The following is a 72,089-nucleotide window of genomic DNA, read 5'->3' on the forward strand; positions in this document are numbered from 1 at the left end:
ACATGCATTTGTGAACATCTTCAACTACAATACACCATATTCTCAGAGAATCTTGAAATTATCGTACTATAGGTTGGCGATTATGAAATCGGTATTAATGCCACTTTCATAACAAAGATAACCTGTATTTACAAGACTAATATCTTCCACAAATAATTAGATATGTATAGCTACACATATATTCTTAGACACCAAAGATGGCTCAAGACTGTAAGGAAGTAGATTATTGTAATAAACTCTTACAATAGCAATGATCAAAATAAGTTTGGCACGATTCTGCATATCAAATTTCCATGCAAGGTTGTCATCAACAAAAAAAAAAAACAAAATGCAACATTATGAACAAACTATTATTTTCTTGGTTTTGTTTTTTGTTGGTTTTTTTGTTGTTGTTGCTTGATGGTTTGTTTTTTTCCGGTTTCCTTGTTATTATTTAAAGAAATACAAAACCACAACAGATAGACATTATAGACAGATAGGAACAGCCTCAAGCTCGCAGGCCCTTGTTCTCATGGGTGACTTCAACCACCCTAACATCTCTTGGAAGGACGGTATGGCCCAGCACAAGCAATCCAGGAGGTTCCTCGATTGTGTAGAAGACAACTTCCTTCTGCAAGTAATAGAGGAGCCGACAAGGAGAGGTGCCATGCTTGACCTCGTGCTCACCAACAGGCAAGGGCTCGTTGGAAATGTGACGCTCCAGGGCAGCCTTGGATGCAGCGATCATGAGATGGTTGAATTTGAGATCCTCAGGACAGTGAGAAGAGCGTGCAGCAAGCTCACTGGCCTGGACTTCAAGGGAGCAGACTTTGGCCTCTTCAGGAACCTGCTGAGTAAGGTTCCATGGGATACAGCCCTAGAGGGCAGAGGGGCCCAAGACTGTTGGTTGATATTCAAGTATCACCTGCTGCAAGCTCAGGAGTGTTGCATCCCAACCAGAAGGAAGTGCAGCAGGAGGGCCAGGAGACCTCCTTGGATGGATAAGGAGCTGCTGAGGAAAATTCAAATGAAAAAAGAGGCTTAAAAAAGTGGAAGCAAGGACAGGTGGCATGGGAAGAATGCAGGGATGTTGTCCGGGAAGCTAGGGACCAGGTTAGGAAAGCTAAGGCACAGTTAGAATTAAACCTGGCTAGGGGTATTAAAGATAACAGGAAGGGATTCTACAGGTACATAGCAAATAAAAAAGACTAGGGAGAATGTAGGCCCCCTCAGCAAGCTCTCGGGAGAACTGGCTACGCAGGATTTGGAGAAGACTGAGGTTCTGAATGATTTCTTTGCCTCCGTCTTCACTGGCAAAGGCTCTGACCACACCACCCAAGTCTTGGAAGGCAGATGCAGGCACTGTGAGAATGAAGACCTTGCGCCCACTGTAGGAGAGGATCTGGTTTGAGACCATCTTAAAAATCAGAACGTACACAAGTCCATGGGTCCTGATGAAATCCATCCATGGGTCCTGAAGGAGCTGGCGAATGAAGTTGCAAAGCCGCTGGCCATCATATTTGAGAAATCATGGCACACCGGTGAAGTTCCCGATGACTGGAAAAAGGGAAATATAACCCCCATTTTCAAGAAGGGGAAAATGGATGACCTGGGGAATTACAGACCAGTCAGTCTCACCTCTGTGCCTGGCAAAATCTTGGAGCAGATTCTCCTGGAAGGCATGCTACGGCACATGAAAAACAACAAGGTGCTTGGTGACAGCCAGCATGGCTTCACTAAGGGGAAATCCTGCCTGACCAATTTGGTGGCCTTCTATGATAGGGCTACAGAACTGATGGACAGGGGTAGAGCAGTTGATGTCATCTACCTGGACTTCTGCAAAGCTCTCGACACTGTCCCACATGACATCCTTGTCTCTAAACTGGGGAGACATCAATTTGATAGGTGGACCACTCGGTGCATAAAGAATTGGCTGGATGGCCACACGCAAAGAGTTGTGGCCAATGGCTCAATGTCCAGCTGGAGACCAGTAACGAGTGGTGTCCCTCAGGGTTTGGTGCTGGGACCGGTCTTGTTCAACATCTTTGTTGCTGACATGGACAGTGGGATTGAGTGCTAAATCTCAACTAACGGGTTAAAACTTAAGCAGGGGAAGTTTAGGTTGGATATAAGGAAGAAGTTCTTTACTGTTAGGGTGGTGAGGCACTGGAATGGGTTGCCCAGGGAGGTTGTGAATGTTCCATCCCTGGCAGTGTTCAAGGACAAGTTGGACAAAGCCTTGGGTGACATGGTTGTGTGTGAAGTGTCCCTGCCCATGGCAGGGGGGGGTTGGAACTAGTTGATTTTAAGGTCCTTTCCAACCCTAACTATTCTATGATTCTATGACAACTATATCAACATTAAGATACTTATGAAATTGGACTACATAACAGTTGTTCCTAACAAAGCAGATGGACACCAATCCATCACTGTAGCTGTACGACTATTGCTACATTATTTTAAAAATTATAAAAAGTTTATAAGATTATTGTTGTTTGAATAATTCTCAAAGTATCTGCTAAGAACAAGATTTTCTTTACATGCCAACTCAACAGTCTAAAAGCAAAAATTTAAAGTTTTCATGTGACAGACTTCTTTAAAGTATTAAAAGCAATTTAAAAAAAAATCTTTTTTTAGTGAAGTATAACTCTATTGCTTCCAAGGCGAGCTGGGTACTTCCTTTGCCTCAATTAGCATAGGTACAATAAATCAATAAATCAGAGAAATCACTTCCATTTTTTTCTTGCATGCAAGTAAAGGTTCCATATCCAACTCAACGTAGTACTTACTTGGCCAGTGAGCTCCCTATATTTCTCTTTTTTGCAGTATTCCTGCTCCAGTGCATAGCATTGCTCTATTAAGCTTGTGTTTGTTTTGGTTGTACTATGTAACAAAGATAATTAAGCACATTCTACATGATCTCCAACTACGACATTCCAAAAGGATATGAAAATTATGTATAATCAACCAGAGTCCTTTTTACAGTTGCTTTCAACTTCCATTTAAATCAAAATATTAAAACCCCACAGTCTCCCAGATTACACACAGTAGGTGCAAAGTGGGCACTTCACTACCATTTACCTAGATCTAAGGTATTAGGAAATTTCCCAATTATTCATTAGACGTAACAAGAGGGGAAGGAACATCTACATCACTGAGAACACTCAAACACAGACAACTGCATTCAAACTTCTTATGAATTAGTAGCGGTATCTCGGCCATCAGCTGTTAGAGCACTCTCAACTAAGTTAGCCTCTCCAGAATGCTTAAGAAGCACTTAGATCCATTAGATTAAGTATGAAAGCTAGTGTTATAGGGTGCTACTTCCCACACATTCCATTCTTTAAAATCTTATATTGAAGATAATTTTTCTTGAAGCAAAAGACTCAGTTTGGTAAGAAGAAATAGCACTATTACCAAGCAAGAGGCAAAAGCAAAAGAACAGTTATCTGAAATTCCCCAAACTGCCTTTTAATAGTTCCTTTTAAGTTGTCTCAGACTTCATTCCTTATCTCTGTATGCTGAACCTCAATCTGAATTTCTGCTTATTGGTCTTAGTTTCTCCAAGAAACCTGTGATGGTTCTTTAATGAATCCGTAAGATGAATATCCTCTGATAAGCCAAGCTTTTGCACTGTTTTCTCACACAATGTGATTCTTTTCACCTCTCCCTTCACTTTTTAGTGCAAAACCAATCCTAAACTTCACACAGGCAGTAACAGTAACCTGGCTTGTCCCACTCTTGTGATCATGGAAATCCATTCCATTGGCTTATTCTCCAGTTGCAATTTAGAACTTACTGTCAATGTATCATATTAGTTTGATTTAGGGTGTGGTGGCAATAAGCTCTCAAAAGATAGCTTTTCTATCAAATAGCTTGCTAAACCTATTTTTAAGACTATGAGAGACCGAGGAGATTCAGTTATATTGTATCTACAGCAATATCCATCTTACCACAGATATCTCATAAGAATATCTGTTCTATCTTCCTCATACATTCTGTAAGCACTGCTTTCTTACAAGTTTCTGAAACAGATCCATATTCTTTTCACATACCCTTACTCATTCAGTCCTGGATGGTTTTTGTAACTTTCCTTGTTCTGAACTGGTGTTTTACTCAATGGTCATTGCATGTTAGCCAGAACCCTGCACCTGGGCTTTCACCTTCTTTCAGTTTCTACTGAGTTGTTTCTATGTCTCAGAATTCCAGCATGTATTCTTTCTTTCATATTTACTGGGAAGCTTCTAAAAGAAATATTTCATCTACTTTGTATCCCACACTGTGCACCACTTCAAAATGTTCTTTCCATCATCTATTCTTTGCTCACTGTCCTAAACTGTTTCCTCAGGCTTGTCTTTCCCTGCTGACATATCCAGCTCAAATGTCTCATTCAGTTCTCTTATTTGTGATACAACCCATGTGCCATAGAACCATAGAATCATAGAACCGTTAGGGTTGGAAAGGACCTTAAGATCATCTAGTTCCAACCCCCCTGCCATGGGCAGGAACACCTTACGCTAAATCATATCACCCAAGGCCTCGTCCAACCTGGCCTTGAACACTGCCAGGGATGGAGCATTCACAACCTCCTGAGCAACCTATTCCAGTGCCTCACCACCCTAACAGGAAAGAATTTCGTTCTTATATCCAACCTAAACTTCCCCTGTTTAAGTTTTAACCCGTTACCCCTTGTCCTGTCACTACAGTCTCTAATGAAGAGTCCCTCCCCAGCATCCCTATAGGCCCCTTCAGATACTGGAAGGCTGCTATGAGGTCTCCACGCAGCCTTCTCTTCTCCAGGCTGAACAGCCCCAACTTCCTCAGCCTGTCTTCATACAGGAGGTGCTCCAGTCCCCTGATCATCCTCGTGGCCCTTCTCTGGACTTGTTCCAAGAGTTCCATGTCCTTTTTATGTTAAGGACACCAGAACTGCACACAATACTCCAGGTGAGGTCTCACAAGAACAGAGTAGAGGGGCAGGATCACCTCCTTCGACCTGCTGGTCATGCTCATTTTGATGCATCCAAGGATACAGTTGGCTTTCCGGGCTGCAAGCGCACACTGATGGCTCATGTTCATTTTCTCATCAACCAACACCCCCAAGTCCTTCTCTGCAGGGCTGTTCTGAATCTCTTCTCTGCCCAACCTGTAGCTGTGCCTGGGATTGCTCCGACGCAGGTGTAGGACCTTGCACTTGTCATGGTTAAACCTCATGAGGTTGGCATCAGCCCACCTCACAAGCGTGTCAAGGTCCCTCTGGATGGCATTCCTTCCCTCCAGCGTATCAACCGAACCACACAGCTTGGTGTCATCGGCAAACTTGCTGAGGGTGCACTCAATCCCACTGTCCATGTCAGCGACAAAGATGTTGAACAAGACCGGTCCCAACACTGATCCCTGAGGGACACCACTCGTTACTGGTCTCCAGCTGGACATTGAGCCATTGACCACAACTCTTTGCGTGTGGCCAACCGGCCAGTTCTTTATCCACCGAGTGGTCCACCTATCAAATTGATGTCGCTCCAATTTAGAGACAAGGATGTCATGTGGGACAGTGTCGAGAGCTTTGCAGAAGTCCAGGTAGATGACATCAACTGCTCTACCCCTTTCCATCAGTTCTGTAGCCCCATCATAGAAGGCCACCAAATTAGTCAGGCAGGATTTCCCCTTAGTGAAGCCATGCTGGCTGTCACCAAGCACCTTGTTGTTTTTCATGTGCCGTAGCATGCCTTCCAGGAGAATCTGCTCCAAGATTTTGTCAGGCACAGAGGTGAGACTGACTGGTCTGTAATTCCCCGGGTCATCCATTTTCCCCTTCTTGAAAATGGGGGTTATATTTCCCTTTTTCCAGTCATCGGGAACTTCACCGGTGTGCCATGATTTCTCAAATATGATGGCCAGCGGCTTTGCAACTTCATTCGCCAGCTCCTTCAGGACCCATGGATGGATTTCATCAGGACCCATGGACTTGTGTACGTTCTGATTTTTAAGATGGTCTCAAACCAGATCCTCTCCTACAGTGGGCGCAAGGTCTTCATTCTCACAGTGCCTGCATCTGCCTTCCAAGACTTGGGTGGTGTGGTCAGAGCCTTTGCCAGTGAAGACGGAGGCAAAGAAATCATTCAGAACCTCAGTCTTCTCCAAATCCTGCGTAGCCAGTTCTCCCGAGAGCTTGCTGAGGGGGCCTACATTCTCCCTAGTCTTTTTTATTTGCTATGTACCTGTAGAATCCCTTCCTGTTATCTTTAATACCCCTAGCCAGGTTTAATTCTAACTGTGCCTTAGCTTTCCTAACCTGGTCCCTAGCTTCCCGGACAACATCCCTGCATTCTTCCCATGCCACCTGTCCTTGCTTCCACTTTTTTAAGCCTCTTTTTTCATTTGAATTTTCCTCAGCAGCTCCTTATCCACCCAAGGAGGTCTCCTGGCCCTCCTGCTGCACTTCCTTCTGGTTGGGATGCAACACTCCTGAGCTTGCAGCAGGTGATACTTGAATATCAACCAACAGTCTTGGGCCCCTCTGCCCTCTAGGGCTGTATCCCATGGAACCTTACTCAGCAGGTTCCTGAAGAGGCCAAAGTCTGCTCCCTTGAAGTCCAGGCCAGTGAGCTTGCTGCACGCTCTTCTCACTGTCCTGAGGATCTCAAATTCAACCATCTCATGATCGCTGCATCCAAGGCTGCCCTGGAGCGTCACATTTCCAACGAGCCCTTGCCTGTTGGTGAGCACGAGGTCAAGCATGGCACCTCTCCTTGTCGGCTCCTCTATTACTTGCAGAAGGAAGTTGTCTTCTACACAATCGAGGAACCTCCTGGATTGCTTGTGCTGGGCCATACCGTCCTTCCAAGAGATGTTAGGGTGGTTGAAGTCACCCATGAGAACAAGGGCCTGCGAGCTTGAGGCTGTTCCTATCTGTCTATAGAGTGCTTCATCCACAGGTTCTGCTTGATCAGATCCCCACAGTAATGTCTCCCATAGCTATATTCCCTTTAACCCTGACCCACAAACTCTCTGTTATCTGCTCACCTGTCCCCAGACAGAGTTCCATACTCTCCAGCCTATCCCTAACATAAAGAGCAACTCCCCCTCCCTGCCTGGCAGGCCTGTCTTTCCTAAAGAGCCTGTAACCTTCCATTCCAACACTCCAGTCATAGGAGCCATCCCACCATGTTTCTGTGATGCCTATTATATCATACCCCTGTAGATGTGCCCACATCTCTAATTCCTCTTGTTTGTTCCCCATGCTACGGCTGTTTGTATAGAGGCATCTGAGCCGAGCTCCAACTGAAGCCGGCTCATTGGCTGGAGTGGCTGGGATATCTCTACATTGCTCCAAGCATTTATTATAGGTGCTGGCAACTGACTGGGTGTGTTGGGATGGAATGATGCCCCCTCCCCCAACACATCTGGTGTAAAGCCTCCTTGACCAGCCTGGCAAGCCTCCTACCAAAACTGCTCTTATCATCAGCTCCACCAGCCCCCACTAGACCTGGCCTACAAGCTTGGGTCCCATGTTCAAGACACCCAAACCCCTGACTATGACACCACCCTTTTAACCATTTATTAACCTGGCCAATCCTCCTAGCTTTTTTTAGGTCCTCCCCTGTACCCTGGAGAATTGATGGAAAGAGTATCTGAGCTCCAGCGCCCCTAACCACCTCTCCCAGGCCTCTGTAGTCCTTCTTTATGTTCCCCAGGCTACTGCTGTCTATATCCCTAGCACCCACATGGATCACTAGAAGCAGGTAATACTCAGTGGGACTTACTAGAGCAGGCAGCCTCTCTGCAACATCCCTGATCCGTGCCCCTGGTAGGCAACACACCTCCCTTGAGACGGGGTCAGGCCAACAGATGGGTGCTTCTGTCCCTTTCAGTGTAGAGTCCCCTACTACTACGACCCGCCGCTTTTTCCTAGCAGCACCAGTAGAGATCTTCTTTAGCAGTGCATCAGCCGGCTGTTTCTGGCTCGAGTGCGCTTCCTCATCAGCCCTCTGCAGCACAGCAAAGCGGCTCTGCATGGGGACAGGGGATTTAGGGGGAAGCCCCTTGCTTTTGGTTGTCCTTTCCCTTTTTTTTTTTTTTTGTTTTGTTTTTTTGTTTGTTTTTTTTTTTTTGTCACTATTTCCCAGCTTCCCAGGTTAACGGCCTCCTTCTTTCCTTCATGAGGTAGAGGTGAAGCTCGAGGCCCCTGCACAGTTTGGGCCGGGAGCAAGCATTCCTGCTTCCTCTCAGCTTCCCTGACATCTCGCAGCCTATTGACAGCGTCCCGCAGCTCAGCCCCTGCTGCAGGAGCACCTCCACCAGGGAGCACCGAGTGCAGCCCTGCCCATTGTGCACCCTCCCCTCACCAGACCAGTGCAGGCACTCTCCTCTCTACACCCCGAGCTCTGCACTGCAGCCTCCCCTCTCACCGACTCTGTCTGGGTGCCTACGCTGCCACCGCCGGGGCAGCCAGAGCAGAGCCCCCAGACGGGGCCCTGATCATACGGCGAGTGCCCACCACCCCGCCCGCCGGCCCGCAAAAACTGCCTCGCCGCGCTCCTGCTCGCTCGCGCTCCCTGGGGCAGGTTTTTACCCACTCAGGGCTGGTGCCGCTGCTTCAGGCTCCGTCCCCTGTGAGTCTCTGCCCGCGTCAGCGGAGCTGCCGGCTCCTGGGCAGGTCCTGCCGAGGACTTGAGGCTCCCCCGCTGGCTGTCGCCGCTCTGAGCTGAGGCTCCTGGACGCTGATCTCCCCCCGCTCCCGTGTTGAAGGCGTCCTCTTCTCGATCTGCTCACCTCAGCAATGAGGTCATGTTTCTCTTTACACATCCCTCTGCATGCTCTTACGCTGATTGCTTCTCCAGTTGTTTTTTCTCTCTTTACTTTCTTTCCGTGCTTTTGGTCATCCAGTTGTACTGAGCTCTTTGACTGATGACTCCTTTTTTATTCTCCTTCAGTCTCCTACTGCAAAGTTGCATTTCATCTATGATTCAGCTCACTTTAAGGAGGACTACCAAGAGTCCCAAAAGTGGGGACTACCAAAAGAGGTAGTCAGTTATGCAAAAGTTTTTGACTTCAGGCTTCCACCAATAGCTAGTTAATGAGAAAATACAAGAGCCTGCACTTGGAGATTTCAGAAACAATGAGGACCTTAGAGTCCACTGGGCCAAATCTCTTGATCATTTCTCAATCTGGCCATTAAAAGTTACCTTAAAACTATGAATTAACCATAAACTAGGGATGAGGTTGTTTTCCTTTTGGAATAATTTCTTATGTGTATTCAAGAAATCGGGTCTGCCTCTTAAATCAACATCACCCTTTCCGCCTGTAAATATGAACCAGTGATCCGCATGACAACTCACTTGATTTTCTTCCAATATTGAAAGCCATTCTGAGCTTTTTCACCAGCAATAGCAAATTCAACTTTTTTGGGGGTGACAGTTTTTTTTTTTTAAATAGTTTCTTCATTATTAAAAGGCAGTTGCTAAAGAATATGTTTAACAAACTTCCCTCTTTCATTTTCTTCATCAAATTAGTCACTTGTTCCACTCTAGGAATTCTAACGTAGTCCTGCTTCTCACACTTTCAAGTCTCTCCGCATTCATAAAACATTTCTTCTTTAAATATATTGACATTTTCTTACCTATCATCTCAGAAAAGTTTAGGAAATCCAAGTTGAGAGCCATATATTGAAGTCTAGGAACTAGATTACAAGTTGCTATTCAATAAAAATATAAGACATCTAAATTACATGATTCTTATTTAAATTTAAAAACCTTCATACATTTAGAATAAAAAAAGTCTCCTAAGTGTATAAATGAGACAAAAAACCAAAACTAAAATTCTCAGTGAAGATACTGCAATGGGTACAAGAGGGGCTGGTACCTAGAGATAAAAAAGAATATAGTGTGAAAATGCAATCCATAAATGTGCTGCTTTTTGTAATACACATACCAAGCACCACAATGGATATGGACACAAAAGCTGTCAAAAAGGTTAAAAGTTACAAAAAGAAGATCTTAAAACTTTCAATAAAAAAAGCCAATAGCTGAACTCTCAGCCAAAGTTTCAAAGAGAATCAAAAGATGCTAAACATTGTTAAATTCGGATAAAAGTGACAAAAGTCAAGGTAAAGGTTCAAAACTGTGATTGCAGGAGTCCTTTCATCTCTGCTACAAGAGTATGTTTCTGCCAAAAACTCAGTGTCAGCCCGACAGGAGGGCATTCCAGGAGATTGTCACCTCTCAATTCCTCACCTGAAATAGTCATGAAAATGCAGCAGGATGACTGAGAAATGAGTGAAGAGCAGCAGCACCTTTCACAGTGACACCAAGTATCTACCTAAAAATGTTTTAATTTTTCTGCGCAGAATGTAAACCAGATCCTTTTGTACCAACTCCAATATCTTAAGTAGTTTTGTTTGAACATCCAGAGTATCAAGGTCAGGACAACAGCAAAGTATAAGATCAAGCAACACATTTGAGGAGATGACTCTGGAGCAGCTGGTTAGCTTCCATGATGAATGAGAATTACAGCAGTTTTCAAGAGACCAACAGAAGGCTGGCAGGGTCCTAATCAGCTATAACATCAGTAGTAAAGATCTAAGGAGACTACAGCATTTCCAAAACTACAAACTTCTCTGGGCTTTAGTTTCAATAATTATAGCTGTGACAGCTGGACAGTGTGGATACATGACTGGAATTGGTTGGAGTTTTTGACATATGGTGCTATTGGAATCTTGTCTGTCAGGAAAGGAGCATAAAATTAGCCCCCAGCAACTGGGAGCCGCAGTGCATGTCATCCTGTCTCAAAGTAAAGGAGCAAATATAGCATTTTTGCAGGTTAGCATTCAGCAAACGATAAAATGTCATTCAAGTACTGTTACAGCAGTACATCAGTGAAAAGCACTGCAGGGTCAGAGGGGCAATTTAAGTTAACTAGAGGAAGCACGTTGGCATGCTTGGTTTTCCTTCTGCATGTGAACATGTTCTAACTAAATTTCTAGCTCCTGCTATCCTACTGGAATAACCATTTGGTGCTGACACTGCGGGAAGCAGCTTCACATGAGTTGAAAGAGACTCCAGGTGTCTTGAACAATCATGTCAAATACGTACTTCCTTCTAAGTGTGCCTCTGATGCTGTCTTTTTTCATCCAGCCCATTTAGAATTCATATACACCCAGAAAAAGGGAAGTGCTGTCCTCCACCTAAATAGATACTCTTCTATCAAAAAGCAGTGTGAGGTGGCCAGTGATTAATTTTTCCTTAAAGTCTACTGATTATAAATAAATGTGAAAATTTTGAAGGAAAAGATATTCAGTAAAATGAAGTAACACAGAACTGTTTTTCAACTAGACAGTCTCTCTGTACATGGCCTATTTCTGCTACGAAGAATGGTTGAACTATAGGTTGTCGAGACAGAATTCATCGTTTTATCTGTTTTCCTCAAACTGTGAATTGTGCAAGCTGAGAAATTTTAGGTAATATACAACACTGGTTTTAGTAATTCATGTTTGGTTTCTACTTACATGCCATGATATGAGATTTTGGTAAATCAATTAATGATGACTCAGTGGAAGTAGATGCCATTTTTTTTAAACACAAATATCTCATAAAAATATTTTTTTCAGATATTTTCTCACGAAAGTGTGAAAAAAATCTTTTCAAGTAACGTTTCTATAAGCAAGCTCTATCTGAAGCTGTGTTATTTTGCTAGTGTGAACTGTTGTGGACTTCCTTCCTCTACCATCCCCTGGTATTCTGGGATGTTCCCCTCCTCGTTTTTATTTATGCCTCAGGGGCCTTTTCTGGTGTTCATTATGTTTAAGAGGGAGAGAGAGGATAAACCTTGTAATAAGGTAACATGAAGGCCATTTCACAAAAAGCAGAGACAGGGGAGGAGGAAAGACAATGAGACCCAATACTATAATAAGCAGAATAACACAGAAATACAAGGGTATACTCTTTTTACACTAGAGTGTTGAACAACAATGAACTCTGGTTTCCAGTATATTTAGAACTCTGTCTTAACCAGGGTTCTCAAATGTGTTAAAAATATACCATATGGGGCTTAGTGTTTTTGATTAGAAATGCATTAATGTGGGACAACCGGCTTTTCCAGAAGAAAGGCATTTCTAACAGGAGAAGGCTGCTATTATTTATAAGAGCTGAGATCATCCCATTTTACTGATTCATTTAGACTGATGCCAACTACAGCAGAAAACAAGCATTTCTTCACAAAGAAATTATGAAATTACTGGAGACTTTGATCTAACATCACCCAAGTTTTCATCTACAGGGACTCACAGCACAAACATCAGTCACATACTTTATAGCATATCTTATAACAGAGGAAAGGAGAGAGAAGCCTATTTGATCAAAATATTTGGAACCATGACCTAAAGCCAGCTTTGACAGAACTAACTTCGGGGTTTTTTTTAGTAATTTAGATTCTTGCATTAAGTATTTTCTAATAGAAAGTGAATAACTCATAAAGTAGCAAGATTCTAAACACTCATATCCCTTGGCTTCTTTCCCACCATTGTAAAATGTCTGTCCAAGGAGCTGTTTTTCAAAATTACACACACATAACTACATGCCCAAATAGATTGTACATTTATTTGCTTGTATTTGCAAATATTTGATCTTGCTTTGTACTACCAGATTTGGCATACAGTATTTGCAGTTAAAAAATCTTCCCTTAGGCCTGTAAGACTATCCCAGTTGAAGAAAAAGAATCAAAGAACAATTGCCCTCAAGTCATATCATGTGACGATTAAATATGAAATACATATAACACCAATAAAAGAAAAGCACAGAAAGTGGATTAACAGGATACTCCACTCCATACAGTTTAACTGAAAGACGATTAATCAGGACAGTAGCTGAAAGTTGCTGTTACAAGTCATGGAAGGGTTATAATAATGGCCAAGACAAAAAGGCTATATTCTCAGCGCAGCCTGCTCTATAAGACACCATGTTACCATAGTCTGATGAAGAAATGTGAAATATAAAGTGTCAAATAGAAGAAAAGGCAATCAGTTCACTGAGCCTACACTGAAGAATTAAAGAAGGCAATAGCCTTGAGGAATGAAGGCACCTCTGATCTTTCGCACAGCATGGGCTGCTGGTGCTCCCCTTGTCAAACAGTAAATAATCAAAATCAATGGGAGGCATAAGAAGTCGAAAAAAACTCAAAGGAAAAATAATTTTCCAGATATACCAACAATAAGACTCATTACCCTGTTATATAATTTTGATTTTAGCAAAATGCAGAAGGCACAGACAGGGACTAACTTTTGTATTCTGTATTTCACTGATATCTGTGAGGTTTTGTGGTATTCTGGGTTCAGTATATTCTTCTGACTGATCATTTGAGTAGAACTCAGCTGCAGCCGTAGAGGGAAACAAGTCCAACAACCCCCCAGAGAGTCAGGCTTAGGCAAAGGTATGCAGAGCACCAGAATCGATACTAATACTAAGGGACTAAACACAGCTAGGCAACTTGAAGGCCAAACTCTGTCACAGATCAAAATGATGGATAAATTTCTGGTGTATAAAACCAATGCAGCAGTATATTTCCTGTTCTCCCTACTCTAATGGGAATAAGGAAGCCCTTTTCAGTCCTTTAGAGTCCCTCCCCCAGACCACCTTCTGCCATCAACATTCACAAGAAATGTTTGGAAGAAAGAAACAGTAGTCATGAATACCACAGCAACACCTGAGAGATCACAACTGTGATGAAGTCCCAGTCTTCTGAATAAGACACAGACACATTGGACATAGCAGACAGCAGTAAAAAGACAGGTAATGATCTCTGTTCATGTTAAGGGGACTATTTCTCCACCTTGCTTTTCTCTGTCTGGATTTGGGTAGGAAAAAATTCAAGCAAATTGTTTGTTTGAAAGTCGTATGATCTTCATATTCATCTGTTAATTATCAGCCTTATTCTGCACTGGTATAGTGCCTCTGTATGCCAATTTGATGGTCTGGGTTAGAGCACCATACACTGACATGAAATTCAGGAGTACCTCTGGGATTTACGATCCCTGAAGTCAGCAAAAGCTTATAGCACCACAGAGATGATAATGGCTGTCAGTCTCTCAAGGGAAAGGCTCTGCTCATGTTGCTTTTGAAATAAATGATGGAATAGCATTAGAATCATCCTCATTGATATAGGCTGACAGTTACCTTTATTGTCTAGAGTTAGAACTGCATCAGATACAGTACACAGTACTGTAAAATAGCACAGTTTGATTCTGCATAGTGAGCCACTTGTTATGTCAGGCAGTCTTACAGAGAGAATAAGAGTAATGGAACAAAGGGAGAAACTGGCAAAACAAAGGAGTAAAAAATGGTCTCTTCCAGAATGGTTGGGTGGATCCTCTACAGCTGGGTGACGCTCTCGTGCTATCAGATCTTACTGGAAGACAAGTCACTTGACTGGGCCCACATCTGTAGTCAGTATATCATTTACTAATAATCATAGCATTGCTGCAGTTGTCTTTAACTGAATATAGCAGCCTGTTCAAGCAAATAAATTAGGAGGCAGTGTTCCTTAGTAAATCTGTAAAATAACTAAGCCTAATCCAGAGCACCTAAATTAGGAAGTCACTTCTCCACTGTCTACTTAGAGTGCATAGCTCCTGAAATAGGCATCTAGAAAAGGTTCTGAATATTCCTTGATATTCTCAAAGGGAAAGACCTTAGCATACTAAATGTGGTATTGGTGCTAGGATCATGCTGCCAGCTGGGAAAAATATAGCTGTGTCTCCATGTTTAATAACATCTACATTTTTGACATATCAGCTGAGCCCCTGGGTGACTTCAGAGAAGCTAATTATAATTACCTCTTCCTCTTACTAATAGTGCCACAGAAAGAGTAATGACCACACTTGTTCAGTGTATCTGGCCTACGGCCTGTTTGAGAAACAAGACGTTCAGTGTCACAGGCAGCACACTTCCTTCAGCCTTGTGTGCTCCTCTGAACTTCTGACATGCAAGTATTGGCGTTTCTTACCTGGTGCAATGTGAAGCAGTTTTTGAGGGCCACAAGTTCTACTACTGCTTCCAGGGGCAGGCAAATACAATAATCTGTCTTCCCAGGACATGGGACCAGAGTCTAAATTATATCTAACCTCTCAGTGTAATTTACAGCATTTTCTTCAAAAGGGACCAGGCATTTTCAGCAGGTGCCAGATAAAAAAAAAAACAATGGTGTTTCAAACCACTAGAAAGCCTGTAGACTGTATTTTCAAAAGACCAGCATAAATATATAGTTTATAACTGTCTTTTCACATACTGTATATGGACTTTCATGACTTCTCCCACAGTGTTTCAGAGGTTGTTACAAATGCCAACACAGAAGGGAAGTGGGTGTTTGGCATCTAACTAATGTCAGCATTTACTAACCTGAAGATCTCTTCTTACATCTATCTAATAAACTGGTTTGTCAGTAGATAATATGAAATTCCATCTGACACATTTGAAAACTAAGTGCCAGACTCAGCGTATGTTTTCATTTCAGTACACAAGGCTTTGTACTTGGAGCTTCTATTAGCTTCAGTAACAGCATCGATGCTGTTACCTTTAAATATCAGAAGTAGCAAGCCCCTTGGTGAAAGCAGCTAAGACTTGTACAGGTCCCTGTGTAGAATAACTTTTAAAATAATCTTTTCAGAATTGTCTGCCTGATTTTTCTTGCAAACACAAAGGGCTCAGAAACTACCAAAGGTCTGATGGACATATCAGAGGTGGGTGGAATTTGATTTTGTTCATCCTTTCAAAAGTGCCTCTGAGGTTTGTAAACATTCACTGTGGTACTAAGGTTTTGAGAAAGTAGTTGTACGGAAAATTTGAATGATTAATGACCCAAGACATTTTAACATGTTATTTCGCTATTTTCAACATAAATAGTGTGTAAAGGGTGTTTAAAACTTTAATGAATCGAACTGTATGAGTAAATAATGTTAATCATTTTAATTGCCCAGTAGTCTGAAATTAGATTTAACAGTCTGATAATGTATCTTTAAAGTAATACAACCCTGCTCTATAAAAAAAAATCCCTTCTGAGCCAATTCTAATAATTTCTATTTATCTTTTATGACAGTAACTGTTATACCAGTCTGCCGACAGACAGCCTTACGCTCACATTTAGTTTAAATGTGGTGCAGTATAGTTTTTCATTATCATTAACGTGCTCCTGGTGGGCAGAGTGCAATGCAGTGGCACTGGTCACACTTCATTGCTTTATCTGATATGACAAAGAGAGATGATGTGCTTCAGTCCAGGCCAGAAGATGAAAGCAAAAGGTGGCCATGGAAAACTCCCCCTGCTGCCTAGGAACAGCATAAGGGCTGCATCGAGTGACTTGCTAACAGCACGAAGGAGCAGACAAATAGATTTTCCTCTATATTTATAACCAGCATCATTCTTCCTTTCAGGCCTTTCAGTGCAGGTAGCTGTTTTATATGAAATGAACAATCTTTATAGACGTACCAGAGCCATAACAAGGCTGATTTTCAGCGAGGCTGAGGTATATAACTCTTACAGAATTGTCAGGCTTCTTGCTCAACAAATCAAGCCTAACTTATGATGTTTGCAGTGTAATTTTTATTCCTGTTTGACTAGCCAACTACCCAGTGGTAATAGGATGTTAGAAAAGGGCAGTAGCAATGTTTGTACATGCCATGATTGATAGGCAAACTCTGCATTTTTCATTTATATCTCCTGATTCCAAATCAGTTAAGTTTAGGAAAAATGAAACAAAATGGCAAGAAAAATGCTTGCAGATTGCAGCCCAGCACTCTCGTAGATCTGAGTTCAGCCCACATCTGCTAGGATTGTCTGGAAACATTAAGATATCTAAATGAAAATCAATACTATATGTGCCAGCATTTACTACCAAGAACAAGTATCAAGAGACCTGGCTTTCAAGCTTGTACTTGAGCCATAGTCTGAACCCCAGGGGTTTCCTAATTGGCCCAGACTAATCATAGAAGAGTTAAATTTTTAACCAGGAAAGACATCTTGTTTTTCTTACCAGTCATCATTTTGAAACTGAAAGCCTCACCTGTGCAGTAGCAGATGTATGGTGATAGCCACCGGTCATGCAAGAACTGCTTCTCACCTGTCAAAGGTAAAGGAAAGACTAATTTACTGCCTTCCATAAAACCAGTCAGGCACATTTAAGCTTTTGGTGGGTATATAGTGCTATCAAACCTTTCACATGAACTGCATATTTTCTCAACTTAAAAGCTCTGCATTTAACCCTCCTTTGCTAGAAGACAGAAGGTTTATACTTTAAAGACCCTCTGCACAATGTGGTCTCGTAACCTAATTTTTTTGTGTCTGCTACACAAATATATTTCCAAATCAAACACTGCTGGTGGAACTTTGTTTTCTTTTTCTTCTGCAGTGAATGCAGATGTGCAAAGAAACTAACACACAGTAGTTCAGTTCACAAGGTATAAAGACATTCACACGTTTTATTTTCCCTATACTAAAATAAAATTCCTTATTCTAGAAAAAAAGTGTGCATGATATCTCTTGGAATACTGTTAAAAATTATACTGCATGAGGGGATTGGGTTCCTAATATTTGTATTTGGGATGCCAAATGTGAGCAGATTTTATACTATTTTCAACAAATTAAACACAAATATGTAAAATGTTTATAAGACTCAGTCTTCTATTTTGGGCTTATTTTGAGTAACTTAGTAATTCTGCATAGATTTTTTTAAACAGAACAAAATAAAATGATGAATTAAGCTTGGAAATGCAAAATCTAATTTTTTTTTTCAGCTTTCTTCAATAGCATATGTAAACATCCCCAGAGATTCACATCTACCAGAAATTTAATGACATTATTAAGATTCTTTCTGTCCTATATGTTAGATGTATTTTTAATGTGTACCTCTTAAAACAAAACAAAAAGTTGTCAGATACTGTATTCTCTTCTCACCTCTGTTAATGCATTGTTTGCTAGACAGTGCTATCATGGAAACATCAGGGCATGTTGTGATCAATGAAAGCCTGCTTCTCACATGGCATGATGTTTCCCTTGGATTCTCATCTCCGACTCTTGCCTGCTGTGAAATTTTGTCAGTTCTTTTACCTTCAAGGATCTCCCTTGTCCTCCATGTTGTAAACTACTGAGTTATCTTCTTGAATTAATCTTCCCGTCTTTGCCGCTTCACCTCCCACTTCGTATGGAACAAGAAGGCTATCTTCGTCTTCCCCTTCAGTCACTATGTCTGATAATTTATTGCTCTCACACTGTAGAACAGAACAAGCTAATGAACAAAATAAGTAGATAGAGAATTTCAGCAAAATCCACACAAATCCACTGAGAGGCAGAAAGACAAGTAGAAGTCTCTCCAAAATGATTCGATTATCTGAGTTTTTGTTTCTAGCCTGGATATTACATATGCCAGTCAGCAGGAAAGTACCAAAAGCATCCTAATCATCAGTACACAAAATTAAGTTCAAAGATACTTTCTTTCTTTGCTGAACCTCATTTTTTTTCTCCCTTTAACAATAATTTAAATATAAATCAAAACTACTTACTACTTTGTATGTACGGAACTCTATTGGTACAAACTTGATTTCTCTTTACTCAAAACAAGACTTCATTATCCCCACTTTGTTCTGCAGCTGCCCCACTTCATTACCATTGGAGGATTTTTTATTTTTAAATTAATGCTTTTCTGAACTAAAAATAATTAAAGTGCAGCAACATTTTCCCTTCTGCTACTCATGTCAGAATGGCAGTGGCTTCTGGCAAAGAGGAGCTATGGGAGGAACTGAGGTGCTAAATGTGTTAGACCTCTTTAGCAATCTCAATTCTAGCAACCATAGCAATCTAAATTCTAGCAACCACTGTCTTAATTTTGTCAAAATGGTTTTGTTCTTGTTATCCTTTGAAATCTGCTGCACTCATGTGCTACCTGTACCCTTATTCCAGATGTGAAGAAAGATATTTCAGCACCAGGAATCCATAGCAAAAACCATCCTATCTCCCCTAACCTCAGTTAAAATCCTGGCCCCAACAAAACCAACAGTGAAAAACAAACTGACTTCAGTGGAATCAGGATTTTATTACACATATTTCATGATGGTGCTCTGATTTGAGCCCTCATATAAAAGGTAGGTGTAAAGAACCATCCTTGCACACATCCATGCTGAACTGGGCAGAATAGCTAGCTCAACTACGCATGTCATCCAGAGATAGAGAGATAGAAAAACAAATTTAGCTATTCACAGTGAAAAAAAAAGCAAGACCAAATATCTCTGGATACTTGCAGCATTACAATAAGGCAAAATAGTCAATTATTAATTATGTTCAAGTGTCTTTTACCCCCAGTTTTGCAGCTTTCTTGGGATAACTAGTAAAGCCATGCAGTATGATTTAGAATCATAGAATCGCAGAATAGTTAGGGTTGGAAAGGACCTTAAGATCATCTAGTTCCACCCCCCCTGCCATGAGCAGGTAAACCATGTCACCTATTTGTACCCATTGCATAAAGAGTGCACATGGGTGAACTTTTTATGCACCTATTTGGTGCATAAAGAGTAGACCACAACTGCTCAAAAGCAATGAGGACCACTCCCTTTTCAGCAGCCTCTGTAACTCTATGGAGAGTAATAAGCTCCAGGAGATGGAGGTCTCCATTATACAAGAGAAGCCCTGTACCAACCCTGCTGAAATAAAAGTCTTCTATGCATAGTGAAAAAGGGTATACAAGTTCTCTGCAGAGCTGAGAGCAAGCTCCAAGTCACCTCAAACTCTCATTGAAAACATGATTGATTCTGCTCTGTTTTGCTTCTTCCAGCAAAACATCGCAGGATATTTTCTCTGCTGCTTGCCTCCAAGTTTACTGTATTTGTTTGCCAAGTCCTGCAGTTGTCAGATGAACATGAACTCCCCCTGATGGTACACACCTATTTTCCTTGTGATGTAAATGCTCCTTTTCACTATAAATACAAATCACAAAAGCACATATAATTCTACTTATTTTCATATCATACTGAATGAAACAACTTAAAGCTTATGCCAAATTAACAATCTTTTCTTGGCAACTTCACACTGGGATTCTATGCCAACTTCTGTTTAACAAGCAATGTTATTAACATAGAAAATAAGTTTTTTTGCTTCTGCTTTGATTTGCCTACTTGAATTATCTGGTGCAATGAATTTTCCCATGTATATACATACCTAGAAATGTAACAAGGGCACAATAGTTGTATATTTCCGTAAGAATTGCTACCGCACTCAAGTTCTAGACAGTTTAGAGGGGAGTTTTGTGTGGGTTGTATTTTGTTGTTGTTTGGTTTGTTTATTTTTTTTTAATATATTAAAACTAATATTCAAAATAGGGCTTCAAGGCACAAGTTTCATACCATCCTGTAGACTGCACTATCACACACTCCAAGAACTGGATTTTCTGTGAAGATCTTGCCTTTTAGTGCTACTCAGGAAGCAGAAATGAAATAGAAATTAGATTTAACTAGCCAACAGATTATTCCCCTGGCACAGGGAATGCACTGCTGCTAATGTGCCAGCTTTCCTCCTGCCACCCACCATCTCAGCATATGGGGTTTGTCAGGAGTAAAAAAGCAGCAGAACAGTGCATCACTATTTCTTCTCCCCTGTACAGCTCAGTTAAGTTACCAACACTACTGGCAGCTCTTGGAATTGTCTGTCAGCAATGCAAAGACTGTAAGGTCAGGGATGAGCACAGGAAGGGAATGACGCTCCCTCTTCCCTCTGGGTTGAGCTTCAGCCCTGGAGTCTAACTGTCCTCAGTAGTTTTAAAGGCTGTTTTGTGCAGTATGCACCCAAAACTAACATGTAAATGTTTATGCTGCTCATGGTGGAGCGTACAACCAAATCACAAGTGATCTGACACCTTCTGCTTATCATTTTTCTCCAGTGCTGTTGCAACTCAGTTCAATTCTTTCTAACACCCTCTTCTTACTATTTCTGATAAAGCAGAATCCTTAAACATTCTGTATATATTTGGGGGTCTTGAGTTGTACAGATGGGCTGTTTCTTTGGAATTAAGTAAGATCAGTCCCTTGTTTCTCTCCCTGTATATATAAGACGTCTTCTGAAGTTGCTCTTTATACTTGTTTTCTACAGTCCAGCAAGATTAAACATAGAGCACATATTGTGGAGGCTCCACAGTTGAGCTCAGTGACAGAAAGCTGCTTTGTATCACTGTTTGGACTCTTTCAACAGCCCAGATTTCAACTGGTATTTAGAGAAGGGAGCGTTCAGATCACCTCTCAGAAGTAACACTTCTACTGCTTGTTTGCTTGCATTCAATGCATTTTGGGCATAGAAAAGATTATTTATGGGTTTCTAATGTATTCAGCAATGAAAGGCGTATTATATCTGAAAGATTACCAAAATGCAGTCCCCAAAATAAAAACAAGCATAAAACAGAGGCTACATTCTGCTATTCTTTGCTGAAACCTATATTATTTTCAGTTCATATTGTCGTGAAAAGTAAGGTATCCTACTTGGCCATGCAAAAAGCAGACTCCCAAAAAGCTCTCAATAAAAGCCTTTCCCTTGCTCCATTCCTGAAGGCAAGGAAGACATTGTCTTTCACAGCTTCTGGGCAGCTGAAATGCATTATTAAAGAACAGATACTAAAGTTACCTGGATGATTCTGCAAAAAGGACATGATATAACATAAAAAGGATAGCATAGTTTAATATCATCTTTATGTTTCAGAATTAACAATTCATTAATTAAATTTAAATGAGGTAAGTCTCTTTCCCTTTTACCTTGATGATCCAGGAGTAATCTGACTTTGAAACATTACCATACCAAAAATACAGGCAAAAATACTAGACAATTTTAAATGAATCTAAGATTTTACGGGAGTCGATGGCATATAAAAATAATAGTTCCCTAACTGCAGCTTTGAAAACTGACTTCTGGGGGAAAGAAAGCTCTTTGTACTTGTTCTTTCCTTTAAGGCTTTAGATAAGGAATGCAAATAGCACTTTTTGTAATAATCTAGAAAATTAATGTTGGCTATCAGAATAATTTTGTATGGGATAGTAAATTGAAAATAACTGAATGTCAAGAAGTGACTGCAAAGTGACAAATTTGCAATGATAGTACCAATTCCCTAAATATTCATTTAACACTTTCATAAGAACCAACAACTTTAATAAAGTGAATTTTTATCTGGATATTAGTTGGCATGGTGTGGTTTTATTCCATTTCATAGAATTTGCTTGAGCCTAAATATTGCTTCAAGATATTTTTTTGTGTGTGTTTACTTCTCAAAACTTCTTAAAAAAACTTTTTTCTTTGTCTTATACCTTAAAAATTGTACCTTTGTCATTGGTTATGCACACGCTTTGCACCAATAACTTAATCTTTTCTAACAATCCTCAGGCAGCTGAACTTTGCAAGTATCCAGCATTTCTGAAAATCAAATGCTTTCTTCTCTAGGCAATGCTTATATGATGTTACATCAATCTAATTTGCACAGCCTAATCATACTGATTTAGCTACTTATATATCAAACTAAAGTGCAGCCACACCATTTTACAGTGCCAGTAGAAGGTACTTCTGCTGCTAATCATTGAACAGCACAGTACTTGATTTGAAAAAACACTTGGTACACAGCCCATGGTGCAGCATTCCCTTCCTGAGCCCTGTCCTCCCCATCCCTGCTACCTGTTCAAGCATATTGCTCACAGATTGCCTGCCCTGGTGTGGGTAACTAACATCTTTCATAATTTTCAAGATAAGTAGTGGCATCACTTGCAGAAATTTTTCTTTAAGGACAGCAGATAGAACAAGCAATGTGAACACCTGGTTTTAGGTATTTCTATCGTGTCTTCTTTATGTTGACACATTAGCAACTCCAAGAACATCTTCCCTTCCTCATTTGATCATTCCAGTTTTTGAATATTGAACCACAAAGAGTTGCAAAGAAGGAAAGATCTTTGAATGGTTCATGCAAATCCAAGAAACCTGCACAAAGTTCTGCCTCTTATATTTAAAAATTTAAAAACTAACAAAAAAACAAACCTTCTCACCCCTAAGCATCACAGGAAGATATACAGGGAGAAAGGCAGAAGTGAAGTAAGGATGCTAACCAGCAGTTCAAAGAGTAGCAAAAAGAAGCTAAAAGGAATGAGTGAATCAGAATAATGTAGTTACTCCACTTCCAAGGAAGGTTACCTCACAGTCACCCAAGATGCCTTTTAAGAGAAATCCTAATGTTATATCTCTTTGCAGGGAAGGTAGAATATTCTGGACTCAAGTGCCTGCAGACAGCTAAATTCAGTATTACAGAAGGAAAAAAAAAAAAAAAGAGAATAGCTTTGACCCCTTCAAAATACTTTCTGCTCTTCTCATATTACAACTGGCATCAAACACAAAATTACAGAGGCTTTTCATCACTTTCTTTTTTTCATTAAAAGTGTCCTTGGTTGCACTGATTTTAAAATATCATAATGCTGAAACAAACCAAAAATTTCTTAGTAATAGCAGCCTGAATGACAGAGTATTAGCACCTTTATCAAACGGGAAATGAACACAACACTGAATTGCACATAGTTTTCACAGCAGATTTGACTAAAGAATCATTGTTCATTAAGCTGGTTTTATAGGAGAAATGCCTTGAAATGTAATTAAAAAGCTGACAGTACATACATTTGTAGTACCCATCACTGCAACTCACTTTGACTTCTGGATTTATTTTTTGTTGTTGTTGTTGTTGATGTTTGGGTTTTATACACTCTGGCTAAAAACTTTAATGTCATTAGCTGCTGGATGTTTTTGTATCACATCCACTATGTTCACTATCTCCTTTTATCTTTGTACATCATCACAGGCATTTTATAGTAGTAGGATAACAGAACATGGGTCCAGACAATGCTCTTAAATAGCACACTTTCCAAAATAATAGATGTATGTATAATATGAACTTATACTACAAAAGATACTGTACAGCATACGGGTATTTCCTTTCATTGAAACAGTCCTCTGTGAAATACTTTAAGAGGGCTTTAAAGTAACCTTCTACATTTCATCTTGAAAAAGGGAAGGGAAAATTTCCACATTGTGGATTCAGTCAGGCGGAGGACATGACTTGTGCAATCCTAATAAATCAGAGCATTCCCATGCGGCAGAAGCAACAGGGGAATAGCGTAAGAGCAGTGCTGCATGTTGACCTAAGCAAGAGCTTATCGAGAAATGATGTCCTTTTAAACAGACTCCTGTATAGATGTTCTGCATTTCCTCTGACAAATTGTAAGTGCCCTGACTGTAACATTCCTAATAAAATAGGGCTGATTTAGCAATGCACAAACTGCCCATTATCCTACTGCATAAAAAGGCCATTTAAAGCAAAGCCTTAGGACACTGGCCCATTGGAAACAGTACATCTGAAAAATTACCCCCATCTTGTGCCACCAAAGCTGTTAACTACCCTAGGGAATATACCTCATTTACAACACAGACAAATGTTAACTTTAATGAGTTTAAAAACTGCCATTTTTCTTGCATGACTTTGATAACACTTGAAATCTTAAGCAAATACTTGGCTATTTTTTCACCTGGAACACCATCTAACTGATATTACCACCACATTTGTTTTCAGCTGCCCTTGTCTTTCCCTCATTCAAGTCATAACACTGTGTGAAAGTGCAATTAAAAAGTACATCTGCTTCAAAACAATCTATTTTAACAAAGTGTTCCTACCTGAAAACTTTGCATGCCAAGATTACTTATCTTACCAAGAGGTGGAGCACCTTTTTAAAAAGTATCTCTAATGAGATCTACAAATCTATGTGCAAGACAGCTTACTTTATTGTGTTTATAAAGATAAAAAATATTTTAAACAGGTTGTGGCTCTTGGGACTGATAAAAACACAATGGGGTTACGGTCATTCAGAAATGTTAATAAAAGTTTTCATAAAATATGATGATGCTCAAGGACTAATGTTTGGGCATGAAAAATAACTATGAAAATATATTTCCTGCAACAGTAAACACTCAGTTTTTCTATACCTCCTTGACTCTCCAAATCCTTCATTTGTTCTGTTGGTGGACAATGTTTCTAGCTATTTGATTGTCCATCTGGGATGGTATTACTATAAGCAGATGCAGCGTATTTGCCCAAACTTCACCCATTCTTTTACAAGTTTTATAGAAAGAGAACATTCACCTGCTTTGGCCATTAAACCCTTGTTTTAAGCACTTAATCTAACTGCCAGTGAATGACATCAAAAAAAAAGCCTTATCCTAACCATACAAAGGAAAACCTGTTCAAATCCTGCAAGAGTGATGGCCTTCTTTTCTCACAGCATAGTTTTCAAGACAAGAAATTCTGGGAAATATAGCAAAAATAGGTGACATTGTTGAAGGCAATCCTGCACCAGTTAAGTGTCACATTATGCTTATACTCCCTATCACCTTCCCTTCCTTTAGCCTGGTGTTCTGTTGCTCCATATAATTAGCCACAAACTGAAAGAAAATGCTTTTTTTTCAAGTAGAATTTCTTACACAAGTCAGATTACCTTAATGAAATCAACATCAAATATTGGATTTTCATGTTCAGACATAGTACTGGGGAGAAAGCCAATACCCGTTTGATCTTTTATTTTCCCCACCTGTGACCAGTTTTTAAAACCAATAATTTACAAATACTTTCTGTTTACACAGAAAATAGGCCTTCAAGCATATAACTCCATTAATTGCAGGCTATCAACACCTATGTGTCTATTCAACAGAGACGTGTATTTTAGAGCGTAGGCACAATTTTGCCTCAAAAATTTTTTTTTTTTGCACTTATGTTTTATGTATTTATATAATTAATGTTTAAGAGTAATTTGATAGGTCAGGTAACACATTTTATCACATTAAAAACAATAAAATAATGCAGAGATTTAAGAAGAATTTAGAGCACTAGCAACCAATTATCTTGTCAACCTTGTACACAAAAGATGAGATTCTCAAAGCTGATTCTGAAACTACTCTGTTCACCAACACATCAGTTTAAAATAAAATGGTAAATGCTGAATTAGTTTAAGATTCACAAAATTGATATTTCAAAACAAACTTAAGTCATGCAAAGTAATTATAATTTTTGGTTATGCAATTTATGTAATTTTCGGGGGGGGGGGGGAAGAAAACCTTAAATAAATTTAAAAACCAGGTATTGGACAAAAATACAAGAGGCTTGAGTTTAAAAAAACTGCAGTTCTTAACCTGGCTAATAATAAGGTGCACTTTTTAATTTATCAATATTTCTACAATTTAAATACCATTCTTTTGGCAAGATCACATACAAAATCTTTATTCTATGAAAAATAACACATCACTAATTTGAAGTGAACAGATCTAAGATTAGCTAGGCAAAAAACATTTATTCATTTCCTTCTAAAGAATCAGCAAAAATTTACCAGAAAAATTAATACAGATATGTAATAAGCTTCATCAACCACAGACTCAAAAGTCAAGAAACACAGTTTATGGTGTAGCTTTCTTTTTTTCACACATCTTTTCAGAAAAAAAAAAAGAAGGACAAAAAAGTAAGCACTATAAAATATTAACACTTTGCATTAATCTCAAACATATTAGTAGTCAGCCGATAGCAATTGCATGTCATATTCCAATTACAAAGCCATTTAGTTGGTCTGCACATTTCTCTATAAATCCAGGTTTGATTCCCAAACTGAGATGTTCTATTTCTGTCCCTACACAGAAACCAGGTAACTACTGAAGGATACATTTTACAGGAAAAGTCTGTAGGAATTACACTGATGGGGATGACTGGTTTTCCTGATTTATATTCTTTGTTTTTTCAGAAGGCAGAAAGCCCAAGGTGAGGATCCTTAGTTACTGTGTATCAGCTTTGCATCAAGCTACTTTGGTTTTTGCTAAAGAAATTGTGATGGTCAAGGACACCAAAAGAAATGGGGAAGAACAGCAGCAGCAACAGATTAGGAGAGCAAAAGCGGAGCAAACTATAGACTCCTATCATGGATAAGGTTTCATTACTACAGAGATCTCAGCACATCTAGATGTAAGATTTAGCAGACAAAAATAGGCACAAGCAGTATCATAGAGCTATGTCAAATCCATTTCAGGTTCCTTCTCTTTTCCCACTGGGAAAACAATCCTCAGCTACAAGGTTTTGTTGCCCTTCTCAAGCCATCACACTATGCAATCTCTGATACCCCAATTGTTTTAGAATATAAGGTAGAGCTCTGTACTGACAAAATTCTATGCCACCAAACTGTTATCAAACTCTAATACAAAACCAGCATCTGTATTTTGCACTGGGATCTATGTAAGGCCATATTCTGACAGTCAGGACACAGACCTGGAATGCATGAGCTATGCAAGACCATGTGCTTCCATGCTATCACCTTATCCACAGACAGAGAAGCAGCCCTGACCAGCCTTTGCATACAGCCCTTGAAAGGGACATGGTGGACAATACTACCTTTGCTGGTCTCATTCAGTCAGCCAACATGGAGCAGAGAAAGATGTGAACCTTATTCCTGCCTCCCCCACCTCTTGGAGACCATCCATACTAATACCAGTACTGGTTTCAAACAGCCTTTGCCCTTGGGGATTGTAAAAACAAAGATGAAAAACAATGCTATTCAGAGGAAACATTGTGAAGGCTACTCACAGTTGTTTCTTACAGGTACTGCAGTAGTTGTCTGAACCTTTTTGTTTCACTGTAAGTTCACAGAAGGAAAGACTTTGCACATTTCTTATTCTTTAAAAAATTACAAAGAAGTACCTAAAGCAGTATAGCAAATTCAAAGCCACAACTTCATCTGGGTGTTGTATGTCCATCTGCATTAGTTTGTGGCCAGATACAATTTAAAGCAACATCAGCTCAAAATTACACTAGTTGCCAACAATTCCCAGATAATGTTAGTGGAGGCCACTCCCAGACATGCATTATCTAACCACTGCGCAAGAATCAGAGTGATATAACAGAATCGTGTAAAGGCTGAATCCAGCAGCTTTAGGAGAGCTCAGTGCAAAGCTTCTGTAAGAAACCAAGGATTGGAGCCCCTGTATCACCCCTATATCACCCCACCACAGAGATGTCCTATTTATATGAACTGCTCAATGATAATCTAACTTTTTCTCATTTCCAAATATTTCTCAGTCCTATGTGTGTATTCCTTCTAGTCTTTTGTTTAAGATATCATGTATACATGCAGTGTCACCTAGCTTCCTTCGTCTCTGGCAAAGCCGGCCAGGATGTAAATAATACAGAGACATACATTCGCAATACGTGCTTACGCAGCTGAACAGACATGGCAGTAAGCGCAAGATAGGCTTTTGTTTCTAGAACCCATGCCAGAGGTTTGAAACTGCCCCCAGAACACAACAATGTTGTTTTTCAAATGTAATTACATATTATTTCAGTGTTTGAAAGGATTTTTATGCTCTGTAACAAAAGACTGAGACATAGAAAGAACTGGAGATTACCGTTAGCCTAAAGATTTATAAAAAGCAGAAATAAAAACTTCATGAAATAAAGTTTCTATTATAAGCTTTAAGTCATTAATAAATTAACAGGATTTACTGGTTGAAATAGATCCCTATAAGCATCTGGTATCTTCTTTTATCCAATACTCAACTAGTAAAAGCAGAATAAAAACGTTATATACTAGTTTTGCTTGGATGAGAGAACAGCTGTTTGATGTTCTGGTTTATGAAAGCGGCCAAGAAAGAGTGTATTTGTTGTGGAATTAATTGGTCCAAATTAAGCACATACTGTTTTTCCAACTTATGGCAGGAATCTATGTGATTTAATAAATATGATAAATAGCTTGTGAGAATAACAAAGGATGATTCTGGGCCACCCCTGTAGTGCACAGACTGTCAGCAGAGTTTGGGTAACTATCATTTCAGCAGTAGAATCTGGTAGAGAGAAAATCTGAAACATTATCTTGGCTTAAAAGCAAATCAGCTAGCAAACATTCTGTAAAAAACCTTTCCTCTAAAACAGCAAACTGAACCAAAGGAAGCATCTTTACCTCTTGAAAGAAAAAAAACCCACAACAATTGGTTGTCCAATAACACCACATTTTAATTTGTAATATTTAAATTGGTAATGAGGAAGGTGTTTTGTCTGAATTTCCATTTCTTTCAGGGCCTAATTATGAAAGACAGAAAAAAAAATGTGCTATGCACTCTCTTTCACATCTCATTACATTTATTCAGCTTTATTACTAATTCTTTGTTAATATAATTTTCACCCTGGGAACTACATTTTTTGTCTAGTTACCCTGATACATGAAACCCTTAAAGCAGGAAGTCCTTGATCACCACATCATATTTCTCATGGTATTTTAAAATGACACTCACCATATTGTAAGAAGTAGGTTCTATCAGCAGGCTGCTCTCTGGAGGTGTTCTTTCTCTCTCTCTCTCAGGTGCTTTAAAGAAGTTTTATCTAGCTTGGTGGCCTAGAGAGACGGGGATCAGAAAGAGAATTGAAATGCTCACATAGGTGTACAATCCATCCCTTCCCACCTTAGGTTTTGCTGTGGTACACTGTACATTACCAGCATGGCATGGCAAATTAAATGATGTGACAGCAAACTCTAACCCCCAGTCTCTTAATCCTGCCACTTGTTAGAGATGGAAACCAAAGCAGCATTTACAGTGCCTCATCTACAGTTAGTTTATGCAAGTTCAGTAAGCAGGTCCCTTAAGGAGCTAAAGAGGAAAACTGCAGCAAATGTGCATGCACTCACAATGAAATCCCAGCCCAGAGGACAAGCGCTGTAATCCCACCAATGATGTTCCAAACCCATGATGGCTACCAGCCGACAATACCCACAGACCTCAATCCATTTTTATTGTATTCAGGCTGCAGTGTTATATTTCCTGCCTCCCCTTAGCACCACACATACAGTGTACTTGAAAACAAAAATCTATAATATTGATCCCACAATGTCACCACAATTATTCTTTTGAAACAGCCATTGAAAACAAATTACATCTGCACTGCCTTTTCATCCGATTGCTCTGGGTGAGCAATGCTCACTGTAGCCGCTAGCATTTTCAGTGTTAGCACTGTGTCACTAAAGACAGCACAGGAAAAGGGGGGGAAAAAAAAAAAAATCAGGGAAAAAAAGAAAACATCAGTAATACATTCATAAAGGCAGCTGGAGGAGGAGGAAGCCATCAAATTAACCAGATCACAAAAAGCCCCTCTAACCTGGTGCAACACTTAAGTCTCTTAGTTTTCTGTATGCAAATCAGGATAATACTAGAACAGTACAGCAGCCAGTTTTCCCTCCAATGGCTCCGAAGGTTGGCTTTTTCCTGCCCAGTAAGCCAGGTATAGTTGTTACACTAATTACATTGACAAAGATTCAGAGGGTCTTATTTTCAGGTAGTCTGTTTAATACCTTGTGATGACAAAAAAGCATTATTTGAAGCAACATGATTTTAACCTCATGTAACATAATTCTATTGACAAACTGGAAGACTTTCTTGACAAGGGAGAAGTGATTAACACAGAAGTGATGACTGCAGAACAAACCCACCCATTCAGATTAAAACAGTGACATGACGAAGCTCAAAGGAATCTGTCCAGAAGAAGCAGAGGCCTTTTGACACAAATAGGAATATGCAGGCAAGGCGGGGGGGGGAGCAAGCCCACCTTCTTTCATTCCAATACTTCTACATTTTTATCCCACTAATGGTTTTACTCACAAATATGAATCACCATATCAGTGAAAATGTAGCGACTCCCACAGCACACAGAAAACGGCATAATTTCATAGAGAAAACCCTGTCAGCAAATGCTAACTTTCATTGCTCACTAATGGTCTGGTTTGGAAACATATATACCTCATCAACTATTTATTTTTTTGCCATAATGGTGGTTGGCCAAGGAAAAGTGCTTTTGTTAAGTTGTGACCACACAAGTCACAGTGGTGGGTTCCTGCAGTGGGGAAACGATAACTTTGGAGTATTAAGAAAACCAATAGCCTTGTTGACATGAACATGGGAGTCTAACCCCTGAAGCCTCCTGATATGAAGCATTGATTTTTCTGTCTGGGTACAGTTCTAAAGCCATTCATTCTCTATGGTCAGGACTCACAGGGCCAGAGGAGGAAGAAAAAAAGGAAAAAAAAAAATCTCTTCTTTCCACTTTTACCTCCAGGCAAAGTTGAGGAATAAAATTCTACATTTTGAGGGATGATTTGTTCAAGCCATGTTTAGTAGAAGCTTATTGCATAAAAAAAATTTGTTTCCTTGACCCTTGTAACCTGTGACCACTTATTCTTTTGTGCACCTTCTTCACAAGATAACAGCAGGGGGAAGTGCCTAGAGAAAGCACCCCTGCTTACTTGTTATTCTCCAAATAATATCACCAAGCTTATTTATTATTCCTCAAATAATACTGTCATGTTCACTTGTCATTCCTCAAATACCACTGCCAGCTGACTTGTTATTTCTCAAATGCTTCCATGCCTACTCGTTATTCCGCCTCATGTAATTACTACATCCCTTACTTGTTATTCCTCCTCATATACTACCGCTGGGCTGCACTTGGTTATTGCTCATGTACTACTGCTATGCCTCTTTGCTATTTCTTCTTTACCACTTCTTCGACACGTTGTACCTTTTTGAAAGGGGAAACAATATTATCATCTGGTATATTTTTGCAACCCATACGCTGACTCCCTGTTTCCTCTGCACCCCTGTTGTGTTCATTTAGTAGCTCTTGTAAATACGCACTGAAAGACACCAAACCCTCTTGTGTAAGAAATAACAGCTCCACAGTTTGGAGCGAGAGCAATACGTTCCATTGTCTTTAAAAAAAAAAAAATTAAAAAAAAAAGGAGAGAAATAAAATTAAATTTAAAAAAAAGAAAATTGAAGAGATGATAGAATAATCACCAGTTTCTCCCTCCCCACCAGGACACAGTAGGCAACCACACAATGGGATGGTTCCTGCTCTGGTGACAGAATGCTGAGCCAGTTTTTGCTGTTTGTCTCTTCTTTTCAAAGAAACAAAGAGACAGCATTAGACAGAAGATGCCAGTGTTATCGAAGGCTAATGTTTGGACACAGAACCTGCTCTCTCCTTCAGCTGGCAACTATTTAATTGATTTTTTTAATGTAAGTAAATATTCAAATGCAATAACACACAATCATCTCTAAGGGAGGCATAAAATATCAGTGTCCACAAAGAGGCTGTCATCTTTACCTAGGTGTATATGTACATACATACACACCAAAACATGAAAATAAACACCTCTGAATACTGATCTTTATAAATCTCTGATAAAGTACACATTCTTACATGAGCATGATGATTTTTACCAATATATGTCTGTATACATGTACACAGATTAATCCTAGACAATCTCTTGTGTTACTATTGCAGAAGTATGCTTATATTATGTTACAGTATTAATATGTTTGTATATTTATTATTAAAATACTTACTGTTCTGCCTTTTGAAGTAGATGGACAAATGATTTAGGAGTAGAAATAGACTAGAAACAAAATTAATGCAAATAATGTGTTGCTTTTTTTTTTTTTTAGCTTGATTAGCCAAGCCAATGGAAAATTCTAGAAAACGTATACAATTATTTTAACTGTCATAGACTGGCAATTGTAATTGACATGATTTGTATGAGATGCAGTGTAATAACTGAATATATTAAAAAAAAATCTCATGGCTTGATTACCAGGAGAACATTACTAGTGCCACAATATTATTAACAACACAATTATCATGGCATCCCTAGGACACGCTCTTAGCACTTCAATGCATTAGCGAACCTTTGCTAACGAAGAAAAAATTAAAGTACAGCAAATTTCAAAGCACCAGTTGTACCCAACATCATTAAAAATTTATAAAACTTCCCCTGAACATGACAAGTGTTTGGTTTAAATGAAGATCAGCCACAAGAAGGAGCAGAAATCTTGTTATTCTTTGTCTCTTTCTCTCCCTCTTTTTCTCTTTCTCTCTTTCTCTCAGACCTCCCCCAACCACCACCACCTCAATCCAGCTGAAATATGTAACCATTACAGAGTGACAGTTTGACACACAATGACCTGTCAGAACATTCATCTCTCAATGTTTTATTTTAGTGAGGAGCCAAACTGCAGAAAAAATAAGCAAGTTGTTTCAAGGCTTGGAATGAGATCAAACATTTCTGGCATCCCCACTTACCAGACCTTTGATTTACAATGGATCTGTCAGAGGCTGATTAGACAGTGTGTGTTTAAAAACCTATAGATGTTCCACAATTGCACAAGCTCTCCCCTTCCCTTTACAAAGAGCATTTCTGCTCTTTGTTTGAATGGGGAGAATAAGCCAGGTTACATTGCAGGACCCTACACCTTGCAAGTGGAAAACACCACATGCAAAACTGCAGGCAGCTGCAATTAAACCTTTGAGGTAGGAGTGTTCCGATTCTCTACTAAAAGAAAGCTGTAGCTCTTCGTTCTCTGCAATATTCGTTATGCCAATTTCTATTACCTTTTCCTTCCAGGCCTAAAGTTATAATGGTCTGCAGAGAAAATATAGGTAGGAAATGCTGCAATCTCTGCATATTTTCAATAATGTTCAAAGGCAACATGCAGCTAAAAATTAAACAGAGAAGTGCAGGTGGCTAAAATATTCCCACACTGCAACATTTTTTTTGCTCATAATTGCAACTAGGGAAAAAAAGGTTAGAAATATATTGTTTCTATTTGTACTTGGAACAGTTGCAGAAAGAGCAGCAGGATTTGTGCCTGGCATTAGAATGTGTAATTCCTTAATACTATATTGTGGCATATGGTTCATTGTAGCAAATTATGAATACATGTGTTTGGAGAGCTTTGGTAGTAAATTTGGGCTTTGTACATCTACAACAATGCCCAAATCTGACAAACGTAATTTATGTAATATTAAGTTAATACAGTATTATGAAATTAGCTCACTGTAGTAAAGCTGTAATTTTTAAATGAAAGACAATACTGTGAAATGAAAACAAAATAAACATTAGCATTTTGTGAAAGGTAGAACAAATCTTCCAAAAGTCTGCTTTGTAATTTATTACAATGCAGTGTTTATGACTTCCAATATATTTAAGACATGGCATCCTTTAACAGTATAGTACAACTACAATGCTGTTCAGAACGATCCCAATCTTTCAACCTCTCTCAGGCAATGCTCACAATTAATTTAAGAGAGACTTTTGAATGAATACTACCTCTGACTAAGGCAGCAGCAAGTTGGAATTCTGGGATCTGGTCCCCAGGATGCTCCTAGTGGGTTGGACAATGTATTTGCTCCATGTGGTAAATTCTGATCAAGGCGACAAGGCTGTAGGAACATAGGCTAATTCTGTGTGTGTGAGCCTATTCTAGATACACAATTACATTTTTCATACCCATATATGTTACCATGAAGAGGGAAATGATAAAAGCATTATACTGTGAGCCCTTTAGCTTCTAGGAAATTGCATGTGTTGCAACATGCAATTTCATGCTTTAAGGGAAAGAGGAAAGCAAATTAGCCAGAGCAGGAGTCAAAAATTAAAAAGAAATAAAAAGATGCTTTGAGGTCATCCCACAAGAACCTGAAGTCATGCACAGTTTCCAATTTCAACTTTTTGAGGAAAAAAAAAGGGAGCATAAAGAAAAATGTATATTAGTATTTTAAGGGTGCACAGAATTTGTGTTATACCTGCTTCATAAAAATATAACCATTGACGGATGCTATGTAGGTAATTCTAGTACACCTCCAGTTGGTCAGAACAACAGAAATTGTCATCTGAAAGCAAGAAGTCCTTTGTCTCAGTCAAGATCTCATTTCCAATATTTAATTTGTTTTCTTTTAAGTGGAGAATATGATTTCCAGGATTTACATGTCCTAAAGAACAAAACACCTTATCAAAAAGGGGGTTTACAGTAGGACATGCAAAATATCATATGCCTCAGGTATCATGAGACTGGAGCTCCATCAAGTTATAGTTACCAAAACCTAGAGGCCCAGAAAGAAGCAACTGTAGAATATAGTGGCTTCATATATTCGTGAAGTTCATGTCGCAGAAACAATGATACATCACAGATGAAAATGTATGACCTTTCTTTTGTGTAAGTGAAAGCCATGTTATATGCTACTGAATATTGCTGCCATCCTAGAAATTCGCTATTGGTATTTATCATTCTGCCACCTTATTTCATACTCTCTGAAACAAAGAAAAAGCACTTTTATCTGAGCAATCAGTGAACTGCTAGAATTGTATTACTGTGTTAAATGTATGAATGAATCATGAAATACGAATTAGCACAAAATGCTAAAATAAAGTCCTACAAAATGCCTGTATGAAATGCATATAATGTGCATGCCTGTACACCAGGTACAAATGTCGTCATGTCCTTAGAGTCTCAAATCCATATTCTATGTTATTCAAAATATTGCAGGGGGAAATCTAATGCTGAATAAGGCATGTACAATTGCCTGCTGTTATGCATGTCTGCAATTTGCGTATCATGAACTATATAACTCAAGCATAAAAGTTGCTGCACCTTAATCCTGGAAAACCTACGTATCTGAACTCTGAAAATAGCCTTAATTTTAGGTGCCAACAAACATGGCCACTTTCATTAGGAAAGTGAAACATATCGAATAATTAAACTCAGAAAGGGCAAATTTCAGATACGAGCTCTCTGCTGTAGAGACCAAGAACAAGGTAACAGCTGCTGTGTTAAAGAGGCAGTGTCTGCATGCATTTGTGCCTGCGGCTGACACTATGCAAGATTCTGCTAAAAGCAGTAAAGTGGGAAGTATGTAACTTTTGGGGGTCCATTTTTCTACTCATTAAGCTGACAATCAGGGAAACAAAAAAAGACTGCCTAGGCACAAATCCAGACTACGGATTAACCTGCTTATGTCTTTTTAGGCATGCTCAAAACAAGACCTCTTTCAACCTGAATTTTGGTAAATTGCCTGGAGTAGGTTGATTTCCTGGAGCAAGACTGAGATCCAGTATCAGAAAACAAGGTTGTTGGCAGGTGAGCCTGGATCTTTCTTACAATTCAGTGAGAATACCACCAAATCTGAAGAGTGACAGGTGATTTAAGATTACAAGAAAGCAACAGAAATGCTTTCAGTACAGCAATTTCATGTGATCACACCCTGTGTGTGCCTCTTCACTTTTCAATCTACTGTCCGTTTCAACAAAGTTGACAGAGAATGATAAGTTCAAAGATAAGCACCTTCCTACACATTTTTAAGAATGGCATATCCACAGAGAGAAGACGTCCTTCTACTGACCTTCGGAAAACTTTCAGAATGACCTCAGGAACACCTTCAGAATTACTTCATACCTTACCAGATATCAAAGAATCTGTAGCAGTGAGTAATTAAAAATGCTGCAAAAAGCTAGAGGACATCCACTTCCTGGGCATCAGTATCCAGCAATCATAAAACAGAAATCTATGGTAAATTAGACTTCTTAAGTTTCATGGAAATATGTATTTCAACATGTGTAACAGCCACTTAAAAATAACATGTCTCAAAGCACAGCAAAAGTGAGATGAGAGCAGCTAATACCCTCAGTTCAGTTACTGTGGGGTATTTGGCCATTCACAGCTTGCATACTTACAGGCTGTGAAGCTCAGTAATATTCTCAGCATTAGACAGCTCCATCAGCATGCATCTATGTTATTATTGCCTGAACTATCCTTGTATTCAGACTGTCAGCATTTAAAATATAAAATTATTTTTTCCATGTTAACTTGAATTATCCTTTCATACACATATAACCTTATGTATATTCATACCCACATAATAAAATCTAACTCAGTGACAGACTCTACAAAAATTAACATTGTCAATTACTAATTATAGCATGCCCACAGGTACAGTTATGAAAATGCAACCAAGTAACAGGCTTAATTTCAAAGAATTACACCTTTTTTCTATTCTAGCACATTTGAATGTTTTTATCTATTACTATAAATATAGAAAAGCAAGATCAACAGATAACATTTTATAAGCCAAATTTAAGGACACTCTGTTTTGACCCTCTTCTTGCTCAAGGAACACATCCTGTTCATTCTGACTTTTTAAAATCAGTTAAATATAAACAAATTAACTTCCCATGCATGTTGTTTCTGAGTGAATTACTTTTCATTTTTAGAGTGGTTTTCCATCACTACAAACCTTTCCTTCCCTTATGCACCAGCAAACATACTGTTACAATTTAAAGGTCATGTTCTTTTCAAACTGACAGGGCCCTCCAAAATTTTGATGAGAGTCCCTCCAAGAATCACACCATACAAACGGAAAGGAATTAAGTAAAGCATCACTTGATGTAGGCTCAATCATGTGAACTGATTAGAAAATGTAACCATGGAGAGAGGTGATTCAAAGTGTGACGGACAACCTTTCAAAGAAAGGAGATGTCATGTTGATAATAATAAGCAAGTACCTGACATTGAAGGAGGGAGTGAACACAGAGGGTCAATAAAGATATAATTGCCTTCAGCTACTAAAAAAAACCAAACAAATCCCAACACAAAAAAAAACACAAAAAAACCACCATCACCCCACAAAGCAAAACCACACCAACCAAAACACAAAATCTCTTTTCCAACTTTTGTTTCTTCAGACCCCAAGATAAATATTTAAAATAATCAGAACATTTCATCTCTGTAGGTCAAGTTAAGTTTTAGCCAAAAGACACTGAAAAAAATGTATTAATGACAGCTCAGTTGCTTAGCTCATTCTTTCACCAAGTAAAATGTATGTCTTAAAGTTCAAAGCCAAATACATAAGAGTTTGCCTTAAAGGTTATATTGATACATATCGATCTGCATTACAAGTTAGATCATATTTAAGAAAATAGCACTGGCTTTGGATTGTAATACCCACATCATTCAAAGAAATGATACAAGCAGAAAGTAAATGCATCCATTTGAAGGATGTTTCTTACCAGGAATATGATCGGTTCTTCTTTATACATTTTAAACAGAGCAAGTCTAAACATCTTTAGGAAGCACAGTGTAAGCTGGATTATGATAAAAAAATCTTTCCACAAAATAAAAGTGGCAGTTACCATGCATTACCAACACAAGATGAAATCTGCAGCCCAAAAGAATACTCCACCCTCCTTCCCATGCAATCAATAAAGAGCCTAGCCAAACTGAAGAAATGGGTAAAAAGTAATTGGAAAATACCATATTCTTGTCTTCCTTTTGAAATTAAACAATATTTAACCTGTTTTAAAATTATTTATTTTATAGTTCTCTAGTTGCTGCTCTTTCTTTTTCCATCAGTTGCTAAGATTTATGGCGCACAAAACAGTTCCAGCACAGAATGAATGTTTATGGCAACAATTTGAAAACATTATATCCAAGATAATTTTAATGATAAGGCCTGTTCTCTTGTCTGCATTAAAATGTATATAATGTATATGAATAAATGTAATCTTAACTGATTTAGATACTATATTCATATTGATGTCAAAGAGGTGAGTGAACACATTTAGTGCTTTAGCCAACCATGGATTGAAGATTATAGTTAATTAAAAAGTAGATATGGACCCTTTCTACTATAGCACAAATCCATACCAAATTTGCACCTGGTAGGGTATCTTCAATAGTTGAGGCAAAGTAAGTCAGAGGCACAACTCAAATTCTTACTGGACAAACGCCCATTTCATCAAGAAAGTAATAAACCATGGCACCAATGACAAACTTTGACACTATTTGCTTGACATAGTGCCTGCTCAAGGCTTGTCCATGTGTTGCAGATTGAAAGCTTCAGGACACAACCAAAGTGACACCCCAGTCATACAATCTACTGCCTGTCTTGGAAAGAAACAAGGTTTTACTGCGATCTAGGTCTGTTGCAATTGCTCCTTGGTCTGCTGGCTAATGAGGTCAGACAGTACTGTCCATTCTAGACATATTCTTTTTAGGGTATCATCTCTCCAAGAGACATTCCATGAGGACAGACCCTTAAATGTGCCATCAAAGCAAATTATAATGATAGAATTTATTAACATTTTTTATGAGGCAAAAAAGAATCATACTTTTAAGGAAACACAAAATAAAAATGGGATTAAATAGAAAATTAATTTCTGAAATTATGTGGTAGATTTTGTTTATGCTATCGGAAAGCTTTTGTTACATGCAAAGATAAATGCTGAACTTAAAATGTATAGACTCCCCTTTCTAGAGATCTTAACCAGACCTCTTTTTTTTCAGCAACTGACAGCTTTCCCACATAGAAAGTGAGTGAGCAAGCATGCCTCTGTATTCACATATATATGAAAGGACGGACTTTCCTTCCTTTTTTTTTTTTTTGGGGGGGGGGGGGGGAGTGGATTTTTGGGGGGGGGTTTGGTTTGGTTTGGTTTTTTATTTTATTTTTTATTTTCATGCTTCTTAACACAGCCTTTCTAAAATGGAAAACTGAGATTGAGGTCACTTGAATCCATAAGCGAATACCACAATACACTCATGTAAGTCAACGTTTCTGTTCAGGAGTCAACAACGTTCCTCCCTTCAAGCCCTCAAATTTGCACAATGGGTGGAGCTCCTAAGATATTCAGTCATATTTAACACAATGCATACTCTGAAAACAAGCGTCCCGTTAGTTATTGACCTGTCACTGCCCAGGTCCATGCTTAAGTGAAGATATTATAGCCACAGCCAGCAGCAGCCATGTCTTCATTAGGGAAGGTTAGGGGTGATGTTGGGAAGAAAATAGATAAAATGTAGCAAGATAGTGGAGAAAGGACATGGGACTTTGTCCTGGGTTCAGCAGTAGCAGTCATTTTTCCCCTTCTTAGTAGCTGGTGCAGCACTGTGTTTTTGACTTTTGGCCTGGGAACAATGCTGATAACACTGATGTTTTGGTCTGGCCAAGGACTTTCTGAGCCTCATGCTCTGCCAGGGAGGAGGGGAAGCCGGGAGGAAGTAGAGACAGGACACCTGACCAAAACTGACCAAAGAGGTATTCCATACCACAGCACGTCATGGCCAGGATGTAACTGGGAGTTACCCTGAAGGGCTGGGACTGCGGGGCTGAACAAGGTATCAGTTGGTGCTTGGTTGGGCTGGGGGGCGAGTTACCAGTCGGCAGGTGGCGGGGTGCTGTATTCTCTTCCCTTGTTATTTCCTTTATCGTTATTAATATTGGTGGTAGCAGCAGTGATTTGTGTTTTACCTTAGTTACTAAACTGTTCTTGTCTCAACCCATGGGAGTTGCATTCTTTTCGATTCTCCTCTCCACCCCTCCGGGAGTAGGCAGAGGGCAAGAAGGGGGGGAGTGAGTGAACGAGCCCTCTGGCTGGGTTTAAACCGCGACAGACTTACAAAAGGAACAAATGAGAAATCAAAAAGAAAACACACACATTAGTATTTCCCAGTAGTGTCAGAGAAGCATAATGGACAGAAGATGTAATAACTACTCAACCTCTGTTCAGGCACATCACTGCAGTAGTCATAGGGCTGTGCTTAGATAAACATTTCAGTCCAAAACAGTGCTACAGTTTTGACCATTCTTTCCTATTTATCCCCTCTTATTGCAGCTGGCTTGATTCACAAAAGCGTTTTGATGACCTGATCCCAGATTCTTTTGGGAGAAAGAAAAAAAAGCCAAAAAACAGAGCCAACCAACCCCTGCCTCACACCTCAGGTGTGTACCAGATGTGCTACATGTTTCAATGGAAATAAAACTTTCAAACCAGTGATTGTTTTTCCAGTCATCTCCAAATACATGCATGGTGGGCACATTTGGTTCCAGTGACCATACTAAAAGTAGTCTAAAATAAAAAATCCACAAATTTACTTACTGTAGGTACGAGGCCTCAGCATGAATCAATTTGATCAACTGATCCATTTTTAAGACACCTAATTTCTTGCCAATGTAGAGAGTGCCTTAGAAAAATTTAGGAGAAATGGAGATTTCAACCTCTGTCAAAGAAAGACATACTTTTCTTTCTGAAGACATGACACACTTTTGAGAAAGGTGACATACTTCTGGACATTCTTGCTTGAGCATATGCTCTATGAAAAAAAACATTTGTAACATGAAACCCTATTTCCAAATTACACATGAGTTAAGAATTACTTCCTCATAGAAGATTAAATTCTGATGCAAATGGAAGGGGGTCAAGCATAATGCAAAAAAGAGACCAAGCATTTTAGGGGAAAGACATAAAAGTGAAACCCAAGGGTTGCAAAATCCACATGAACTAAACCCATGACTCAAATTATTATAATTGAAAACCATTAAGCTCAGCTCTGTTCAAGAAAAAATTAACTTTATAGAGACTATCATTATAAACTATTGCTTCATCAGGAAAATATATCAAGGTTATATTTTATAATTTTTATCCTCTCTTCCATGTAGCTGCTAGAAGGCAGTTACACTGAGAGCTGGATCTTTCCAAAGTTGTTAACAAGACACATTCCTTTTGGTTCATGGCTAGTATTATGAGAGTTTCTGTCTTATGTCACTATTTCTGACACATGCTGGAGATAGAACATCTTGGCTCAAAAAATATTGGACTATCATTTTATGAGAAGAGACTTTCTAGACCACAGAAGCAGCTAGATTTAGTACTGACAACACAGAGGTAATGATAACCTATCCTTATATAGCCCAGAGTCTTAGATATTGTAAACTCAATTAGCAATTCTTTTATCTTCACCCAAAATAGATATATTGAAAATTGCAGATTGAGGGCTTTTTTCATATAGTTCTGACCACAAAGATAAATACTGCCTTGCTTTAGCAGCATAATTTTTAGCCCACTCATTTTTCATCCAGTTCAGGTTGTTTGATTCTTAGAGTCCATATTCCAGGCAGTCAGAGCACTCATTTATGAGCAGAATGCAGGCAAATGTGCATTTGTTGGAGATGACAGGCATAAGAGTTGCACATCATTTTGCCACAAATAAACTTTTCCTTTGGTTTGTACTACATCATGCCCTTCCATTTGAACAATTTTGATAAAGACCTGTTACTCCCTTTTCTTTCACTATACACAGTGTAGTTCACATTAGATAAACACTTCTATATGTAATCATCAAGGAGAAATATCCCACACAAGGAAACAGACCTTGTGAAATAACATTTCACTTATCTGTGATGTTTTTCTGAAGTCTCTAATCCCAGAATACATCTGCATATAGTCTTGTTGCAAGAAATTCTGTTCTCAAAGACCAGCAAACAAATATAAGCATAGAGTTGAGAAAGGTTTCAACAGTGACATGTACGTTATTTTACTTCTTTTGCTTTGCTTTTCGTTACACCTAAAATAGTTATTTTAACAATAATTTAACAGGCAATTTACAGACATACACAGAATCTGAAGAGGTCTTCAAAATACTTTGGAGGAATAGATCATAGAGTCTAAGCCAAAAATATACATCATCTATTTGAGCTTTTCACATTTTTACTGGGTCTCAGTGATTTACTACTATAAAATAACATACACACAGCTATACTCTAGTTACAACAACACAGCCAACATGAATAGAGACAGCAGTAAAGTTTGAAACTACAGCAAGTACAGAAGATTTGAGTTAGCACAGTATGACAACAATAAACTTATTTATAAGTACATACTTTCAAACTTACCTGCATGCTTGCAATAAATATGAAAATCAAGTGAACAAAAAACCTGTTGGATTTACACACTTATGTCTACACTTATCAAACACTTTTCAACAGCAAGTATTTCTAAACAGTGGTTATAACTTCTGCTAACAGAAAAGAACAGCCTGTTTTGTTGAAATAAAGTTGACATTTAATTTACTCCTGTAAATTTAAGTTGTTCATTCATTGATCTTATATGCTGACAGACAGGATTCCTTTAATGTTCTTGTGCAAAACCATAAATACAGTGTAGTTAAATTTCAGATAGGAAAATATTATGCTTTGTCTTGACAGCACCACAGTTAGGCATAAAGTTATAATGTTCAAATAATCCCTTCTGAGACTCTCTGTGTCATAAAATATGTAGTCTTTCAAAGCATATATGTATCTGTTATTTGATTTTTCCCAAAATCAGAAAGAGATGAACGGGTATCCGGATTCTTTACCTACAGATCCAAATTTCTCTCTGCTTCAGTCCCCATCTCCAGGCTATAAATATCTGATACAAGGTCTATCTGATACAAAAATACTTGATAAAATATAAAGTTATTACTTCCACCTAGGTGAAAGACTACAGAAATTTGGTGGTTGGTGGGTTTGGAGCTTTTTTACAAATAAAAGCCCCAAACCTAAATTCAATGTCCTTACTTTAATTCCTGCAATATTACTTACCGTAATTCTTTTGGTCTTACTAACACTGATGATATTTTAAGTAGTGACCTAGGAGTTATTTCTCCAATAATGAAGAAACAGATGCATCCATCACACTTCATGTAGATGAAGTAAATCAAGCTCAGTTCCAGAACCTCATGTGCATACACATCCATTTATTTTGTGAACAAGAGGCAAAGTATGCATTGTTCCTTGTTTAACCCAAGCGATTAAAGCCTTCACATTCCATAATCAATGCAGTTAATCTCTCCCATTTCCTACATTCTTGAACACTGATTGTCCAATATCCCTACATTTGGCAGATTTATCTTGAAATAAAATGGCATATTAAACAAAGAACCTCTATGATGAGAATACATGCAGTGAGATGGAAGCCAAAAAAGAAAAAAACAACAACAAAAAAATCAAATTAACAACAACAAAAGTGCGCAGCTAGTTTAGCAAATAATAAGATGTATTATTAAATTTAGACCTTTTATCAAATGTTCTCATGATTCACACTAAGGTCTCTTTTCATCTGGGTACTTCTCTCATTTTTATTGTTAATGGATTATCAAAATTCCATCATACAATCCAGAATGTCTGCTTTTTTAACCACAGAAAATGAACTACATAAGTTCCCGTACAGATAGAACACTATATCAAATTGATCTGTAAAGAAGTAGCCACTTTCAGCAACTACTGCACAAGTACATATTAATTTTATAGTGCATTATTAGGACAGATAACTCAGCATGTTCATGATGGCCCCTATTACTGCAGTCTCTTATGTTCTAACAGCTATTACACCATATGCTATTGAAACATCTGCAGACTTTCAAGCAAAAAAAGCAAGGGTTTTTTCTCAATCATCATTGCACACCAAGGTGCTCAAAACCATATTCTGTATTCAAAGGTGAAATAACCAGTGTGACAGATCACATAACACTGCTGTTTGGTTGCTGAAGAGTAGACAGAATTTCTTAGTTTAAGCATTGTATACTGCATTTTTCCTCTACAATCAGTAGTCCAAAAAGGTGCCGCTGCAAAACCAAAAGGTTCTTAAATGGCAAATAATGCAAGCTCCTATTGTGCTTGCTCCTTATGACTTTCTCCAAGTAGAGTTTTGCCTTCAATGAGCCTAGAGCTCTCTTTAAACAATAGTGTTTAAAGTAGAGATGCTCTATGTCAAAGGAATATCTGTATCAAGTTCCATCTGAAACTGAGAGGAAAACAGTCTAAATATCCAAACTATTCACAGAGAAATAATCAAAAAGTAAAAATTAAAAAAGAAAAAAAAAAAAGAAAAAGTCTTAGGGGCATATTTCTTTTATGGCTCAAATATTCAAATATTTTGGTTATAAGATCCTTAGGATGCATTCTGGTTATTAGGCAGGCACAGCAGTTTCTATACACCTCCACAGACAAGCACATGGATCATGCATATGAAACGAAAATTCAGTTGATGTTAACTCATAACAAGGATTACTGAACCAGTCTTTCGGCAGCCACAAACAAGTTGACCAGAACTAGGTATTCTGTCAGCATCCCTTGACCTCTAGTTGTTCCTACCAAAACCCATATCCCATGCTCAGCACCAGAAAATGAAAGCAGATTACCTTAAGCAAAATACTGCCTTCAGAAGCTCGGTTTGTGTCTTAAGTCAAAACTAACTCTTAATGACCCAGACAGTCTGTGAGAATAAGAGGAAGAGCTGAAAAACACCTGAACATTTTTTGTGAAGAAGTCAATGTGTTTGTCAACTGAAAGAGGAACGAGCCAACTAAGTTATCCTCAGGGCTCCTATAATTCTAACATGGATAGCATGCTACAAGGCAATCTCCCCCCCTCTGTTTAGCCAAGACTCCCCTAAAAGATAATATTATTGCTAATTCAAGATTCCTTAAACATATTTTGTGGCCATTAAAATATTACACAGTTGGAGTTACTGAAAAAAAAATAATAAAATATTTTACATTAGGACCAAAGGAATTTGTGGTCTGAGTAGTAATTACCTATAGCTTAATATAAATCAAAAGATATAGTAAAAAAAGTAATTTTGGACAATAGAAGAAACCCTATTTCATCACAAACATTTGACATCTTAGTGGGAGGCAGTATGCCTCTCCCTGAAAGCGGAACTTTCCCACTCTGCCAGAGAAATATTAGGACATCAAGGAGTTTTTAGCAATTCCGACTAATTTCAACAACAACAACGGCAGTACTCCCTGCTCAGCATTTAAAGACAAATCCAAGAGGAAAGAACTAAGAAGAAACAGAAAGGGTAGAGAAAATGGCACCTCTGTATCTCTACTCACTTTGCATTTGTTTTCTACTAATTAATGCCATCTGAAAAGGCTAAGTTTAAACAGAAAACATAGTCTGGTTCTTCAGACCCAAATTCTATTCAATAATATTTAAATTTTAATTATCAACATTTCCACCATAGAACACAAAGACTGAAAATATAAACTTTCTCATTTTGAAAAACACAATGTAAATCATGTACATTAACCCTTATATTGCAAACCATGACTGCTGGAATTGCATGGAAACAGTTATGCAATCCAGACATATTGTTTGGGCAATATCTTTTCCTTCTTTTAGCTGCTAAGTCTTCATCTGAAAATGCAGCAATTTCAATTAAAGTAGAATATAAAGCATATAAAACATAGGGTAATGTCTGAATTTGATATGCAATGTGTGCCTTGAGGCACTGTATCATAATTCAGTCTTGCTTTCATTCTGTCTAAACATGTATTTACCAACAATAAAGGCAGGCTCTACTTTGTTGTACAGGTGGAATCCTCATCTCTTCTCTCCCTCTTTGATTTGATCTTTTCTACCTGAAAGTCGGCATATTGCAAAACTTTTTTGTAAAGTCTATGCAGACTTTATTTCAGTGACCTCTAGTCCTTATAATTACAACTGTTCTGAGCTTCTTGAGACATTGATCACATCTACATCCATGTTTGTACAATACCCACAGTAACAGGGCATTTTCTAAGTCTGGGGACCCTAGGCAATACTTTAACATAAATACTATATAATAATAAAGTTCTGTCAAGTCAGTGATCTGTGAACTGCCTCAGATTCACGTGATAGCACGTTATGGCGAAAAGGCAGACCTTAGCAACCATCATATAAAATCTCTATGGTCTAGAAAGTACTTAAACAATGATTTACACAAAAGTCATAAAATTAATAGGAATTACATATATTCAAAGTTAGTACATACACCAAAATTGACATTTGTACTCAGTTAAGGATTTCAAGTGCTCATTTCCCCTTTGCTCTTTCAACACTTTCCATATCAAACACTAAAAATGTTCATTGATACATACATATACCAATAAATTACTAATCAGCCAAGCGTTATGAAAACATTGAAATAGATTTTGATAAAATTGAAAAAAAAACATTTTACATTAACAAACAAATATAATTAGCAATTAGTTTAAAATAGTAATAGCTTCACATGAAGTTTGTCAAAGTAGGGTTAAATTGATTTTCCATTTCATCTATTCCTAGCCAATAATTCCCCCATTTTCACCTATATTATAAGAGCCATACAGTGCCTTGGCATTAACGTTCATTTCTGGGGAAAATGCAAACTGAGCTGGCTTACTTGGAAAATTGGACTTGCACAGAGAAGTAACTAAAAATAAGGGGAAGAAAAAAGAAAATTGCGGAGTTAGATACAGAAAAAAAAACTGTTTGGGTATCTCATTAATGAGTGGAGGTGGGGTGGGGAAACAAGAGAAGAAACATAAACCAAAAGGCCAACATACATCCATCTTTCATCTGGCCACAATAACAAGTCTTGCATATTTAAATGAAAGCAAGACCTACTACAAAACAAGTGAAAAATTATATTCACTAAAATAGTCAAATACGCCATCACCCCTTTCTAAGACTAAGCCAATTACAGCTAAACCCACTGCATTTTTAGCTTCATCCTACTTTACTTAAATGTAGACAATTTAAACAGCTTTGAAACAGGAGGACACATGCTTCACAGTAAACTAAGAAAGGTATATCCCACTTTCTGATTTATATGAATTCTAGGGGGAGGTATTATGCAAGCGATAATACTCCTTGTATATAAAAGCCTTCCTATATTAAAAAAATAAATAAATATTTTTTTTTAAATACTATGGCTTTACTGAAGTGATACATATAAAACATTCTTATAGGTATACCTAGCTATAGGTAACAAATAAATAAATAAATAAATAAATAAATGAACTATACTGTTAAGTATCTAACACAGCTTCAGTAGAAACCCATGAAACTAGACATTTTAAAACTTTCCATAAGTAATGAAAGAATAAATTAAGCTCTAATTAGCTTAAAATTTTAGTAAATTTACTGGAAGAAAAAAGGCAAACTTAAAAATGAGACAATGAAACCCTAGATTTTACAAAAGAAGTATAGTAAATGCCATGTATTTGAAAAAGAAAAGAAGTGAAAAAAGCAACTAAGTGTTTTGGATGTTTTATCTGGAAAGGAAGAGAAACTACAGCCTCTCTAAAACATGCTCTGAAGTATGCCCTGAAAAAAGGTAGATGCTAAAAGTTTTATTTCAGAAGAAACAGCTTCTTTATTTTGCATGTTTCTTTCTATCATTATTAAGTATCTTTTTTTTTTTTCCCTTATTGCTGAAAATAAAAAAGTTACTTCTGCTGACATTAAAAGCCTGATTTTACAAACTATTCAATGCACTCTAAGGATACTGTTAAAAGACATTGGCATGTTGATGTGAGCCGTACAAAGGTCAGTGATTTGGAGGCTCTTTCAGACAATTTGCCAGGATTTTGGCATTTTGTAAGCACACATAGGACAGCTCTCCAGCAAGCTGACCTTGACAGTGAATTGGATAAATAAACCTTCAATTTACCCCCTCCAGCTCGATGCTAGCCCAGCTGATCCCTCTGGAGCCTTCACCTGTCCATATCGTTCAACTGCCGGCAACTTTCAACTGACGAACATCCACAGCTTTACAGGTTCTGTGACAAACACCATCTAACAGATAAGGCTTCTGAAAAGTCAAAGTCAATAGTGTTTCCATTGAAAATTTAATGCTGCTTCCATCTTTACCCATCATTCTTCCTACTGTTGCATGTATCCCAGGAGGCACTTCAAGCAAAAGCACTACTCCATAACAGGTAATGACGTGGCATTTAATGATACTGTCCAAAGTGATCCAAGCCCATGGAAAGTAATGTGCACTCATGTACCAGATAAGCACAGCTGAACGTACTAGAACAGCAGTATCTTTCACTGCACTGTCACTAGATACAATGTGACATATGCTCTGCCATTGTACCTGGCTTTTCCTTTTACTTCACCATCAGAGGAAAAGAGCATTTTCAGATACAGAGCACCAAAGTGTTAAGGGAATTCAGTAAAAGGTAAGATGGCAACATATCCGTAATTAAGTATTCACAGCCTCTTTAATACTTCAGTGCTCTTGGATTCGCTACTAAAATCTGTGAATTATACCTCATTGAAGAATGTCCTTAATCGACTCTGACATGTTTTATTGGAGGCAGAAAAAATGTTTCAGTATGATAGATAAGGTTAAAAATGTTACTACTCTGATCATTTACTCTAGTGCCTTGCAAAAAACTCCAAAGCCAAAAACCATTTACATCAGTCATCTGATGCAATGGAGAAAAGAAAGCATTATCTGACAGCCCATTTTAGCTGATGGGACAAAGTGCACATTTTCAATTTTTCTGACAAAGTTATGTTGTTTATGTAGATAAGAGGGGAAAAAAAAAAGAAAAAGAAAGCAACTAAATAACTGTAACAGTTCTACCGCATGCCATAAGGGTCTGAAATTTCAGTTAAACAGCAAAGTACCTTGAGACCACGCAGAGCATAGCATGACAAACAAAAATCATTTTTATGGTTTCAAACCAAATAATACATTACATGTTTTCTACTCTAATAGCAGCACAGAGTTTTGAGGCAGCCCTAGAACACTGCAGCAAAGCTCAGCATGACATCTCTATGCGTGTGTGAGAATAATTCTCTCACTGTAGCGTTACCTAGGAAGTAGTTTAATAAAAACAGCCAAAATATTTTTAAGTAAACATTTAAACTGAGTTTTTCTTGTACGAATTTTGATACTCTCCAGATATCAATGGTTTCTGTTTAGACTACTCACTGCAAAAGGGAAGAAAAGGAATCTCATACATATTCAATTTCTATTATTAATTTTAGTAAAGTGATCCATGACTATGTGGGGAAGTTAGAAAAGAAATTTTTAAACTCATCAGCAGCAACTTCTCCATGGAAAGACATGGCACTGGCAGAAAAAGATGGCTATTAAATCACATTCCACAGGACACAGCACATTAAGTTTTCAAATAAATTATCTATACATTTAAAGCCTATGTGGATAGCCTATATGAGAGAGAATGTATGTTTTGAGTCCCTGTTTTCACCACGAAAAGAATACATCATCATTTTTGGTCACGCCAGTAAAGCAAAATTAATAGAAGGGATTTTATTTGCAAGTTTATCACTTCAAAACAAATTAGGAAGAAACAGTGTTTACTACAAAGGCAATATAATCCCATTTTGGTTCATTTTACTACTCATACACAAGAAGGTAAGCCCACATTTAAGAACTGGCCCAATTACTTCAGGCTTTGCGATACACTCCTAAATTACTAAGACATCTATGAGCTACACCATCATCCATTAGAAACCAAACTGAAAACTTACAAATAATTGGCCAAGGACCTAATACTACAGAATAGACAAGGCTTTAAATTAAGACCAGATGTTGGATTTTATTCTTTAAACAGCAGTTCTAAGGACAGAGAAAGATCCATCTTCGAAGCCTACTTCTGCCTGCAGACAATATCACCAGTCTTAATGAGGCTGCTGAATGCTTTATGAACAATTCCATCCACTAGTTACTATATTCTGGCACCAAAATTGAAATATTCATTCTAAATCTTGTCATTAGGATGGTATTGCATTCTGCCAAATTTCCAGTGCCAATTCTTATATTCAATTGTGATCAAGTGTTTCTCCAGAACCAAACGCCTAACACAAAGGTCTGCCTCCACATCTTGTAATATCACCAGCTCATTAAGAAAACTTAGTTCCCATAGACACTGTTTGGAAAAGAGACACAAGGAAAACAGTTTTTCATATCCCACTCACATCCATGCTACCTGCTGCTGCTACCAGCTACCTGTATCTCTGCTTATATGGTTAATCACAATCATAAAAATCCTACTGAACAGGACAGTCCTTCCTCCAAGATAAAAGGCAGGGGTGGTAACAGACAAGGGGAATGGAAAATTTAGGGCATATTTCAAAACCGTGAGCTAAAAATATGGCCATGTACTCAGTAGAATGTAGAAAATAAAAATAAAAATTCCAACACAGAAAAATATAGGGTATAAGAAATATGTTTGTACGTCACACTGGGGACTGTCAGTCAAAACTGTGCCTCTGGTACACTAATATGCATTACCATGCACAGAAAAACATGAAAAAAAGGCTACCTTCTGAAAACTATTCTTTTAAGAGCATTCATGAATTTTACAAATAATTAAAAAAAAAAAACGCTTTCCTACTAGAACTTCTATTTTTTAAGTATATGCTTTAGAAGGCTAATTGTCACACATGAGAACAAGGTCTCTCTTCCTGCTGTATGGCCATTTGCAATGGTGAGACTTCCAGCCGTGGGAAGACATCATGTACTACAACTAACCATGCATTCTCCAAAGTAACTGTGGGGAATAGACAGAGTAGGAGGGTCATATCTTTATCTCCTCTTCCCTGGAAAGACCAATAGAGTAAGGTGGTATTTAATACAAAAATACAAATCATTACCCTGTAGTAAAAAGAAACAGCTCAAAGAGCTGGGCGTCTGAGAGTCAAAATTCACAATCTGGAGCTACCTGACAAATCTTATCTAAACATAACATAAGGTTACAATTAACCCCAGAATATTTCACTTAAAACTGGTATATTCTTGATGAATGAATCTTTACATATGCAATTTTTCTCCACAGAAATTAATACACCATTTCTGCCCATATATCACAGCCATGTATGCAGAGGTTCACACTTCTATACCTCAGTTTTTTGAATCTTGCTTTCATGGCCTTTGAAATTATTTATTATATTGGTTTTTCTGCATAATAATTGCTTTCCTTTTCTACATTGCAGGGCTCAAGAGGAGAAAAAGGAGGAGGAAAGAAAAGAAAGAAAATGTACTTTCCTTGTTATTAATTTTGAGACTGCTTTTTTTCTTATTTATTTTAAAGTAAGATGTTTTATTTCCCAGGCAGTATGTATGCCTCGTTCGATGAAGTGTGAGGTGCAATTGCTGCCCTAGCTCTGTGTGTGGCTGTGGCCTTAGAAGTCAAGGATAAAAGAAACAAAACTTTGAGGTTTTTTTAATTCTCAAGTGAAAAATCCATTTGATTTCTTTTTGTTTATTGCTGCACTACTTAGGTAATTGCTTGAGTTGAGTCAGACTGACGGCAGGGCTCTGGACCCTCTGACTCCAATCTTTTTGCTTTATTTATTAGTCTCACTTATTAAAAGAATGTCTTGGCTTATATGATGGGTACTATTCAAGCAAAAGTTAAATCACTTACATTTGCAATTTAAGTCACTGACTGAAAAAAAACCATGTTAAATATTTACGAAGACTGTCTAAAACACACAAAAATCACAAGCTCAGCTCCCCAAAAAATCACATTGTCCAAAAGGGTCTGTGAACATTTGCAATGCATTTAAGTGAAAGAAGGCCACAGTAACTTGCAGGTAAGAGTGAGCCCACACCAAAACTGTAGCCTCAACATGTATGAAAAACTTGGCCATGCTTAAGCAGATCATACGCAATAGCTGTCCTGGGTTCAGCAGTAGCAGTCATTTTTCCCCTTCTTGGTAGCTGGTGCAGTGCAGTGTTTTGACTTTCAGCTCGGGAACAGAGCTGATAGCAAGCAATGTTTTGGTTTGGCCAAGGACTTTGTGAGCCTCATGCTCTGCCAGGGAGGAGGGGAAGCCGGGAGGAAGCAGAGACAGGACACCTGACCCAAACTGACCAAAGAGGTATTCCATACCACAGCACGTCATGCCCAGGATGTAACTGGGAGTTAGCCGGAAGGGCTGGGAGACTGCAGGGTTGGAGGAGGTATCGGTCAGAGCTTGGTCGGGCTGGGGGGGCGAGTTATCGGTTGGCTGGTGGTGAGATGATGTATTCTCTTCCCTTGTTATTTCCTTTATCATTATTATCATTGGTGGTAGCAGTAGTGATTTGTGTTATACCTTAGTTACTAAACTGTTCTTATCTCAACCCGTGGGAGTTGCATTCTTTTCGATTCTCCTCTCCGTCCCTCCGGTAGCAGGGGGAGGGCAAGAAAAGGGGGGGAAGTGAGCGAACGAGTTACCTGACTGGGTTTAAACCACGACAGCTCTTTTTGGCGCCCAACGTGGGGCATCGAGGGGTTGAGATAACGACAGATCTGACTGGATTAATAGTAGCTCGTCACAATGCTGATTTATTGGCTCTCAGAGTTGTTCTTGTTGATCTCACAGCTTCAGAATGTTGTAACTTACGTAGAGCCGGTATTTGCTGTGATAGTGTTTATCAAGTGTGGGGCCTGGGCTAAGGTTCTTGTCTCACTGTGCTTTATGGCAATGGCTTGTAATACGGGCGGGCTCCAGCAGCAGGGCGGGACGGACGTGACCGTGGACTTGTACCTGGCCGTCCGGCTGCTCTTCACCGTCCTGGCCCTCACCCTACTCTCCATCTTCGTGAGGCTGCGGGGAGCCGAGGGGGAGCGGCCCCGGGAGCCGGCGGCAGCCGAAGCGGCCCGGGAGAGCGGCCCCGGGGACCAAGCGGCGGCGGGAGCGGAGCCGGAGGCCGCGAGGGGACGGCTGCCGGTGGAGGAGGTCGGGGCGGTCGAGGAGCGGAAGGAAGCGGCTGCAGAGCAGCGGGAGAAGGCGGCGGAGGAGCCGAGCCCCGCCGAAGAGCCGAGCCCCGCGGCCGAGCCCAGCCCCGCGACGGCCGATGGCATTTCCCGGAAGCCGCCCGCCGAGCCCCAGGAGGATGCAGGAGACCACGCAGCATTTCCCAGCAAGGCAGAGGAGGAAGAGCTGGACTCAGGAAAAGAGAAGCTGGCGGTGGGAGAGCCGGCAAGCACAGCGGCTACACCAGCCCCAGTGGCAAGCACAGCAGCTGCACCAGCCCCAGTGACAAGTACAGCAGCATCAGTTGAGAGTTCTGAAGGTTTTGAATGGCCTTTGGGTGTCCTTGGTACCTGCCTGCTGATTGTGATGGGGATCAGCATGTTGGCACACACACAGGCTGTGTTCTACCCACAACCATTTTGTCTGATCTCAAAAGTTAAGCAGAGTCAGGTTTGGGTCTTGTTTGGGGTTAGACAACGATACAGGGGGACCAAGAGATTTTCCCCAAAGCTGGACAGTCATGAGTGGCAGGGTGTGTGGGACAGTATGGGCAAGTATCTAGTCCACTGGGCCCCTCCAGTGCTTTGGAAGCATCGGAGATGGAAGGCAGCTGTATGGAGTCCCCAGCAACAAGCTGAAGAAACTGCTTAAGGGGACAGTGAATTATTTTGAGCCTGGTGGGCCCAATGCACTTCAGGCCATCAGAGCAGAGATGCAACACAGAGATGGACTCATGATCAAGGGGTGGACCTAGCAATGGACACTATTGCCCAGGTTATTCACGAGTGTGAACACTGCACACAGTCTCTCCTGCTCTGGAAGCCTGTTACAAGAGATGGAGCCTGACATCATGGACCAAATGGACTCAGCAGCTTTATAGGGACTGGTCCATGCACTAAGATAAGAGTGCACGGAGATAAGAGTGATGGTATATTGAAAATGTGGGATCTGAGCATGACGTGAATGGTATGGAATAAGGGGTGGATAATGTCCTGGGTTCAGCAGTAGCAGTCATTTTTCCCCTTCTTGGTAGCTGGTGCAGTGCAGTGTTTTGACTTTCAGCTCGGGAACAGAGCTGATAGCAAGCAATGTTTTGGTTTGGCCAAGGACTTTGTGAGCCTCATGCTCTGCCAGGGAGGAGGGGAAGCCGGGAGGAAGCAGAGACAGGACACCTGACCCAAACTGACCAAAGAGGTATTCCATACCACAGCACGTCATGCCCAGGATGTAACTGGGAGTTAGCCGGAAGGGCTGGGAGACTGCAGGGTTGGAGGAGGTATCGGTCAGAGCTTGGTCGGGCTGGGGGGGCGAGTTATCGGTTGGCTGGTGGTGAGATGATGTATTCTCTTCCCTTGTTATTTCCTTTATCATTATTATCATTGGTGGTAGCAGTAGTGATTTGTGTTATACCTTAGTTACTAAACTGTTCTTATCTCAACCCGTGGGAGTTGCATTCTTTTCGATTCTCCTCTCCGTCCCTCCGGTAGCAGGGGGAGGGCAAGAAAAGGGGGGGAAGTGAGCGAACGAGTTACCTGACTGGGTTTAAACCACGACAATAGCCTATAACAAGTGGCATCCCTCAGGGATTGGTGTTGGGACCCGTCTTGTTCAACATCTTCATTGCTGACATGGACAGTGGGATTGAGTGCACCCTCAGCAAGTTTGCCGATGACACCAAGCTGTGTGGTTCGGTTGATACGCTGGAGGGAAGGAATGCCATCCAGAGGGACCTCGACACGCTTGTGAGCTGGGCTGATGCCAGCCTCATGGAGTTTAACCATGACAAGTGCAAGGTCCTACACCTGGGTAGGAGCAATCCCAGGCACAGCTACAGGTTGGGCAGAGAAGAGATTCAGAGCAGCCCTGCGGAGAAGGACTTGGGGGTGTTGGTCGATGAGAAACTCAACATGAGCCGGCTTCAGTGTGCGCTTGCAGCCCAGAAAGCCAACCGTATCCTGGGCTGCATCAAAAGGAGCGTGACCAGCAGGTCGAAGGAGGTGATCCTGCCCCTTTACTCTGCTCTTGTGAGACCTCACCTGGAGTATTGTGTGCAGTTCTGGCGTCCTCAACATAAAAAGGACATGGAACTGTTGGAACAAGTCCAGAGAAGGGCCACAAGGATGATCAAGAGACTGGAGCACCTCCTGTATGAAGACAGGCTGAGAAAGTTGGGGCTGTTCAGCCTGGAGAAGAGAAGGCTGCGTGGAGACCTCATAGCAGCCTTCCAGTATCTGAAGGGGGCCTATAGGGATGCTGGGGAGGGACACTTCATTAGGGACTGTAGTGATAGGACAAGGGGTAAAGGGTTAAAACTTAAACAGGGGAAGTTTAGATTGGATATAAGAAGGAAATTCTTTCCTGTTAGGGTGGTGAGGCACTGGAATAGGTTGCCCAGGGAGGTTGTGAATGCTCCATCCCTGGCAGTGTTCAAGACCAGGTTGGACGAGGCCTTGGGTGATATGATTTAGCGTAAGGTGTCCCTGCCCACGGCAGGGGGGTTGGAACTAGATGATCTTAAGGTCCTTTCCAACCCTAATTATTTTATGATTCTATGATTCTATGACTTACTTAATTCAGCAAAACCTCAGCAAAATTTAGAATATCCTCTGCCTCTCAAAATGATCGAGAGACCTGCTGTTTCAAACAGCTCTGTCTTTCCAGTATTTTCTAAAGTTCTTGATAGGTATTAAGCTCCTGAGATCTCCTATTATGTGGTGATTGCATGTGAAAGCAGAGAGATATTTAGCTATTTGTTACCTCAAACTGTGCTGATGTCCTCTTCTAAAACTCCCAAACTAACAATGCAATTTTTCATTAAAACATTAGCTTACAAAACAAGTTACAAAAGGAAAGGATGTCAAATGTTTTTTCAGTTATCTTTGATGTTTAACCTGATGCCCCAAGATAAAACTACATACACAAACTATTTAAGAAATCCATGCGTCTAAACCTTTAACCTTGTCGTACCCTTTTCCATTCTTTTCATCCCTAATATGCAACGTATTTGTTTTAACAAGCTATTCACTATCCCAAATGTCTTCAAAGACACAAAGGAGTTATGGTTAGAGTCATGTACTGAAAGACAAGACTTCTGGTCAATATTCCTGAATTTATGTGTCTTTTTGCCTTTGCTTTATTTCTAAGATAACGTCCTCACTCAGACTTCTCCCACTTGTTAATGTTAGCTCCTCTTTCAATCCTGTCCTGCAGCTGAGTTACACTTGCTTTTGGCACAAAGAAAGATGCATTCCTATAAGCTGTTAGAGATATTCTTCACAGTGTTTGGGGTTTTTTTCAGCCTCTTAGTTTTTGTGCTAGTACTGTTCTGGTTGTCGTTAGCAATGTAATGTTTTGGTGTACAACTTCTATATTTGCTTGAGGCCACAACAGTATCAGTGTTCAATGTCATATTCCATTTTGTCTCAGACAGCCTTTGAACTCACTTGAAATAAGTGTGATCTATTGCCACCGACAATTGAGAATGCTAATCCATATGCTATGAAAAACATGATCCACCCTGATGATTTAGGCCAGTAAGCTAAATGTTTATTGTGAACATGTAAAAGGAAATGGGAGCCTGAGTTAACAGTTCCACAATCTCTAGTATTAAGCAGTTCATGGTTTATCAAGGTAGCACCTTTTCCCTGTTAATTCAAGGCTTACTAGACAGGTGCCAGGAGACCATCCTACACGTTCTCCCACAACCCTTCTGCTTCATTACAAATTGTTTAGCATTGCTTACACTCTTTATTTCACTTCCATTCTTTGTTAATGACCACCAAATGTCTCCCAAAGCAAGTCTCTCAATTTATACTTCCAAACTCTTCAGTACTAATATTCTTACCTCTTAAAATTAATTTTCCTGAAATGCTCATTTTCGCTTGCATTGAGGGGATTATTCTAGTCTGCTCCTAGCCTCCATCCCAGATGTATTTCCTCAATACTACTAACTCTTCATCAGTTGCCTGTTATCCTTTGGTTTCTTTTGCTGTCATTTCACACTTGATTGCCTTCTCTGTAACATACCATACGCTATATATTCTTCTGCTATATTTCATTTTGCTTTCTCTACATTTTAGGATAATCATAAAGGAGCATCAGCTGCTTACTGTCTGCTAAGCCTGTTTTGTACTCTGCAAACCCGTAAAACTAATTCCGACCACCTGGTCACTAGAAAGTACCCCAGGACAGTCAGGACTTAACAAACGCACAATTTATGGAAAAAAATAAGAACTCGCCTCCAGATAAGCCTTTAAAATGACATGGCTAAAGATTTGTAGTCACAGTGTTACGGGTGAAAACTGACCTGAAATTCCTCCTTTCTCCAAGTAAGACTGTAGACTGTTATAGCATATTTTTTACAGGCAAATGTGGCATTATTATCAAAGAATCTGGGAATATTGCTTGCACATCACAGAATTTTCACAAGGAGGTTCTATCACAGTTTTAAGCCTGAAAACAAAGGTGCAAAAAAATGCATTTTGATAAAACTGTATTAGCTGAAACCACTCATAATTATTACATCCAAAATATTTTATGTTTATTTCAAATTTGAGTCAGTTAGTGCTAATTTTCTCCTTGGTGGCAGCACCCAAATTTCTCTTCAAAATTACATATGCTGTCTGAGTTACCACAGATTTTTTTTTTGTTTGGACACTACAGTAACACACATAATAGTTACCACTGCAGAAAGGTAAAGAGATTACTGAATTCTAAACCTTAGATGGAAATAAATTTCTTATTTTAAACTGTGTCACTCTTGCTCCAGAGAAAGAGTGATTATAATCTGCAAGGAGGGAGAAAGGAGGAAGAAGAAGAAAAAAAAGGAAAGCCCTGAAGAAGCAAGCCTTTCATAACTTCACCATTTTTCACAGGCAAGTATAATTACAGTTTTGCATAACCATCTAATGAGAGGAAGTCCTTTCTTGCAGTGTTAATAAAGGACCTTGCATAACATGTTAACAAAGCAATGGCACTCTATGTAGGTAATGTCATTGTGTAATTAGCATGCTCATAAGATGACTTAAGATTACAGTTTATCTGAATCTAATAACTGCCTATCAGCTGCTTTACCATTCTGTCTTTTTCAATATATCTTTCCTCATGAATGGTTTGAGTATCAACCTGCTCAGTACAGAATCGCACAGGGAATAAAACAAGCTGTTAATGGAATGGAAACAAAAATTGAGTTTGAGAGCAATGAAATGAATAAATATTTGCACTTAGTTTAAAAACAGCTTTTTCACATACCTAGACATGCAATTCGGAACACAGTACCACAAGCACCTTTTACATGGCACATTTGAACAGGCAGGAGAAATGCTACTGGAAGTTTTACTGGCCACTTAGTACTTGGTATGAAAGTAGGGCTCAGACCAGAACTGAATAGTTCTCTAAGCCACTCAACAGACTGTTTTCACAAGAAACTACCTATAGTGGGAATACTCAAATTCAGTATTTACTAGCAGCCAGCATCAAGGACTGGCTCCTTTTCCTCCTCTCCTTTCTTCTGTACCCACAGGTTCATTTCCAGAAGCAAAATAGAATTCAGCAGAATCTGATCATACAGCTAAAATCTAGTGGACCAGAATCACTTCTCCAGCTCCCAGATCTGCAATGTAGAACTCACAAAACTGCAATAAATAAATAACCAGAACTAGTAGAAGAACTTGGCTTGGAACAAGGTAATGTTGATTCATGTATCCCTGCATATAAATTCCCCTTTTATCACTTTTCTTTTATCAGGTTCAAGAAAGCAAGCCAAGGGAATGAAAAAGTAGAGGATGACAGGTAGTGGTTAAGTTCTGGCTTGGAATATTATTTACAGTACGTACATTTCAAAGCTTGCAGTGTGATATACCAGAGTTTTGGGGATCACAAATTTTATACCCCCAGATTAGCTGAAAACTGAAGACCTCTACGAAAAAAGAAACTGAGCACAGAGCACTATGTATTTCCTAACTTAAAAAACATTACAAAGGAATAAGAAATTACATATAAACATTTTCTTAAAAAAATTAAAAAAAAAAATTAAAAAAATGTATCTCCCTGAAGTAGTAACTGTAAAACAAATTAAGACATTTCCAAGTATTTGCTAACCTACTTACAGGCATCATTGCTCCCTTGGGCCTTTGTAGCCTTGCACCTTCCTTAACGGACTAGCTGAATAGGTAAATGGGTTACATCAGGCCAGGAAATCAATGTGTATACTGTGTTCTCAGCCACAGATGAGCTTGTCGAAGCCATTTTATTATAGCTCTAGGAGCTTTATTGATCTGACTGTTAACTACTCTGAGGTGGCTAGCAATCCGATGAAGATGCGTTCTGCCGTCCATCCAAATGCTTTCTTCCCTCAATAGCTCTAACAGAGTTAAGTGTTTGCAGGCTGAATTAATTTAATGTTTGCTTAATCAAAACTGACTATGCTGGAGCCTAAATTCTATTAATTACTAAAGGAATCACACTAATGCTGTAACATGAGTTAGGCTGGAAAGGGCTTTATTTTACTACGATAAGAGGAAATAAGGGTCATAGGGAAAATGGGATAAGTCAGGAGCCATATCATAAAAATATCTATTTTTTATTTTACACTCTCTTAATACAGATAGCTGAGATTTCTTTTTTTTTTTTTTTTCCTGAATGGGGCTATTGGCAGTCAGCAGAATTGACTGATAAGCACAGAAAGTTAAATGTGTACTTGGTAATGAGGAAGCAAAAAGTTTCATGTCACCCACATTTATTTCTGTGAGCAAATAAAGGTCTTCTGTCAAATACAGCCGGATGGATCTTTTCTTTTAATTTCTTATTTTTATTTAGTCCTAAGGTTTGCATAGTTGATCTTCCTTTTCACTTTCTTCTTCACTTTACAATAAGAAAAAAAGTTTCCCAAATTTTCCGCAAACAACAGCAATTGCCTACAAATAAAACGAGTGTTGTTCGACACTAATATAAACTGAAATATTAACAATAATATTATCCAAGCAACAGCCAATGTACATGCTGGATTCAGAAGGCTCACAAAACATTTACCAGGGAAACACAGGTAAGGTTTCCAGGCAATTTTTCCCTGGGAAAACCTTACAAGTACATAGTATTCTGCTTAATCAGGTGTGCATTCCAAACCCCTTCACGTCCTGCGTGTCACAGAGGGTAGATCTCCACAGTGTCTGGGTTTATTTTACTTTTTTTTTTCTTTTGTAAGAAGTTATTTCATACAGCACTTTTGGAAGCTGCATATTCTTAAGATAATTTTGGTGTTAAAATATGTGTTCATTTGCAAAACCGAGTGAATTTGCCTTTTTTTTTTTTTAATTAAATAGTCTATAGATAAAAAGACTAAGTTTTGTATGGAAGCAAAATAATCTTGATTTGATTAATATAGCCGTATGCTTACAAAGCACACGCTGAGCGTTAAATAACAAACAGTAGCCAACTGCACAGATTAGCTACATATGAAACATATGTCCTAGAACAATGATTTTATTTCAAACAGAAGAACAGTCTGTGCTCTTTATTACACCCCAATTTACTATTTCAGTTTCATACTAAAATACATTTCTGATAACTAGCTTTATTATGTGAATAGTTTAGATTTTTCTCTCACAGGCATACAGATCACAGCAAAACAGTTATAACAAAAACCTATTCTCTCTGCCTTTCATGGTCATCATTATTATTATTTTAAGTGAATGTCAGTCACCACTTCAAGGGTTTCCAGACACATTTTCATTTGAGCTGAGAAGCTTCCTGCAATCATATTAACCCAATTAATTGATTCTATAAAAAAATAGAACTATTACTCCAAGAAACATTGTTGAGTAAGTAAGAAGACTGAGTCAAACTCTCTTTGTTACATATCAGGAGCCTATCGTGACCTCCAGTGTGAGCGAAAAAAAATAATTATGAAAACTAAACAATGTATATATTTGAGCCAATGCAACAACTCACAGACATGGGGGAATTAACATAGACAAAGCACTCACAATGCAAACCGTACACATTAGGTCTGTATCTCTTACCTTACAGCATTGATCTTGATTGGAAGGGGTCAAAAGACCCCACCACCTGTACCACAACAACTGCATTTATTCAAAGAAAACCTTCCAAACAAAAAAGAAAAGCAGATCCCATAAGGACAGTAGCTTTCTGTGACTAACCAGAAGGTAAAGAGACAACAAAAGGTGTACAGACTCTGGCTGGTCAACAGCCATTTTCCAAGTCAAAGAGGGTCATAAACTGTATCCTGTAAATTTAGAAATGAGTTCTTTCCCATTCTGTTGAAAGTCTTTGAGATGACACTGGAAAGAAATTTGCTGAAAAGATTTTGGTATAGTTATTACCACTGTATTTTACAGAAATTGAACCATGAATTCAAAACTACATGGATGCTAAACACTGGGTAAAACATTGTAAGAGCTAGCTGTCAACACACATAAATGAAATATGAAGGGATACAACCTTAAGCCATATTTTAAAAGGATGCTTTTGGAGTTGTTCTTCTGCATCAAATCTTTATTACAGTTTGTGAAGCAGAAAAATTTAACACATAACCACAGAATATCCAAAATATATTAAAAACAAAACAACAAAAAAGACAAAAAAAAAACAAACCTACACCAAGTAACCTGCAAAATGAGACTTCACCATCCAAGAACTGAGAAAATTAAATTTCTGTAAGAGTTTCTTCCACCTTGTAGAAAATTACAGTGCTTATATAAATGTAATTTCTTCCCTCCACACTTGGCCTGTTGCTAGGATTTCTGATATGGACAGTAAGATGGTCCTTCAAGAACAGGATCCTTTACAACTTACAAACTTTTATCCTGTCACAGGTCATAAACGAGGTAAAAGGGAAAAAAGCAAACCCTGTGGATGTTACAGGAATTCTAACTGATGATTGACAGTGCTAAAAATGCTAAGATACATTTTGTGGCTACTGTAAGCATTCATACTGTAGTTAAGTTTCAGCTCATATTTATTTAATGCAATCAGAAATTCTCATTTTACTTCTCAGATAAGAATATTCCTTTTGTTAAATGAACATTTGCCATTGGAGTGTAATGTTTGAAATCTGCATTTCATGTCAGAGGTGGCGGATCTACACAGGGAGCAGTGACACCCAGTACAATGAAATATTGTTTTTACAAGCCATACCTTTGCACAGCACCAAGATCATTCTGGGTTAAAACACCAATAAAATGAAAAAATTCTCATTACAATTGATTCAGACATGTCAAAATGCATTTTGCTTTAATTAAACTACCCTGCCCTCCACTTTTCAAACATTTCTAAAACATAAATTACAGAAAGAAACAAAACTGACTGCTTTAAACCATAATCATTGCAAATTGCAGCATTGACATCTCCAAATTAAAATTGGAAGTGAATTCACATTTAGGTTGTTTTAACCACTATCTACAGTCATTTGACATATTATAGGATCAGAATCATTTTAAGATGAATATAATATTCTTCCCCATGTATTTCATTAGTGAGGATCATTTGGATAAAAACAGAGCCCTATTTTTGAAGTCCACTGACTCACCAGAGATAACTGTTAAGAGTTCAGTGTTTGTGGTATAACAAGCTATGAATGACAGTGTTCTCTCCTATTTCTCCAGAGTACAGCTTTGTCATCTACCAATGTGATCCCAAAAAAAAAAGATCCAGATGTCTGCAAATTAAAGGAGAGCTGGATGACATTCTGCTGTTAATGCTCAGCATATATAAATCATTGTAATAAGGGAAGATTGTTATATTAACCTTTGTCACACAATTTTCTTTTTCTCTGCAAGAAATAGGAAAAACAACAAATTAAGTGGCAAATAATTCTATTTTAAAGCAGAAGGGTGTACAGAACTTTATCCCCTTGCCAGTCACGTGATTCCCACTTACCTGGAATTTTATATGTGCCCTATAAGAAGTTAATATGCACACATACTTCACTTGAGATAGTATATTACTAGAAAGATGGAAAACATCGATTCCAAATAAATCATAATTTTTGAAGAATAGATGCTGAAAGACAGGAAACCATGAAATTTAACCTTTGCCCTACCAAAAATCCATCTTACGGACACTGAAATGCTTTACTTCCCTCCTTCTGTTATCACATGTGAAAAATAGGACATTAAAAATTCCATACTTTCAGAATGAATATACAATCTCAGCTTCTTCAATGTACAAATGTAAGTATATGGTTTCATGACAAAGCTGGTACAATTGGGACCTCAATAGTACCCAGTAAAGAGTTAATATATTTCTGAAGAGACCTGGTAATAGTTTAGGTCTCTGGTGTATACAGCATATATGCATACTGTATGAGATTAATGAAAAAATTTACCCTCATGCCAGAGACCTGCCATACCTCAAAAGCTATTTAGTTTGAAAAAATTTCAATTCTGATAAAAATAAATAAATAAATATATAGGTGCTCAAATTAGCCTCCTTAACTTTAAAGGACATGTTGTCATTTGAAACATCCTGTCATTCCACACTGGCTCCTGCTGGTGTTTCAAATTAATATGGGTCTCATGTCATGTCTTATGTTACATCTGCCCAATTTCTCACTATATATACACACATATATAGTGATATATATATATACATATATACGTATGTATATGCATATATAGTGAGATATACACACATACACACACACACACACATATACCGATATATGAGGGAGACAGAGAACAGGCAGAATGGGTTTTTTTTTGCAAATTCCATCCCTATCTCCCAACCTGCTTTTCAAAAACACAGTATAGATGCACTGGGTGAATAATAGGGTTGAGGATGGAGCTTTCAGAGCTTAAAAAATAACATTCATGACAACATGGCTTCAAAGGAGGACTCAGACATTCTCTGACTATTACTGGAGTAGGCAAATGGATAATTAAAATATGTTCAATAGAACAGAAAAGTGTAACCATATGGAATTAGTTTTGCATCATTTCAGTATATCCATACTTCACACCACAAAGTACTTTTAAGAGAAAATAAATACAAAGGGAAGGGAAGGGAAAGGAAAAGGAAAAGGAAAAGGAAAAGGAAAAGGAAAAGGAAAAGGAAGAGAAAAGCCATACAACCTGATCCACACATCATAGTACTAGATAGGAAAAACTATCAACAATTACCTAATAAAACAGGGAGTTAGTCTAACCTAGTGCATATTCCCCAGGTAGTTTCAGCTTAATCCAATCTTTTTTGGCTCTATTATTTCAACTGCATATCAACCTTGCCGTTTCATGCCTCATAAGGTCACTTCAAAAGTGTCCCATACACCAAAATGGAGATATAAGTGAACTTATTCTAAATATATTTTATATACATATGTCAATATATACTAAATATTGATTCATTTGAACTGACCAGTAACAAGACTAATTCCAGAGATTGGCTGTACTATTTTCAGAAGAAAATAGAAGTTCATATTTCTTCCTTTTGTTTAAACTAAATATTACTAATAGTATTAGATAAGATTAGGTCAAAATTTAGGTTGTAATTCCAAAGACTTTGAATTTAATAAAATGCTAGGATTTTCTGTAAGAGTTTTCAAACATGATTAATTCTATTGAAAATATGGCAAGTTTCAGAATACTTACTAATGTGAGTTAGCAAGCCATAATAAACAGCAATCTTGCATGAGGAGTAGGAGAATATCTAAAATTGTAAACAGATTCAAACCTGACACCTGAGCAGTTGATAGCTAAAGGAACAGAAAAGACACCCTGGAAAACTTCTCACCTCACTTTTCCCAGCAGAAACATCCAGGAATCTTAATATAACTTCAGAAAACTAGACACACAGTCAGCAGTTTCAGTATGTTTGGAAACAAATTGCACATTCCCAAAATCTACAGGCTTTAACTGAGAACAGTTATCAAATGTTACTGAGATGCCATACAAATTCCACTGCAGAAAGGATGCTAAATGCATTATGAACATATCCCCATGCTGCAAAGGTTGAAGGACTGCTGTACACTACTAAAGTAGTATCTCTCATCTTTCCCATATCAAAGTCCCCAAATCCTACAGCGTGTGACTAAATCCAAATGCAGAAACCTTCCCTAAAGTCAGAGTTCACACTCTTAAAGATGAACCACTGTCTGAGTTGTTTCTGCATCCAAAGTCTATAAAAATTACTGTTTATATAATAACAGCAATACATCACTTTGATGCAGTCCATTCTCTTTTAGATTTTTATAAATTCTCTACCAAATAAATTGAAAGACCATTTCAAGAAAGTCAAGCCAACACCAGGAAGTATGTATTTTACCAAAATAGTATGAACAAGGAGTTGAAACTAATATTTCTGGATTTACCTTGATGTGTACTTTCCATACGTAAGGAAACTTGACAGGCACCTGCAGTACAACAGAAGTCAGTGACAGTGTGTAGGCTTCCAGTTCTGGCGTTCACTTTACATAAAGATAAATATAAACACATGGAACACATCTGCTAAAATGTACTGTATTTATTCTTTATTTTCTTTTTACTGCCTCTGTGTTACAAAAGCAGTATTTTTTTATCTTCAAGATTTCTGTACATTTTCCCCTGAAATAAAGTGGTTTTTTTTTCAAAGTATGGGTTGTATAAACTTTTTCCACAATCCTTTTTGAAGGAAACATAAGGTACTTTATTTTCAAGGACGGATGGACAGAAACAAGGACAGATGGATGGAAACAATGACGGACAGGCAGACACACGTATGGAAACAAGGAATGACGGACAGATGGAAGGAGACAAAGACGGACAGGCAGACGGACAGAAAGACAATGGCAAAAATGTATTCTTCTCACACGGCTCTAACTCCTTGCTGCAGTGAGGAATTACATCAGCAAGGTGGGCTTGCCTCTGTAGTCAGAAGGTGAAACAGTAGCTGTGCAGCAATTCGACACGAACAGGTTTGCTCAATGCTATAGAAAAGATGAGCCTGTCCCCAGCTGTCATTAATGTCACCCTCATTAGTTTTGCTTTCCAGATTAGAGTAGTGGTAAGTATCCAGCTTGTGTAGAAGAAATACTAGATGTTTAACGCTTTTCTTTCCATCCTCCATCTTGCACACTTTCACACACACACACAAAAAAAAAACAAAAAAAACAAACACTAACCATTTATATTCACCCAACTGTAGAATCTGGGATGAATTCCCCTATATATGACTAGATTTTCATATGATTAAGTTTCAGGCTGTAAGAAATTTTTACCTACTTAATTATGTTTTCTAACCACAACAAAAAGCAGACCTTAAATTCTGAGCCCATAGCCAACAACAGCCTAACTTTGAAGCTCCCAACACCTCAGCCCACATTTTCATCTGCATTCCTGCAACTTGAGGAGTAAAACACACTTCAATCAAGGGATAATAATGAATTTCAGCAAAGAAAATTCTTTGACCAAGAACTAGGTTACTCTGTTATGCTGTCTTTATTGCTCTGTTCAGATATAATTGGCAAAAATCAGTCTCCAATTTGCAGTGGCATGATTTCAGATTTATGTCTACTGTTAACCCAGAGAAGTTCCTTAGCTATGTATTCAGCCCCCCACACAAGTTCAGTATGCGTCCTGAGCTTAGTTTACAAAAGATTGGCCTTATAAAACTGCAGGCAGAAAACAATAATACTCATTGCATGAAAACAGCTCTTGTAAACTGTACCATCAATTCTTTTATAACATTTGTATCAATTTCATTACCAAAATCTATTTAGAAAGAAAACGTTTCAGTTCTAAAGGTACCTGGCACTAGGTGGAAATATTCTTCCTGGAATACACAGTGTAACACAGAGGTATAATTAATTATTTTAAAATACTGTTTTTCTTGTCTGTCACTGCAGTACATAACGCTTCTTTGGAATGAAGTTGCATATAATGAAGACGAGTAAGAAAGGCACTCAGTCTTAAACTTAGTGTTTAAGAAGCAGGGGGGAGTTAGAAAGACTACAGGAACACAAAACACCCAACTCCATTACAGTTGACTGTAGACATGCTTCTCAGTGACTTCAAGCTCATAACAAGGCACAGGCCAAAGGAAGTCAGCAGAACTGCAGTAGTTTGCATTTATTCAAAATAACAATAATTTTCATATCTGATCCTACCACTTCAGTCCAGACATTCAAAACTGCATGTTACATCAGTTTGCAGTGACCGCATTTCTGCACAATTCCCTCCATGATCAGTAAAGAACTACCCTTGCATAATTTACCATGAAATTCCCACTAAAAACAGTCTTTTTTCTGCCCTCCATACTAATTTATAGCCGTGAGACAAGAGTATCAGCTGTTCATTTAAGACATTTTAGCTTATTTTACAGCCTGGTCCCCAAAAACCTCTCTTTAAAATATCTCAAGCATGTATATACTATGTTCTGAAGAGCTTTCATGGAGAATGTTTATTAGTCACTTTGATCTAATTCATCACAAAAGAAACGTCTTAAAGTACATAATGTTCTTTTAAGTGACACATGTTGAAGCTGTTAACTTACTTTTAACCCATGCTTTCGAGGATCTGAACTCATCCTTATATTGTCTAAAACTTAATTAAAAGAATACTGTCAATAACAATGTCAAAGTAACTTGTCACCCTATGATGAGAGCCTCAGTCGATTTTTCAAACTATGCCAAACTTTCGAAAGGCTCTTTCACTTTATAAATCAACTAGCAGCTTAGAATATCCTGGCAGCACCTTCAAGGAACGAATCAAAATGACGGGAAAAGAGGGGATAACAATCAAAGCTTGACTGAATACAGGTGTTTGAGTTTACAGACGAACCACAAATGCCTGGATCTTTGACAGCTGTTGATGTTATCAGTTATGTGCAGCTATTATTGGCTCCGGTCTTAGGGGCTGTAAGGCCTTTCCCTTAGCAACATCTCTCTGGCTGATAACATTTGGCTGAACTTTCAGATCTTAACCTCCCTTCTGACTTTTTGCAGTCAAACCCGCCTAAACTGATCAGAGGAAGAGACACACAGTGGGAAGACAAGTAAAATATTATTGACTGGACTGTTTCATGTCTATTAGGAAGAAAGAGCAAGGGAGGGGAGAGCTTTCCAACTTGACAGGCTTCAAGATAATCAGGGAAGGAATCAAGGCAAGAGTAACCCTTAGAAAAGTAAGAAAGCAATGGCTTATGAGAGGTCATTGTTCTATATGAGGAACAAACATGGGGTGATATTTTATCAGGATCCATTTGAGTTCCCCCTTTTTAGTACATTTTAGTGCTGCTGTTTAAAAGATCTAGAGCAATTTTATGGCACACAATTCAATATTATCACTACTTAAGTCTAGAGCTTTAATCAAAGCATACACAGATAAGTAAATTGTTATGATTCACAGTAGACCAAACCGTGCTCCTGGGCATTTTCAGAGGAGTCACATTTTTAAGTAGTATTTTTAATTCTGATTCAGCTCGTTATCAGTGTTTTCCTGGGCAGACTTTCCCCTGTTCCACTGCTGAGTCAGGCAAAATAAAATTTCGTAAATATACTCACACTATTTACTGAAGTCATTCCACTGTTAATGACAATTTTTCTAAGGCAGCGCCATACACTCTGTAACCCTTTTAGAGCAGCACAAATTATCCGAAATTCCCTATGTTACTCTAAAGTAAAGGCCAAGAAGTTCTCTATATATCTGTACAAATGTAAACTATCAAACATCATTCCAATTATTAGATCAGGCTCATAATCTTAAAATCAATAAGATCCTAGGTCACTGAATTACCGATTTAACAGACTGGGTTCTTGGAGGCCTTCAAATGATGAAAAAGCAATCACGGAAACCTTTTCATTGTCACGAGAAATCCCATTCTGGACCCAATAATCCAAATGATCTTGTTCATCGGTTGGGCAGTATTTGCTTATTAACTGTTACTAGTAAGAGCACAGCACATGTATTCTTTACAATGCCCTTCTACTTTGTAAATTTTACATGTGTGCAACCCATGACAGATTATTTTCTTTTCAAGATATTGAGAATGATCTACTGTGAACAAGCAATCCACCCTCTTTATAGTAAAAATTTTGATCTTCAATTGTGTAATATGCATATCTTCTGCCTAATAACACCATAAATCCCATGTAAAAAACATGCTGAATGCTATGCATACTGTCATGCCATGCCACATGGCAGAAAGCATGGGTGAAATATACATATGACAGTGTCAATAACATTTGCACAATTACAGGGAAAAAAATGTAATCAAAGAAGATAGTGCAGAAATAAAATGGGACAAGTTCTGCTGCATGACTGTTGGTATTTTCAAAAATAAAATCCTTTTGATTAGTGACTTCAGAAACTAAAGAGTGCTGTTAAGCAGGAGATTCATTCCAAAATGCAGACTCAGGTATAGACTCTGCATCTACAGACCAGATCAGCTACACAGAAATTATCAAATATACTGTGATCTATATTAGAATACCAGCATTACACTTGGTTTATGAATAAAAATCAAGTTATAATAAGTCCAGTTTACCTTCTTAAAGTAATTTAAGAACTTACATATTATTGCAGTTTAGGTTTATAATTCTATTTTTAAAAAACGTGTTCAGCCATAAAGATGTCACCATTTAACCATCAAGAAAAGGTCACATTGGCATTCAGGATACAACTTAACTATTCTTTTTCATGCTTTGACTCTGAATCTTTGCATCTCCACTTACTTGCAAGTAACTGCTAGAATCATAATAATATATTTAAATTAGTCACAAGGAGAAAATTAGAATGTTTTGGAAGAAAATTAGGACGGAACGTCTCAAGCATTCCTAATATTCCTTAGACTTCTTTTTTTTCAGACGTTCCCTCTATTGCCTACACCGAGAAAGCAGATACCCTACAGATACCCTAAGGAAGCCATTCAGAGGTACACATACCTATAAATGCCAGAAGCACTCAGTCAGAAAGCAAATATGGGATGGGTGACGAATCACACAAATTACTTTTATCAGCTTGCGAATACCAGTCAAAAACTCCCAATCCACACATTAAAATATTCACTATGGAACCCAGATCAATGTTAATTAATGCAAAAAGCCCATACATTCATGAGCTGTTTACTGAAAATTCAAAGGAAAAGATTTTTATCTGTATATATGTATCGGAATATATTCTCCATATTAATGACAATGTAATATTCTTAGGAAAAAAAAATAAAAGAATACACTGTGCTGTTCAGAATACTGCCCCAAATACAATCTGCATTAAGACCTCATAGCAGCACCTTTTCCAACCCTTAACAGATCTGGAACAGAGTTGAATCACTTCAAGTTTTCATTACCTGTGGTACCTTCATTTTAGTATTTGAAAATTTGAGCATTAGTTAAGCAGTTAAGCCAGCTCAGGACAGTAGAATTTGGGGGGGGGGGGGGGGGGGGGAAGTGTTTACCTCAGAAACAGGAATTATGACACCTATCTGTGGCTCACTAGAAATTACAGAACTATCACTACTAGCATTAGGTTATCATTATGATAGTTATATGAAAATTAGAGCTCATACCTAATGTATCTTACCGTCTATGTTTCTTATCAAGAAGTCTTTAAAAGACAAACACCAATGAAACAAATAAAGGTTGGTTTGGGGGTTTTTTAGGTTGGAACTCTGATGTTATTATGCACATATTTTTCTTGTAACTTGGAAAAAATAATCCATATTTATGTGAGTAGTCTGAAATTTATTATGTCCATTTTCCCAGCATAGCTTGGTATTACTGATTTTGAATGCTGAATTTCTTCTTTCACATCTTAGAAAAGGATTTATGACCCATCTGAATTTCTAAAATGTCTAAAGAAAACAAGGTTTTCCAGGTAAGGATGCACATACTTCTCCTTTGCTTCACCTCTGTTTTTCCCCCTCTCCTCCCCTCATACTCTCTAAAAATAACTCTGCTTTTTTGGAATGCCCTTAATCCAACAACTACAACATAAATGCCCACACCACCAGTGTTACCAACGATCAGCTAGCCTGTTTGCTCCTCAAAATTCATTTGACCATTTTTAAAATTTCTTTCCTTAAACACTGTGCAAACCTAGTCACATTTCACATATAGATAATTACCCCAGCCTAAATTATACCGGTTACATTAGAACTTTATAAGAGGACTCTGGTTACAACTTTAACTGCAAAGAGCCTATCCTCTCTTCTTAATACTTTTATCCTTAAGTCAGCAGCATTTAGGACAGCACTTCTGGTTAGAGATCATTTGTACAACACAACATCGTTATGAAAGCCTTTCATCCTCAATCATTCAGCCAATCCAAATGTGGAGAACCATCTTCAAGAAACAAGCACTAATAAATCTCTTTCATTTCCTTTTAATTTTAGGCAGATAAATGTTACACATCCTGAGTTGAAGGCTCTCTGGACATGAAATCACTTAGTAATGACTCAAATAAAATTTGACCCTATGGTAGCTAACTCATAGACTTCCTTTTGCATTCATATGTTAATTTTAAAAGCTCCTGACCTAAAAAATAAAATACACAGTATAATTAATCTCAAGACAGGCTCCTACAATTTAACAGAATTCATTTCTTCCCTTTCTATCATACATCAGAACAGTTTGGCTTCAGACACAATCATCTTCCTAGTCACAGTTCGCAAAAATCAGTGATAAGTTCTGTAGATGCTATGTTACTTTAGGAAGAATCTTGACTACTGCAGGAAGGTATTACACTTGAAAAACTAAGATCATAGTGTAATGTTAACAGCTATATCCTTAAGTGACTGTGTGCTTGACCAAGAAAGAGAACTTGACAAAGAGATTCACAAAAGTAAATGTAACTACTAAAGACATAATGCACGATTCAAAGACACGTGTTAAGTCCTGTCCCAGAAAATAGGAATAGTGCAGAAGCAATATGGCAGAGATCCTAGAATAA

At 38.4% G+C, this 72,089-nt stretch overlaps 1 long non-coding RNA gene across 1 annotated transcript; it reads right to left on the reverse strand.

Annotated features, from left to right (window-relative positions):
- Positions 1–17,029: 17,029 nt before the first annotated feature.
- LOC134156631 (uncharacterized) lies at positions 17,030–47,774 on the reverse strand. The gene is made up of 4 exons (XR_009961984.1): positions 47,633–47,774; positions 29,334–29,434; positions 18,072–18,249; positions 17,030–17,085 (listed from the first exon to the last, which is right to left on the reverse strand). It is a non-coding gene; the product is annotated as an uncharacterized LOC134156631 (long non-coding RNA).
- Positions 47,775–72,089: the final 24,315 nt, after the last annotated feature.

The sequence above is a fragment of the Pezoporus occidentalis genome, unplaced genomic scaffold (genome assembly GCF_034315485.1).
Source record: "Pezoporus occidentalis ecotype Australia unplaced genomic scaffold, CSIRO_AGI_Poc_V1 ctg89, whole genome shotgun sequence".
Taxonomy (NCBI): Eukaryota; Metazoa; Chordata; class Aves; order Psittaciformes; family Psittacidae; genus Pezoporus; species Pezoporus occidentalis.